The 72,089-nt window shown below is 37.4% G+C and overlaps 1 long non-coding RNA gene across 1 annotated transcript; it reads left to right on the forward strand.

The window, feature by feature from the left end:
- Positions 1 to 11,036: 11,036 nt before the first annotated feature.
- Positions 11,037 to 38,910, forward strand: LOC117286149. The gene is made up of 3 exons (XR_004517286.1): positions 11,037 to 11,227; positions 38,349 to 38,414; positions 38,850 to 38,910. It is a non-coding gene; the product is annotated as an uncharacterized LOC117286149 (long non-coding RNA).
- Positions 38,911 to 72,089: the final 33,179 nt, after the last annotated feature.

Here is a 72,089-nt window from a genome sequence, read left to right on the forward strand (position 1 = left end):
CCAACAACTTACTTCACAGACCATGAGACAACAATCCAAAAATTCATTTGGAACCAGAAGAGACCCAGAATAGGAAAAGCAATTCTAGGCATCAAAGACAAGTCAGAGGGTATCACAATCCCCAATGTGAAACTATATTACAAAGCCACTATGATAAAACAGCATGGTACTGGCAAAGAAAAAGACCCGAAGATCAATGGAAGAGACTAGATAGAAGACACAGAAACAACTCCAGACAGACATACTAATCCACCTCATCTTTTACAAAGGAGCCAGACACCCCCTCTGGAGAAAAGACAGCCTCTGATATAAATGTTGCTGGAAAAACTGAGTTTTAACTTCCCAAAGAATAAAATTAGACCTATATCTTTCACAGTGCACTAAATTAAAATTGAAATGGATCAAAGATCTAAATATTATACAGAAAAACTAAACTGGCTCTAAGATAGGTTAGGTAGAACTCTTGAAGACACTGGAGCAGGAAAAGACTATGAACAAAACCTCAGTCAAATGGAAACTAGTACAAAGAATCAACAAGTGGGATCTCATTTTATTAAAAAAAAACACTATATATAAAGAACTTCAAAAAAAATCACACACCCCCAATTTAAAGACCCACTCCAAAAATGGACATCTGAAATGAATAGATATTTCTCAGATGAAGAAGTAGAAGCAACAAATAAACATATGAAAAAGCATTCAACATTACTGGTCATTGGAGAGATGTAGATGACAGCAACACTGAGATTCCATCTCACTCCAGAAAGAATGGCTGCTATCAAGAAATCAACCACTAACAAATGCTGGCAGGGCTGTGGGGAGAAAGGAACCCTTCTCCACTGTTGGTGGCAATGTAGACTGGTGTAACCTCTGTGGAGATCAGTGTGGAGCTTCCTCAAAAAACTAGGATTAGAGGCCCCATTTGAGCCATCTATTCTTCTACTGGATATCTTCCCAAAAGAATTAAAAGCATCATGCCACAGTGATATATGTGCACCTATGTTTATACCTAACAGTTTGTGATAGCTAAATCTTGGAAACAGCCCAATTGCCCATCAACTAACTGGTGACTGGATAAAGAAGATGTGGGTATATATAGAGACACATATAGTTAAATGCATGAACACTGAGGCTGTACTCTTAAGTGAAATAAATAAGGCATACAGGTTTAAATACTGAATAGTTTCTCTTGTGTAAGAAACTGAAACTGTAAATGAGGACCAAAATGGAGAGTAGATAATGTAAAACAGGAAGAAAAGGTCCAAAAGGGAAGGGGAAGTAGAGAGGGGTGATAGGGGAATAAGAAAGAAGGGAAGAAAAAATATGAGAAAAAAAGGAAAAAATGGAAACAAATGTTTTCATAATTAGGGAGAGGTGGAAGGGTGGAGGGATGGAGGGGAAGGAAGGGAAATAGGCAAAAAGAAGAACTAAGATATCATGTACAGGTACAAATTCCCAATGATGAATGTGTTCATAATGTATACCAAAAATGTACCAATAAAATTAATGGAAAAAAAACCCAAAAGCAAGAGCCAGCTAAAAATACCAGACAACAAAATCATCAGGGACCTCGATATTAGAATTATCAGACAAGGACAATAAAACAGTGTTTGGTATATTCAAGGAGATAAAAGATCAGCATAAAATTTGAAGGAACAGAAAACATAGCCTTCAATAAAACAAAAATAGAATCCTAGAACTAGAAAAGACAGTAATAAAATTTAAAACTTAGTGGACAGTTTTAGAAGCAAATTAAACAGTGAAAGAGAGGAAGATGAGTTAGAAGAATGTAGTCAGAAAGAAGCATAAAGCCACAAAAAGAAAATGTGGATGAGAGAGTAAAAGGCCTATGATATGAGGGATGATTTAGCATATTTTTACATTGAAGAGAGAAGTTGTAAATGTGACAGTGGTAATTTAGGGGTAATTAATTAGAATTTCCCAGAACTGATGTAAGGCATCAGTTCACAATGAGAATCTTAACAAATCTCAAGTAGGATTTTAAAAAGAGAGAGACAAGCAAAAATCCTCACCGTGGACTGTAGGAAAGAAAACCTGAAAAGCAGAGATTTTTTTTCTGACTTCTCTCAAGAGCATAGAAGGCAGAAGAACGTACAGTTCCTTCAGTGTGCTAAAAACAAAGAATGGTCATGCACCTCATAACATTCCAGTCAACAGTGAACCACATAGTTGGTCTCATGAGGGTGTATCAGCTAGAAAAGTCATCATCATAGTTTGTGTAAGTATACTCTCTGATGCATGCATAATGACAAAATCACTTTACAAGGCATTTCTCAAAATGTATCTTGGCTACTGATTGACATAAGACTGTAACTGCCAATTTAGAATATTGGTTCCCTGAAAATATTCTACAATAAAGAAGGTGAAATGAAATAAAGATATTTTTAAACACTCAGAAACTGAGAGATATTACCAAAAAGTCAATTTACACTAAAAGACATTTTTAAGATAAATTTTGGGAAATTATGCCAGATGAATAGAGATGCAGAAAGGAACAAGGAGCAAGGAAAATGGTAAAAATGTGGATAAATCTGAATGCAACTTGATCATTTAAAACAAAAATAATTTGAAAATTGTGAAATATATATAAATACATATATATTTATATATATTTAGCATATTTATATATATAAAGAAAATACTATATACCACTTATAAGTAGGAAGGAGTGAATTAAATTCAAAACAGAGTTCTAATATCTTGGTACGAAGAGGAAAGTAAATAAACATGAAATTTGACATTAGGCTTTGACAGTTTACAGAAATTTGTTATCATTTCTATAAAAATTATTAAAAGACAAAAAACATGTAACTGTCAAACTCCTAGTTGGAACAAATAGAATCATAAGACGTAATCGTGGTGGTTAGGATGAAGTTTCAAGTTGATTAGCTCAAGGACCTGCCCCCGTGACTGATGGAGCACACTTCTAGGTGGGCCTGAGTGGGTCATGGCACTGTGTCCTGGGAGTCTGTGTCTGGTTCCTTACTTCTCCATTCAGGTACTTTTTCCCTGCTCTGTTTCCTGGCCGCCATGAACTGAGCTGCTTTGCTCTGCTGTGCCCTTCCACCTTGATGCCTCTGCATTGGAACCAGCTGATCACAGACCGAAACCATGAGCAAATTAAATCTTTCCTTCTTGAAGGTTTTTGTTTGTTTGTTTGTTTGTTTGTTTGTTTTTTGAGATAGGGTCTCACTATGTAGTTGAGACTGACCTGGAACTCACTATGTAGCCCACGTTGGTCTCGAACTCACAGCGATCCTCCTACCTCAGCCTCCCGAGTGCTGGGATTACAGGCATGCACCACCACACCTGTCTCCTTCTTGAAGTTATAAGTGTTGGGTATTGTGAGCAGCAAGGGGAAACCTGATTATACCATAATCAATCTATAGAGAGTGATAAAAAGGGAAGAAAAGAACATTGCATAACTTAAAAACAAATTATTAGTAATTACACAAATATAAACAGAAGTATTGTTCTAGTCAAAAGGAAAAGATTATCCAAATGGATTTAAAACAACATAATGTTTAAATAGAGGTAACTTGTAAGAGACATATCTAAAACATAAAAATATTGAAAGGCTGAAAGTAACAGAAGGAAAAGATCTACCAGGAAAGCATTTAGTTAAAGCTGTTGTAGCCATATTATATAAGACAGATTGCTAGAGAAAATAAGATTACTTTAGAAAAATCAAAAGTCCAATTCACAAGAAAGATAGAATTTCTATTTGTATATACTTGATAATATTTGTAAAAGGAACATGTGTCTACAAAAAGACAAAATCCCAATCATAATGAGAGATTTTTAATAGAACTTTCCTGTAATATATGTAACAAGCAGATAACAACTTGTGACTTATTTTTTTGCCTGTCTTGGAGCCTTTGTTCTGATGGGAAGCTACCCATCATGCTGTGACTACTCATAGGGAAGGTCATAAGTCAGGAAACTGAGAGACTAAAGCCAATGAATAACTGAGACCCTCAGACCAATAAGTCACAATGACATGAAAGACTGGAAGTAGATCTTCCTCCAGCCAAGGCTTTGGATGAGAAAACAATCCTGGACACTAACCTGATTGTGCCTCTGGAAAGACCTTGATCCAGAGACACAGTACTAGGTCACACACGAATTCTTGACTTACAGAAATTCTTATATAATATACATTTGTTGTTTAAACCACTAAGTTTTGGGATAATTGTGTTATGCAGCAATATAACTAATACAGAGACTCAAAGTCTAGGCAAAATTTTCCCAAGTTCATACATCCATTAAGAGACTGGTGAACTCTATACAGAACTCATATCACTTATTTTTAGGGTTCCCCATCACACACACCCCACACACTACACACACCATGCTGTAAAGGAAGTGTAAGAAGTAAAGCAACAGACTCTTAAGGATGGAAGATTCCTACCATTTCCTCTTCTTAAAAGCACATCGAAAAAAGTGTCACACTAAACATAGATGCTATCTTGCTAGGACTGCAAGAGAGAAAAACTGTGGTATCTAGAGATGTTCAGTGCTGATTAGAGAAGAAAGCAGCAAATGTCTTTCCCACTGCCACCTCCTCACCTTTCCTCATTGCGCACCTCTGGCATTTTCCTTCAGGTTATCGTCCTCTGAGAAACAGCTGTAAAACAGAACCCAGAATTGGAGGGCACAAAAGGCATCATGAACAATAAAACGGCAACATATGGATGAGGGGTGTGGATGCTATCTTATTTCATTTCTTTTTCAAACTTTAGTTCCCAGCACATCACCAGCTAACATGGTGGCTTATAAATGACTGCAGGCTAATTATTTGGGCTCGTGGAAGCTTAAAGAAAAACTTCCTGTGAATCTACTTTTAGAATGGACAGTGAAACACAATCCAAAGAGCATTTCTATACATTTTGGCCCTCAGTTTTGGAGAAACACGTGCTATTTGACTGGGTCCAATGGATGACACAACATAAAGCCTGGAAGCACTAAGATTATTTCAGTAGGACCAGGTGAGAGGGTGACTCAGGTATCTCTGGGTATAATTATATTAGGGCTTTTTAGAAGAATGGATTCAATAAAGATATATGTATGGTTATACAAGGCGTTTATTTAGTAGGCTTCCAGGATCAGAAGCAGAAGAGTCCCAGGGGACACCTGCTGTATCAGAGACAGAGAATCCAAAATGGCCGACTGTGTGCTGGGAAGCCAGTGATCCAACAGTAGGAGAAGGTTGAAGACCTGGAAGCTCACTGTACATTCATCATTATGAGCCTATGTCTGGAAGGGTGAACAAACTGAAGACCAATATCCAAAGACTATGGCAAAGACTGGAGCTCTTTGAAAAAAAAAAAGGAAACACTTCCTTTTTCTTTTCCTTTTTATTTTGTCCGGACTACAAGCCAATTATCGGTTTGTGCTGCCCTTGTCCAGGGTAGGTCTTCCTCCCTTAGATTGCTGACCTACATGTCAGTCATCCACACACACCCAGAATTTACTATTCTACTAGGCTGTTATTACTCTAATCAAGTTGACATTTCATGATTAACAATCACAGTAATAAGCACTGAAGATTATAGTGGCTATTCAAGAAAGGTCTGAACAACTGCTATCTCCCATCAGACTAGAATGGCTCTATTTGTCACATACGGATATTATTTGTAGGTAGAAATGTCACAGTTTTTAAAATATTGAGTGTTTTCTTACTTTATAGATAATAGAAGTAAGAAAGTGCTACCCAATGTTATAAAAGGTAAAATCTATGATAGAGTTTTTAAGAAAAATACTAGTTTCCTGATTTTAAAAATGGGAATGAGCTTAAATGGCATGTAACATTGCTCTTTTTTTAATAGTTTTTTTTTTGTACCTGGGATTGAGCACTGGTCCTTCAATTTATGAGGCAGGCAGAGGCACCACTGAGCTAAATCTCTGGGCCCATTACTCTTTACCCTTTTTTCTTTCGCCATTTACTTACCTGGAATACAGTTACAATGTCTGCAGATGTAGCTGGCATCTTGTGACCAAAGGAAACATCTACTTGCCAAAAGTAATGGTTGTGAGATTTTATGATAAAAAAAGAGCAGATTCCCTGGTGGAATCCTTAATCTACAATACTGGCACTGGGTTACTACCTTAAGACTGTGTTGTGTGAGCAAAAATAATTATTTTACTTGACTAATCCATAATTATAAAAGGCTTTTGGTATTATTGAATGCAATCATGGCTGATTTAGCTATTTCTATAAAATACACAGTAAACTAAATGTAAAATTAATAACAATATAGGGTCTTGCTGAGTTGCAGGTGCCAAGTGATTAACTAGGTTAACCTTCTAGTTAAGCAATCTATTCACGCCCTCAGCCTCATGGCCCGTGAGATTCAAATTTGTAAGACATCTAGATGTTAGGTTTCTGCATGCAAGTCTTTATAGTTACTCTTGAGTGTCAAGTCTATTTTTGCTAAGAGTCAAGTAGTTCTGGATTTTATTTAAGCACAGGAAATATGTGTTACAATTCAGAAAACACAAGAAAAAATTTAATTCCATGGCCAGAGCTCCTTTAAATGGTTTACAAATAACTCTCTGCTTACTACAACCCTAAGCTCTAGAACACACATGTTTTGCCAAATAACTTTCACTTAATTCAGGGTACTTTGTGGCCCTTAGTGGACAATTATATTTATTATACCCATAAGGGGAAAATGGGCAAAATATAACTTGTAAGAGATGGAGATGTGGATCAATGGCCCCTCAAGCATTCTTTATGGAGCCTCTGGGCCTGGAAGTCTCTCACATAGCTCTTGTCTCCTCCATTTCTGGTTGAGAAACTTCTAAAAACTAAAATGTTGATACATGATGGCCTTGGGAGGAGGTTGTGTTCTTCAGAGCAATATCTGTGATACGTCAGTGTTAGGAGCCATTCTACATAAATTTTGAGGAAAAATCATCTCATAGTTAAAGTATGACTATACCTGTCTAAGGACCATGAGCTGGCGATGGCATGTGGAAACAACTCCGTCTTGTCTCCAGTCACAGCTGAGGCCTCCATGGCCCTGTGATGCTGTGGCACTTAGTGGCAAAATAATATCAGCTGAAGACATCCTGGTTCCTTGAGAGCCCAGTAGTAATACAAAAGAGAAAGTTTCACCTGGGGAAGGACAAGTTCCTTATTAATTTAATTCATCCCACCTTCTGTGGTGGGACTGGTTTCCTTTCCCCACTGCATCAGCATGAAATTTGCATCAACATAGCATCACCGCTGACCCCTAAATCACCCAATACCCCTTCCAATTATTGTGTGTATCCAGCAAATGCTGGTTAGCTCTGAAAATCTTTGTCCCTGACACTCTGAAGCAGTGACCTCATGGCCCCCTTACACTTTGAAATTATGCAAGTCTCTATTGTCGTTTTTTTTTTTTCTTTAGCCCTTGCCAGCCCCCTTTCTAGGCAGTCAGAGGAAATCAGCCTCCTATATATCAGACCTCAGAAACGCTTTTGAACAGAAGGGTGTGTAGAGCCCATTTTCAATGATGTAACAAAATCTCTGAGGTTAGATAATGTGTAAATGAAAGAAACTTATTAAGCTTGGTGTTCTGGAGGTCCAAGAGCATGGTGGTGGCTCTTCTCAGCTCTGGTGAGAGCCCTTGACTACATTACAGTGGAAGCATAAAATAGAGGGTGAGATGGGAAGTCAGAGAGCTGTTCAGAGGCCAAGCTTGTTCTAACAACCCATTCTTGCAGACTCACTGGGGTTCCACAAGAACTACATTAATTCTTTTGGAAGCCAATGCCTCCAAAGTTCCACCGCCTCTTACCTTTGCCACACTAAGAACTAAGTTTCCAACACTTGAGTAAAACTCACACCTAACCCGTAATATTTTCCCCATCCAAGGTCCATGTCCTCTCACACTCCAAAATACAATCAATCATTTTATCCCCACTAGTTCCAAAGTCTTAACTCATTGTAGCATCATTCAAAAGTAAAAGTCCAAAGTCTTTCCTATTGTGAGCCTATTAAAAAAAAATACTAAGTTATCTACTTCCAAGATACATTGGCAGCACAGGGATAGGATAAATGTTCCCATTTTTGTTTTTTGTTTTTTGAGACAGGGTCTCCCTGCTCTGGAACTCACTATGTAGGCCAGGGTGGTCTCAAACTCACAGCGATCCTCCTGCCTCAGCCTCCCAAGTGCTGGGATTACAGGTGTGCACCACCACGCCGGGCTAAATGCTCCCATTTCTAAAGAAAGAAATAGGGAAGTAGAAAGGAGTAAGCAGCTGGAAGCAACAATAATACCTAGCAGGGCTGACACTACATGTTCAAGTTCCAAATCCACCATCCTAACACACTGAGGTTGGCTTGGCTCCCACCGTCTGGGGTAGCCCTGACTCACGGCTTTGTCGCCCACATGAGTGCTGTCTCGGCCAGCATGGCCATGTCCTTAGCTTGCTAAGACTGGTGTTGCATGCTGCTGTTTTCTCCACCTCTCTGGCATCTCAGTTATGAACCCAACCATACAGTCCCACCCTGCGTCACCCCACTGGGGGCGCTCTGTGGCATTCCAACTCTATACCAAAGTTCTGCCTGGCTTTCCTGCTTTCTTTTGAAATTCTGATGGGTGACACCATGCACCCACAGAACCAGCACCACATGAATGCCACCAGTGTCTGTTGTTGGCATGAGGTGGGCCTGCTTCACTTACAATTATAGAAGCCAAGGAGCTTTTTGCCAGAAAGCAGGGAGCTGTATTCTGAGGAAGCCCTGGGCAGCAAGATGAGGAAGATTGCCTGGGCATTGTTCCCTGAAATGATACTGTACTGGGCTTCTTGTCCAGTGATAGGAGCTCAAATATTTTTGAGATGCGTTTGATGAATTCATCATCCATGCTAATATTTTTACAAAATGCTTTTTTGCTCACACCCGTGCATTTCCTCTTCTCCTCCCCCAATAAGACTGTAGAAATATTTCTGCTGTGTCCTTTGCTTCCAGGCCTCACTGTAATTCTCGCTAAAAGCGGGCAATAATAGCCCACTTTGCCCTTCAGAAATTTTTTGCTAAATAGCTTAAGCCATAGCTTGGAAATTTGGCCTCCCATGAAACTCTAGGGCATCAATCAACACGATGCAATCAAGTTCTTTACTACTTCTAACAAGGATGGCCTTTTCTGCACTTTCCAGTAGGGCTGACACCCTTTTCCATCTGAGACTTGCCCCCAGTCTCTTCATCTTCTGAACTCTCACCAGAATCACCCATAACACGCTTACAACACTCTAGCCTTCTCTTAGTCTTCTCCTCCAAGTTCTCCGAACCTCTGCCCATTACCCAGTTCCACGCTTTGGCATCGATTTCCTGTATGAGTCCATTTTGCATGGTTGAATCACAATACTCAAGGAATGGTACCTTAGAAGAGGTTTATTCAGCTCTTTGGAAGCTGAAAGTCCAAGATGGAGTCACTTCACGTATGTGGCCTCTGAGGAAGGCCTCATGGCAGCTGGTGATTTGATGAGAGGCCTGCATGTAAGAGGCAGAGATCACACAGTCAGACAGGAAACCCAAGAGCAGTTTATAAAATGCCCCCTTGCAAGAACTAAGTTGGGTCCTAACAGAGCTACATTAATCTCTTCCAGGATAGTATCCTCATGATCTGATCACCTTTCAAAAGTCTGGCCTCTAAACATATAAGAACTTTTGGGGGACATTTAAAATCTAAATCATAACAGCAATCCTTCTTTAAATAGTCACAGTAAATGTTAGCTTATTAAAGATATTGAAGAGTCTCATGGGAGAAACACCTGTTAATTTTTATTTTTAGCTCAGCGGAGTTCACAGAGCTCACTTCTTACTTAATGCTTATTTCCATAGAGAAGTTTTGAAATGCTGCTTTAGAATATCATTGGGATCTGTTTGGGGAAAAAAATCTAGTTGAAAAAAATTGACAAAGTTTTCATAATTCCAATTTTATTTCTTTATATTTTGTTTTTCAACCTTAAATTGTTTTTGCTCATTATTAATCTCACAGACATTAGATAGAACAACACTAACTGGCAGTGTAAATTCAGTCACATCAACTTCATTTTCTCTCCTTGAACTGAGATTATTTGCTGAGAGTTTCCAGGTTTCTTCTGCATTTAGAAAAAAAAAATCTGTATTTTACTCTGTGTTCAACAGAGGGCTTTCATTTATTTAAAGAGATCTCTTTGAGTGCTTTCTTCCAATTAGTTGTACAAACAGCACTGCTGTCTACCTCTACCTCAGTGTGGAAATGCACTGGGATAATAAATCACTTCTTCTTTGCAGAAGTGTTTGTCCTTATTTTCGACGCTGAGGAAAGCTACAATTAACACATGTGAGCTATCTATTAACACGGTCTGCAGGGCGTTGGAAATGATGAGGATTATGGGTCCGGATAATAGAGATCAGTTTATTCTCAACACCTACTGCAAACAGGTCAAGTAAAAAAGGAAACAGACTTCTCCACCAATAATGAAAACAACACTACCTAGAGCCAGCCGGCCCACAGAGATCATTGTTAATAGAGCAGGTCAGAATTACTGAAATCTTTCTCTCTACATTTTTTGGAATTGCATGTATCTATTCTATAAAGTAGGCAGGGTATCTAACAGGAGATGGACTACAGGCTTTCACAAAGTTTTTAACTACTACTCTCACTACATTTTAAATTTCTTGGGTTGGTCTTTCATTTAGACATTTTTTAAGCAGATTGCTTTTATTTTGTTCATTTGACAAACATTTACTGCATGGGATTTGTTTTTGCTTTAGTTTGTTTGTTTGTTTGTTTGTTTTTTGCAAAGCCTCATTTCAGAAATTCTGATAGTATGGCAGATTGTGTTTTCCAAATCAACCATAAAATTAACTCCCATCCCACATAGCCTTAAAGTCCAACTTTAATACTGCTGTGTATTCCCTTTTCCTTGAAAGTGGATGTGCTCTTGTGACTAACAGAGTATGGTGGAAGAATCTTTCCAGGATGATATAGTTTCCACCTTGTTTATAGCAGTTCTTTCTTGAAACTTTCAGGACTATGTAAGCAGTTTTCCTGCCCTGAGGCTGTCATGCTGAGATGAATCCTATAGTAGCCACTGTGCAGACCAGCCTGAGGCTCCATGAAGACTGACAGAGACAGAGTGGCCACAGCTGATGCAGTCCCCACTGCCACTGCCCCTGGTCTAACCCTAAGCCAGCGCTGCCCCCCAAGCTCTTCCCACCACACCTGTAAGTTGAAATAAGCTAAGTCTCCCATTCTGTGGGCCCTTGTTCCAGGGACCATCTTGAAATGGAAGCATTTCCTGGATCACATACTTTGCCTAGGTGTTTGGACCTCCAGAGTAGCGGTTCTAAAAATATATCTTAGAGTATACTGTTTCCAGGAGATATCTTGAGAAAAGAAAAGTAAAACAAAAAAGAAATTTAGAATGAAATAAAATTTATTTACTGTTTTTATGCAATGCACATTAATATATTAAAAGCTTTGATAAATCTAGTAATTATGAAATACACATAATTTTGGTTACTTGAGTGTTTCATAAAACTTTTGAACATAGAGACTCCCTTATCTCAACTTCTTCTATTTTGCGGGTTGTTGTTCTTATTTCATAAAATTCTTATTAGAATATTTTGTTCCTTTAGGAACAAAGAGTGCTAAAATAAAGGAAGTTTCATCTCCTGTTTCAAGCACTCTTAATTTGGTTTACTCTTTGGAGTTATCTGAAAAAAATAATATCTATAGTAAATTCTAAAGCATAGGCATGTTGTGAGATAATCAGTGAATGACAGTGTTTCTTTCTGTTTCCTCGGAGAAATAACTTTAGCCCTTCAAAGGTAGTACCAAAACACACCTCTCAGTCTTGCCACATGTGGTGGGCCTGCCCCAAACCATGTTCCTACATAAGGAGCCCCAATAGAAACTAAACTTGGCCAAAATCTCCTTTTTGCTGGAGTCTGCTGGCTTAGACACTGACAACCATTGGATAAACTGAAAAGGTAGAAACATGCAGGGTATAAACCCTTAACATCTAGATATGAACTTCCTGAGCTCAAATCCCATTGTAGTACTTATTAATTGCTTCTTCTAGATACACCACTTGATTTCTTGTGTTTCAGTTTTCTACTTTAGAATGGGTACATAGAAGTAGCTGCAGACTAAGATTATAATGAATATTAAATAACTAATATGTGGAATAGTGTTTACAATTGCCTTGGTAAGGGTTAGACGCTCTTACATATTTATAAATATAGAAGTAGATGTAAAATTGAAGTGATAGCTGGACTCAGTTTGTACCCAAAATATCCAAATATATTTGAGGAAAAATTATTACAGTGCTGTCTTATGTTTTCTTTATGGAATGATGTCAATTTTTCATTGGTCGCTAGCCCTAGCCTCAGAAGTGATACCGCCACCACAATCTTCTTGAGTCTATTGACTTCCCGATTCTGACCTTTCAGAATCTCCAAGCCTTGGGAGGCCTAAAGAATCAGATACACTTCTCAGTCTTCCGCTGATGGATTTTTTAAACCCTAACAGAGCAAGGTGATGTCTTTCTAATGCATAATGATTTGGCTTAATAAGGGGATAGTTGGCTGAGACTGGTTATCACCATAGATAAGCCCTTATGTAAAGTTGGTAGGGTGCAAACTGGGCACCATGGAATTTCACAAAGTTGAAACTAGGGCAAAGCTCAACATGCAGGATGAGCCCGAAGAATTTACTCCGCACAGTGGTTATTAATATCTGCTAAGAAATCTGACCTTTGTTGCTGTAAACAAGAACAGATAATTATATGGTCTTTCAAAGAGAGCAACTCTGAGATCAAAACTGAGGCATTTTTCAAAAGAGATTGGAAAGTTATTTGTATTAAAATGAGACATAGAGAATTTATTTTAGTATTTGACAACTTTGGCTCTTGTCGCGAAGGATTTGATAGTTTAGGTAATGATGATAATTAGCATTCTTGTCCATAAGGGCTCTTACTCTTTTGTTTTCTAGAGGAGAAGGCTTAAAGAAATGTACATATAGCTTTTGGGAAGGACATATTTTTCCCACATTTTTGGATAGTTTTGTTCTTTCCCTAACCTCAATTGTTTACCCAAGGTGAGGGAAACTTTTGTGTCTTACAATCACCATTAAAGGCAGCCATGGACAAATAAGGTAAGGCCCCTGTAGCACTGGAAACTTTTTTTTTCCACCAGGGATTCACAAGCAGGTGAAAAAACAAACCCTCAAGGGAGGTGTCAATCCCAGTTTGTTTATAGTTACAGACTTACAAGACAGTCCAGTTGTCCCTTTCTGCTCTGGAAGATAAGAATTTTTTCAGGGAGGCAGTTCATCAGAATGACCATTTAAACAAATTCTTCTACATCTTGTTTTCCCCCATTTTAGTTGTATACATAAGGACACACGGATTGACATGTAAATAGTGCAATGTACATAAATGAAATGAGCAAAAAGGATCACTCATTTCCAAGCCAACATTCATTTTTTTCTTCAAGGTTACATCATGTCTCTTCAACTTTTTTTCCATTCTTGTCCTTTCCAGTGAAGATCAAAGTTAGTATCAAATCATTAAATAGCTATTTTCATCCATATTAAATACTCAGCAGGGTACCAGTTCTATGTTACCGTATAAATGGACCCTTAAGTTATGGCCAGCCATACATACAAATAAATTGGGAATTTTAATTTTAACTTATGAACAAAGTCTTGAGTTATAACCAGAATACTAGCCATTTGTGCTTCCAGAGGGTCTCAGATACAGATTTAACCCTTAAAGAGTTCTGGAAGGAACATTACAATATCTTTCCTGTGTGGGGTTAATTGAGAAATCCTGGGCCAATGTCTCTCTATGGACACTGAGATCTGCCAGTATACAGCCAAGAGACTTTGAAGGCTGTGTAGAGGAGCCTGAGCCTTCAATTGACCGACCTGAGTTACAACCAGCCCTCAAGAATAAACTGAGTTCATAATTCAAGGGTCCACTGTATTATTACAGAACTGGACCTTAGAAGCTTGAACCATGATATGGTGTTTGTAAGGAAATGAGGGCAAAGATCTTCAGTGGCTACAAAAGGCCAGGCAACCTATTTTGTGTTGCATGTGTGACATGAAGGGTTATAGGAGGAGAATCCCTCTAATTGGGATCAAATACAAAATTAAGTAGCACTATATTATTTAAAAAGCACAGCAAGGCTCTGAGGAAAAGCCTGTAAGTTATACACATTAATTGACAAATGAACTAATTACTATTCAAGTAGAGTGTGAAACTACTTCAAGGTGAATTTTCCAGATGATTTAGGAAGTGAAATCTGAGCAAGATTCAATAAGGTTCAATAAGAAGGTCAGTAGCAGATTTTAAGGCAGGTGGAATGAACTAGGCACCAACTGGGCCGTTGTTGAATACCTGGTATGTTTCATAAAGTGAACCTTTCCATTCCAGCTGAGATTTAGTATGAATGTGGTCAGGGATGAGGCTGGAAAGCTGACTGAGGTCAGATTGTCAATAGACTTTAAATTTCAAACCAAAGCCTTTGGGCATCTATTTTTCTGGATAATGGAAAACCAACAAAAGTTATTAAACAAATAGTTCAAAATAGTTTGCAATCAAATCTAGTGTGAGAATGAAACAGAAGACTTGCAGCTCTTCAATTTAATCATGGGTAGTAGCTTGATTGCTCGCAGCCATGGGCATTCAAAGCAAATTTCCCAGGCTTCCTTCCAGCCTGGCAGGCAATGGGGAGGAGCAGCTGGGACTGAATGGAGACTGTGTGATTTGCGTGCGCACAGACCTGGCTTCCAGTGACGTCTCAGCTGCTTTTTCTTGTTGTTAAACTCTGAGCATTTACTTAACTCTTCTGATACTCATTTTCCCCGGAGTAAAGTGAAGATCCAATATTGACCTATTAGGGGTAACTAGAAGTGATATTTGAGTTCCTGGATCATAGTGTGTACTCAGTGAAATGACAGCTGTTTCTAGTTTCATTGTAAATATCACCATTATCAGTTATCTTGCTTACAAGCTTAAAAACTGTGGCTGAATCAGTTCTGATTTATTAACCAAGCTTTTACGCCCCTCTTCCAAATGCTTATGGAACAAGATTGGATTGCAGAAGAACAAAGCCATTGTTACAGATGAATGTCAGCCCCTTCTAGGTGGGGGAATAATGGCTTGTCTCAAAGTAGGAGTGGTTTGCTATCCACAGGAAAGAGCATCTGGAAGCCGATATTTTCACTGATCCTCATATCCTGGTTTGATCTTTTCATCCCCAGGGATACAGCAAGTGGCTGACTAAACCTCAAGAAGTGAGAGTTCTCCATGGGTAAATCAGCCGGGGGGGGGTAAGAGCCCCCAGGGGCTACGTCTGCTCTGCTCTCACCTCCAGGGAGCTCTGGAGAAAGCAGCTCAAGTGCTGGCTTCAACTTCTGGACCTACAAAGCAAGTGGGCATCTGAGTATAAGCTGCATAGACTGTGAGCTGTGCAGGGTTTCTTTGGGGACTGAATGAGCCATTGTGTTGGGAAATTCTAATTTCACAAAAGCCCTTACTACACGGTGGTGGCAGCAATTATTCCCTGCTCTCCCTTCTTTTTTTCATCCTTCCGTCCCCTCCTTGATTTCTCCTTCAAGAGCCATGCTGTAGTGCAACCCACAGAAGCTGGATAGGAATGAGAAATTCTTGCTCCTTCTCACCTCCAGTAACATCAGCTATACAACTACATGGCTCCCCTCCCCTCCCCTCCCCTCCCTTCCCCTTCTCTCCTCTCCTCTCCTTTCCCAGAGGTCACAGTCAAATCAGGAAGTGTGTTAGTCACCTATAATACAGATATACCCTTACACAGTGACGCGAAGATACTCTTGACAAGGACAAAGCAGAATGAAATAGTTGAGAATGAATTAAGTCTTCTTTGGAACCTAAAGAAATGTGAAACTGAAATGGGCATTAGGGAAAAGATAAGATAGGAAAAAATCTCAAAGAAGGAAAAATAGAGAATAAAAAAGAATAAATTGTAGGAAAATATTTTAAATAAGTACTTAATTTATTAACCTGAGAATGGTACTTTTAAGTCAGCAGCTCTTATAAATTCACAATATTCTGAGAAATAGATTAGCTATATTCCTTATTCAGATATTACTACTTAAAAAGAAATTTTAAAGCTATGTATTCTGGTGTCTTGTGGGAAATTTTTACTTTGTTATTTAAAATCAGTTGCTGAAAAGAAACGAAATAGAAAAGCAACAACACCCTTTCTTTTCATTGTTGTCAAATACCACTCAGTTCTCAAGCCTGACTGAGAAAGAAGTTATAAGTGGACAGTGAGCAGAAATTAATGCCTTAATTGGCTATTAATATGTGGTCACTGCTATTTTTAGAAATTACCTGTGTTTGCATAACTGCCTCAGCAAAAGTAGAATCTATGCTGCCTGCCTCGCAAGCACAAGGTCCCAAGTTCGATCCCCAGTACCCAAAAAGTTGAATCTAGATTTCATAGCTGTGTTCTATGGGTGATAAGCTAGACTACAATGACATTTCTGGAAAGGCGCACTTACATTTGTTCTTGCTTTAAAACTCATGCTCATAAATTTGTCTGATAACCCAGTTTATCTTGGATATTTATAATTCATCCATCAGGAAACTGCTTTGACTGTAACTGTATCAAATTTGAAAATTTCTTTGATTGTGTGGTCTGCAAAATACTGGTGGTGAGGCTGCAAGTAAATTGGTTGAATTTGTCTAAAGAATGAATTTGAAAATGCATTTATCTACTCTGGGAGAAAATTAGGTATGAAAGGTACAAAAGTATATAGTTTTAAACTAAAACTGATTTCTTTAAAAATTCTATATATTTCTTCATTGATAAACTCTGATGGAGTCTCAAACTAAAAGTTCACAAGCCACATAATTGAAAAGGGTATATATTACTAATACACTCAAACTACTTGATGACTTCCCAGTTCTATTTCAAGAAGGATAAAATAACCATCAGGCATAAAATCAATAAATGATCAGCTCTGAGTGCTGTATTTATAACCCAAGAACAAAATCATTCTCCAGTCTGTCTCCCACCCTGAACTGTGAGCAACCTGTAGTCTGCTGAGTGCCCATGTGGAAAAATTTTAAGCTATGGACACAACATGTCCCTGTGGAATTTCTCTAAGAGTATAAGATGGAGTCTCCTCACCAGTGTGGATGACATCCCTTTGGGATATCACAGGGGAACCAGTCCCAAAGACCACATGAAAGACTTGATAATTGAAAACAAACACCTTGGTTCACATCCAGCCACCATCTTCCATATTTGGCTGAGTCTGAAATAGCAGCTGAGCTTCCTGTTCAATTTGGCCCCAACTCTGCCCAGATGGAGGACTCCTCTGTTTCTACTAGGACAAGCCAGGAACAAAAATTTGATCCATATAAATGTTCTTGAGATAATTTTAACAGTGGGAAAGACAGAAAGAAAGGAACTCTGTGGTCTCACAAATAAGGATTTAAGTGTAAGGATGAAGATTAACAGGGGCCACCACTGTCCTGTGTCATGGGGAGGGGAGGCAAGCCCTTGTTTACGAACAACTCACACCTTACAAATAAATGTCAGATATGGCTAAAAATATTCACCAGAAAGGAAAATTTCTTCATTAACTAAAGAAATACCACCAAGCTCCAATTCTCAGAGGATGAAAATAGAGCTTTAAAATGACAGGATATATCACATTTGCTTCTTTTTAAAAGATGAAGAGTTATTTATTTCTTTAGCACTATAGCATACCTTTTAGCAATGTGATTGAGTACAGGGTCTTAGAGCATCCTTCAGTACCTATTTCTTTTACTTAACACCCAACTGTAATAGTATTCTGGAAATAGTTACTTGCAAAGCAAAAAGAAAAAAAAAAAGGATGTGGTCCAAGTCAGGCAAATGAAAGCGGCAAGAAGTAACAGAGAACCAAATATAAAAGAAATGGATAAATCAAAATGGCATGAGAAAAAAAATTCATCCACATGTTATCAGTGTAGAGTTGCTCTATGTAGAGTAAAATAAAAAATAGTCAAGCAAAACATAAGATTTAGTGTTTATACAACCATCTGAAACCAGGAAATATGAGGCCATCATAAAAAGACAAGTAATGCATTTTAGAAATTGTTCCAACACAAAAGGTTAAATAATTTTACATTGAGTCATCTCGAAATATTAACAGTGCTAAATTCTCAGATTTTTCTGAATAAACAACAAAAAAGCAATGACATGTGATAGTTATAAAAGTAGAAACAAATATTAGACGTCCTGGTTTCGAATTCCAGCCATATACTTACTGTCCATATAGCCCTGGACAACTCACTCAACCTCTCTGCTCCTCAGGTCCTCAAAGTGGGATTGGCACATGAATTTTTCTTCTTTTATTTTTTAAAAGGATGAATATGTAATATATGATGTTTACCACAGACGAAAAAATTGACTTAATTATTGATCTTATTAGGGAATTTATATTCTCAACATTTTTTTCTTTAAAAGTAACTGTGCATCTCATGGATTTGACAAATTTCTGTTGTTTGCAAAATATGCTGCACTGATTCCAAGGTGTTTATGGAAACGGGCAAGAAAGAGCTCAGTAAAACTTGGTGGATTTGATATGCTATTTTTGGTTGTCTGATTCTAACTCAGCGCGAGCCAAATTTGAATAGAGGTACAGAACTGCTGAGGAAGTTCTGAGGAAGGCGGTAGAGAGAGGAGGCAGGCAGAGAGTGGGGTTGGAGGTGGGGTTATCCTTCTATTCCCTGGGCTAACAAAGTGGTCAGAGCACAGGATTTTGATCCATACCCTCCAGATGTAAGGTCAAACTCTGACTTTTTAGAGCTGGACCAGGTGCCTTCACCTCTTTGTGTCTTGTCTGAATAATAAGGACATGATCCTATTTGCATTTTAGAAAATCCCTCTGGAAGCAGAACAGAGACTAAATAGAGAAAAATAAGTCCCAAGACAAGAGCAACAGGTGGGGAGCCAATGTCATAGTAAGAGAGAAGGGAATGTGGAGCAAGAGTGGGACTGAGAAATGTGCAGGAGGGAGATGGGGGAAGTGGATATCAGGAGGATGTGGAGAGAAGATGAACTCTTAGGTGTCTAGAGAAGAGGGTTTAGTTCATTATTACCAAGATGGGCAATTATAGATGAGTGGGAAAAGTTATACATGCAGTTTGGGACATTCTACAGTCATACCTTGGTATTATGGCTTATATGTAGCTGTCCCCGAGTACCTAGATATTCCCTATGTAGTCATCGGTAGGGAGTTTTAGAAGTGGCTGGATCTAAGATGTGTGATACTGGTATAAAGGGTACACCACCCTGGGTGTGAGTGCTACCCACCCCAAGGCAGATAGCCTGGATGGAGTATAAGGGACAGAAAGAGAGCCACTGTCATTGCTACTTTGCTGTTTTGCTGCCTTCTGCTTGCCACACTTCACCATGGACTATTTCTCCTCTTCCATGGCCTCTGCCATGCCACCTTGCCCTGCAGCCCACAGACCATGGACTGAAACCTCTACAAACTGTGAGCCAAAATAAATCTTTCCCCTTTAATTTTGGATGTTTGATATTTTTGCCTCAGCAATCAGAAAAAGTAACCTAGACACTTGGTATCTAGGATAGGTTTGTGCTAAACCACTGCTAACATACTGCCTCTGCCCCACAGATTCCAAAATTCAAGAATGGATAAGTCCCTTATATGTAATAATGTAATATTTGTACATAATCTGTGCATGTTCTCCCATATACCTTAAATCGTCTCTAGATTGCATATAATGCCCAGTGCAAATGCTATATAAATACTTCTACTGTGTTACTTAAGCAATATGGACAAGAAAAAAAGTCAGTACATGTTTAGTTACAGCCACAACTTTTCCCCAAATATTTTAAGTCAATGGAATGTGCAGATCCAGAACCTGCACATACAGAGGGCCAACTACATGTTTGTATTTGGGGACATTCATCAGGAAATGTCTCTCTCATACAGAAGCTTGCATCTTATACCATATATAACTCTACACAAACTTTCATTTCAAAAATAATTAAGGACAAGTCAGTGATCAGGAATATCATTTCTATCACTTACTTTCTTGGCAGAGGAGATGTTTATTCAACCTCTTTCCGTTCTTCTTCATTAGCAAAATAGGAAAAACAATAGCACTGATAATATTTCTAAGAATTAAAGGACGTAATGATGCACACAAGGAATTGAAGGAGTTGCACTAGGAATGAAAGCATATAATAGTGCATACAAAGAATTAGGTCCTGCCCACCTCACCATAAATCCTCAATCCGTATCAGCTATTTAGCCGTAATAACATATAGCTCAAGGAATGTAAACTTTACATACTGCAAATATGCATCAAAAAAGAAAAGGATCATGAGATAGACAGGGGAGGAACAAAAAAGGGGTGGAAAAGGAATTAAGATGTATTGTGTACATGTCCCAACTCCCCACAAGGAATGTAAACATGGATTATACACTGTACAAATAAGGAAAATGATCTGAAAAAAATGACACAAAGTTCTAGTCATTTGTAGCTAAAATAATAAATAACTTGTCCAAACACATAGAACTAAAGAAGCCTGGGATAGTATTTGGCTTCACAGCTGCCTCTGCCTTGACAAGTGGACTTGGAGAATGAATTCTGCCACGGTGTCCTGAATGGTCTGAAGTTTCCAAATGTGTTCAAGATAAAGAAAATGACGGCTCCTGCCCCTCAAATCCTTTCCATCTAGATACCACCAGGTCAGTGATCACATTTGCCAGGAGGTCTTTGGAAAGTGGAATCCATAGTGTCAAGGGTGAGTGGACACTGGAGAGGCAAACAGCAAATGTGAGCTTTCTTTCATTGATGAAAGGAAAGAAGTAGACACCGGTGGGTGGTGGGAATTTAAGATGAGCAAAAGCAGAACCGAGAGGATGGAGCTAGCAGAAAGTATAATTAGCTGAAAGACAAAATAAATGAAGACCCAGTCCTAAAGAAGGAAGGGTGGGGATGGGACAGAGCAGAGAGAGAAGAGAAGAAAAAGGTCACCTCTCCCACCGAGGGCAGGGCAACAGGGAGGGATGGGCGCCTAGTCACTTGTACATCAAAGCAGGGTTTTGAAGGAAATAAACGTCTAACCATCCTCGATTTCTCAGCCAAGCTGGACTGTTTGCTACAATGGAGAGGAGTGGGAAGTGTAAAGAAGATATGAGTGCATTACTTCTCTGAGACACTGAGACAACTGTTGGTGGTAAAGGAGAGGATGTTGGGCTAGAATATTTAGAAATCTATAAAAGCTGAGATGGAAAGACTGAGCTCTCTTCTTTCCCGCTTCCTTCCTTCCTTCCTTCCTTCCTTCCTTCCTTCCTTCCTTGGTTCCTTCCCTCCCTCCCTCCCTCCTACCTTCCCATGTGTGCACGCATCCAAGCATGATGCCAGGGCTTTTTCACTGAGCTGCATCCCAACCCTTTTTATTTTTTAGTTTGAGACAGAGTGTCAGTCACTAAGTTGCCCAGGCTGGGCTGGAACTGCTCTTCTCCTTCCTGAGACTCCAGGAATGCTGGAAGTGTGCTGCTGTGCCAGGCTCAAAGATTGAGCTTTTAGGTACCTCTTTCTGCATTGCTGGTGACAATCAAAATTCTGAAAGACAACCCGAACACCACAACACGAATTTTGAAATTCCAGAAAAATCAAAATTTTGAAGTTTCTACAACCCCTACAGATCAAAATCCTTGAGATCACAGTCCCTCAAAATTAAAAACGTGAATGTAAAAATCCTGAAGACTAAGACCTCCCAAAGTGAATTTCCACTGAAACCAAAAAAGGCTCTATGAGAGAAATAGAAGGCCAAATTCAGGGGAAAGAATTTGTGTGATTTCAGTTGTATCTAGGATAATTATCAAATTATTCAACATGTAGTACTTCTGTCCCTTCACATTTTACATTGCCCTTGCCTTCAAAAAAGCTTTCATCAGCAAATCAAAAGAATCCAGTAAACTCAACAACCTTCTGAACATAAGAGAACAAAGGGACACTTGTGATACAGAAGTTACAAAACACAACTATTCATGGTGAGGGACTTGACTGCCTAAGAGAATGGATTCCTTAATTTACCATGAAACCTAACATAGAAAAGCTAGTGCTCACTTTACTTTGGTTAAATGTCAGTGTCAGCTTTCCACTGCTATGACAAAGTATCTGTGATAATAAATTTAAATGGAGGAAAGGCTTATTTAAGCTCACAATTTCATGGGTTTAAGTCCATGGTCACTTGATCCTGTTGCCTTGGGTCTATGGCAGCCCAATCCATCATGGTGGAGGCACGTGCTTACCTTATGTGACCAAGAAGCAAAGAGAGAGACAGGAAGGGGATAGGATCCCAATATCCCTCTCCCCTTCAAGGGCATGCTTCAGTGACCTAACTTCTTCTTCTCGCACTACAGCCTGTGTCCTTATGCTTCTACCTTTTCCCAGTATTGCCACAGGCCGGCAATCAACCATTAATATATTTACCATTGCCCTTTTGGGAAAAGTCAAGATCTAATCAATAGCAATGGTCCTTTCAAAATTGTTCCTTCTGATACATATGTATATATCTTTGGGCTGTAACCACCATCCATCTTCTTCCAAATAAATATTCAGATGAATTTGTAATTTGATTCCTGTTCAAAATTCTTAATCCCTTATTAAGAGAATTGAATTATCTCAGAAGAGAATGTTGACTACACTGAGATTTAAATCACCAGGACTTGTCTAAAGTAAGGCCTGGAACTAGGTCACTGTCAACCCAAGAGGAAGACCTCAGAAAGTAGAGTAAAAAGAAGGAGAGTTCCCCACACAAGTCAACAAGCCAGGGTCAGGGGCATCCTTCAGTGGAAGATAGTAGGATTGACAGCTGCCTCTACAGACAGTGGCAAGTGTGGAGGGCACACATAGAGTGCACACTGGGGAGCATGAGGGAGATTTGTGAAAGCATTATGAAAGGAAATCTGTGCAGCTAATGTAGGTGCTAATCAAATGACCGATTTTTAAAACTGTGGGACTAGGGGGTTGGTCACAGTTTATTCTTGCTGCTTCCATTTCCTCTCTGTACTTTAAAGTGATTCCCTGCATGCACCCAACCACTGCTCACCAGCACACAGAGTCTCTTTCTTTGGTTCTCTGTTACCTTTGATTCTCTGTTATTACCAATTTTTCTCATTTCCACTGCACACAGGCAGAATGCTGGACATCTCTATGCCTACTCGTTAATGTATAGGGCACTAAAAAGGCAGCATCTTTGTGACATTTGCATTTAAATAGGCTGTACAAGGCAGGGATCCCAGGCTTCTGATCCTGGAGGACTGAAGGAAGAGGAGGCTGGATCATATTCCTCTCTTCTTTTGTAATTTAACAAGCCTACTTGGCTACCAGCAAGGAGTTGACAGATTGCATACTGTCATCATTTAATCTTAAGACTAAAATTCAATTTTCCTTTGTCAGGATCAGAATAGAGAGCAGGGGGAATAAAACACCCCAAAGACACAAGGTGACCTGTCTCAGTGGGGTGACCTAATGCACACACCAGCTAATGATGCCCGTCTGTCAGCTGAACCCCGGGAGCCAGAGCCCGAGGGAGAGGAGAGCAAGCCTGACAGATGGCTGTGGCTTTACTGATTATAGAGCTCAGTTGGGCCAAGGCTCTATTTCATTCCCTGTACTGAGGTCTCTTCTGAACATGGGCTGTTTACTTAAAATATACTCATTCCTGTTTCTGTTCATCAGATTCTTAGGACAAAAATGAACATGGCAGCTGTTGTGTATTTTGGATTTTTCTTTTTTTGCTACTAACTATTCAATACACTTCCTGTTAAGGAAATTCATAATTCACTTTATACTATAATTACTCTTTACAAGCAATAAATCAAACAGAAGTGGCAACAGAGAGTGGACTCTAGAAAAAGAAATTCAAATAGGCATTGCCTTCAGTTAGCACTATTTCTCTGCATAAGAAATTCAGACTTTCGTATTATTCCACTAAAAAAGAAACAGCAACCAAAATTTAGCAAGCTGGTGTTTTCTAGCAAAAAAGAATGTCAACCCAGAAGCTGAGTTCTTGATTTTTCCTTCCTTAGCTTTCTCTCTAGGAGTACAGAAAAAGTGGCTGGAGGATATGTTCCCAAAGTGAGTGAACAACACCCAGCCACAGGTGAACATTTAAAACTAGAGGAAGCAAATGCTCAGTAGTGTATGAACAAAAATGTCCTGAGGAAGAAAAACAACACTGGGAAATAATCACAACCTTCTGCCACCCAAAACCTCAGGGAGGAAAAATGTCACTGCAGGCAGCAGCTGTGAATTGCAGCATACCCCAGAACTTACTCAGGCCCCCTCAGGCCAGGTCTCATGCTGTTTGGAAAAGTGACAGGGGTTATATTTTCACACCCAGCTGCTGTTTTATGACTTAGTAGTCAAGAAGTTGTGGAAGCTTCTCTAGACTTATTTAGAACTTCTGCCTGTGGTAGCTGATGGAGGAAGGGTGAGGTAGCAGGTGTTCTCAGCAAATACACGTTCTGGAACAAGTTAAGGGGTGAGGTACAGTGTGAGACATAGCCTCATTATCCACGGTGAGGCTGTATAATCCTGTTAGCCAGCTGTCTCGGTGGCCTGTTATGGCTGCTCCCTTAAGGCACTGCCTAGAAAAACAACTCTTTCATTTTTCAAGGTTGCAGAAGGAAGGGTGTGAATAGAGGAAGGAAGAAGTTTTCCGTAAGTGCCTTCTTCTACCAACTAGCACATCAGGCTTTGGTAATTTACATATAGTCAATAAAGTAGCATGGTTTACAGAGAAGAGCACTGGACAAGGAATCTAGAAATTCATACTTTAGTCTTGACTCTGCCACTGACTAGGTGATATTAGAAGAGTTACTGGTATCTCTTTATACTTCATTTCCAAACATAAAGAATTATAGCACAGAATGTCTACTATGCCCGAGAGGGAACAAATATTTTCTGGTCCTTCAATTTGTCAATTACAGGAACCTTAACTGGCAAATCAGGAGTCAACAATCTCTCTAAGCACTATCAATTCATTTAAGGATTAATGGGTCAGTGAGCTACCCCTCTGCTGGGTATCTTTCCAAAAGAATTAAAAGAATCATACCATAGTGACATACGCACACCCATGTTTATAGCAGCACAGTTTGTAATAGCTAAAACTTGGAAACGACCCAATTGCCCATCTACTGGAGACTGGATAAAGAAGATGTGGTTTTTCTATAAAATGGAATACTACTCAGCCAAAAAGAACGAGACACTAGAGATATTTGTAGCTAAATGTATGCATATTGAGACCATACTCTTAAGTGAAATATCTAGCCAGAAACATCCAACAGAAATTTCTGTGATGATGGCAGGACCTAATATCTGCACTGTTCAATACTGTTGCCATTTTTTTATCACTTAAATTGTGGCTAATATGATTTAAGGAATTAATTTTAAGTCTGTTTAATTTTAATTCATTTTAATAAGTAAACACGGGTCTTCTTTTTTTTAGACAGTATAAATATTACTATATACTAGTGCAGATAGGTAAGTAGTAGTGCTCCATGGTAAAAAGAAAAAGGATCTTTTCTTACACTTATTTCTACACTTCTGGGAAGTTGGGGTCAAAACAGCAATATGACTCAGTTTCCTTTTCTCTCAAATTAAGATGGCAAGATTTTGTTAGAATAAATATCTGAGAAACCTTTGAGAACCATGAAATGCTATGTGATGGCAAGGTATTATAAAGGGTACTTCAGTGTTCAGAGATGATTCTGATTCAGTGCAAAGTATACTGATGAATGAAAATACATAGCTAAATGAGAATATAAATTGATACGGGGAGATTGAAGATAAAGAGGAGAAACTAAAAAGTAATGCCAAAGAAAGCAAAGCGGATGAGAAGGGATGGTTCGAAACTACCGCCAAAGAGGGAGTGGTGCTCAAAGCTTTGGGGACGTGATTTTAGGGTTTAGAGTTACTCATGATGAGAGAAGAATGGGCAGATGTTAATTCTGAGTGGCAGTAAATAAGAAAATCATGTTGCCATGTTGGTGAGCTTCACATCACTATAATAAAGTACCTGAAAAAGACTACTTCCATCATACAGCTAGAGCCCTAAGTGCAAGATTTATTGGTATGGGCATTAGTCTGACCTCTGGTGATGGTAGCTCATCATATATAAGTGTCAGTACCACATTTGAAGCCAGGGGGCAGAGAAAGACTAAGAGTCTGAGGAGTCACAATTCTCTTTGAGAATGCCACCAATGACCGAAAAATCTTCCACTAGGCTCCTCCTCTTAAAGTTCCACAATGCTTCCCAATATCACCTCCTGGGGACCCAGCCTTTACATGTAACTATCATGTATCAAACTACAGAAATTGTATCCAAGCACTCTGACTTATCTGACTGCTTTCTTGAAAGGTATCTGGAGGGATTGAGACAGGAGCCAGATAGGTCAAAAGAATTGATGTCAGTCATAGCGATGTGGATCATCTAGTTTAGAAGTGATGTGAAAACACTAGACTGTTTGGGATGATAGACCACTGAATATTTAAAAACTCTGGAATTAAAATATATATTGTAGTGTAAATGAAAGCTGAATTTATAAAAATATGCTTGGATTTTATCAGAGTAAGTGAAAATAAACATCAATATGAAGACAGTTTAGCCGGGAAAGGGTGATTTTGGCCTGTCTTGGCATAATGTCTCACTCCTTTAGAGGATAAGAATACAAGAGGGAGACAAAGAAAGTTAGAGAACATCCCAAGGTCTTCTAGCACTTGCAAAAAGTAACAGTTTGTTGTCAGCCTCCTTGTCTTTTTTTCCTGTTTTACCGGGGATTAATAGGGTTTACTGCTGGAGTCTGATAAGTTCAAGTCAAAGCACTACTAGCTGTGACTTTGGGTTGGAAACATCCTAAATTTCATTATGCAATTGTAATAGTTCCTCAGAGGAGAGAGTAAAACTATTTATATATAAATTAGCATGGTTGCTAATGAGAGAAAGCACTAAAAATGTAAGCAACAACTTTTATTCAATATAATGTCTCCAACTTGTCAACAAAAAATTGAAATTCACTGGATAGTCATTAGATATTGCAACTAGAAACACTACTTTATATAGGTCAATAGTTTTTAAATTTTATTTGGGGGAGTATAGTAAATTTAAGTATCACTTTGATTCATTCATTCAGTAAATTAATTAATTTTCCCACAATTTTAAAAATTGAGTCTGAGTTATTTTGTAAAGCTTTATTAAAGTATATTTTATATGTTGCAAAGTTATTCATTCTAAGTGTAGAATGTATTTATTTTAACTAATATTGTGCTGCCAAGTGTCAAGACCTGTCCTAGGCACTGGGAATACACTGGTGAATAAGGCAGGTGAGATCTATAGTTTCAGGGTTTCTGGTGAATGAGTAAGAGACATAATAGGCAAAGCATACAATTTAAGGTCTAGAAAGCATTATTAAAGTAGAGTAAGACAATAGTGATAGGCTATTTCATTTTAAGTAGGGTTTCCAGGAACATTCACTGGAAAGAGGGCCTATTTGAATGATTTGAGGAAATTAGCCACACAACTATCTAGAATTCCAGGCATGGCATAGTGAGTACAAGGACACTGGGGCAGTAGCTTTCCTGCTGGAATGAATCCCTCTGCTTGAGGAAAACCTGGACAGGAAGTGTTACTGAAGGAAAGTAAGTCAGGAGAAACTGGGAAGAAGGAATCAAGTTAGAAAGGAGAAAGCAAAGTCTAGTTTTTGAAAATGAAGCTCATGAATTTTTTTCTGTGTGTGATGAAAAGCCTTTGGATGGACTTGAGTAGGGCAATGAAGAAATCTGGTTTACATTTTAAAGCAAACTCACAAGTAATCATTTGGAGAACACAGTCCAAGAGGTAAGGAATAAGAACAGGAGACCAGTAGGAGCAGTCTGATGAAAACAGAGGCTTAGACTAGCAATGGAGTTGGGAAGAAAGGCTAGATCATGGGTGTATATTCATGAAAAGATTCCCAATCACTGGAGATGGCATTTAAAAGAAAGAAAATGTCACATGCATGGAACTCCTCTCCCAGTGTTAAACTAGGAAGAAGGGTGAGGCAAGGGGTAACAGAGGGAGAAATGAGTGGAAGTAGAAATTATCAAAATATGTTATGTGCATGTATGAATCTGCCAAAATGAAACCCAATAATTTGTATAACCAATAAAAAAGAGTGGGGGAAAAAAAGAAAGAGAGGGATCAATAGCCTAGGATATTGGTCTGAATAACCCTAGACTGGCAGAGCCATTTGCTAAAATACTGGAGTAGCAGGCTTGTGCAGTGGGGAGGATGTGAGTCAAGAGTTCTATTTTTGAGCTTTTTATTTCAGATATGTATTGCAAGTTCAAGTGGGAATTACAAGAGTGGTCCCTTATATATACTTTTGGAAAATGCTTTATAGTAAAGGATTTAAAAGAGAGCAATAAAACTTCCGAGAAGCTGAGATTAGCAGAGCTATGAGCTTCACCACAAATGTGTTTCAGAGAATTCTATGTAACAAGAAAGCTGCAAAAACTCAAGCCTGTTTGCTGAAAAACAAGCCAGCCAGTGAGTAAGATACAAAATACACGTGGTAAAAATTTGCTTATTGTAACTAGTATAGAATTGGGGAAGGTAGTGTTAGAATTCTGATGACCTGAATAGTTGCTGGGGAAACAATCTGAGGCATTAGATATCTTGAATATAAGAATGGAACAGAATCTTAAAATAAATACCTCCTCTCTGTATTATTGGTAACAACAAGCTAGAAGATTCACAGTATGTATGCTACTATATAGGACTATTTTCCACTTAACTGAGTAGCACTTTTGACATTTTTAAAGCCATCCTGTTACAAGATCCTAAGACAAATGTTAAAACTGAGTGTCTTTTAAGAAGAAATGAGTATATTCAGTATTTGTTCATTTCTCAGTTTAGAAGTCTTAAAATAGCTGTATTTCAGAATATCTGACAAATGCCTCTGTTAGAATGAATGAGATTATATATGCATTAGGACATCAGACTTTTTTTTACCAATTTTATCACCCTGTGAAGCAAGCAATATTTAGCAATGAAGGGAGCTGGACAGGATACAGGATCCCTTTAATGCATTTCATAGATGGGTAGGGTGGGGTCAATCTCCTCCTTTTTATAATCATACAGTTAGGGAAATAATTCTTGAGTCCTCACTCTGTAAATGAACCAAAAGGCATTATTCTAATCAATCAACAGATACATCCTGACCATATGCATTAGATAAAGCATTAATCGACACTTCTAAGAACCAGAGTATTTATATAACCACTCTGCACACTTTTTTGACCATGAAAGCTTGTGTTCAATCTAAGCACTAGATTACATATACAAATATTATAAGAAAGCACATTGTGAATGATTATTGTCAAATCTATGGCTTTTACAAGAATAATCAGCTTTTCTTCTTTGCTTTGTACCTCTTGTCCAAAATATTTAATTAGCAAGTGATAAAAATGTTGGTGAATTTTAGCCTTCTAAACTCATTTTATTTTATTAGTTAGACCTCCATATCATCATCTTTAATTTCGAGAGGTTCTTTTAAAATAGATAAGATCCATTCTTCTCATTGCTTTGTCTAGAAAAAGTAATATAGAATATTTATGTAATCATTGAAACATAAGGTAATTTTTTGCCATATAGCCTAAAAACCTTGATCAGTCCACTTCCCAGAGGAAAACATAGTTAAATATATGTCAGTATAAATACAGATACACATATAGTCAACCATACACACACACACACACACACACACACACACACACGCACGCACTTATGTTTAGAAAATGTTATCATTATTATTGCTAGTAGATGAAAAAGCTACTGCTGTTTAATATGTTGATTGTAAACTCAGGCTCTGAAAAGTTATGTTGTAATAAAATGTAAGTTGATTGTGTTAGATTTTCAAGGTAGTCAATCATATCATCTTTTCCAATTTTCTCTTTTCATTTTCCATAATTATACTCATTTTGTTTTGCCTTATTTTATTAGGAGGGCCAGAAAATGTCAAATAATCATTTGATACTTGACATTGCTGTTTTAATCAAGATTGGGCATAAGAGTTTTGACATGTAATGTGCACTACAGATGATAGTTAGTAAAGATATTTGTTACAGACAGCTTATAGTAAGTTAAGGAAATTCCCTTCTATTTAAGGTTCCTAAGAGGTCATTTTCTTCCTCTGTGAATGAATTTTATCAAATGTTTTTAGCTTCCCTTGTATAATCACTTGCTTTTCCTCATTTAATTTACTGAATTACCTTGATAGATTTGCTAATGTTGAAGTGTCTTTGCATGAATTGACTTTGATTTTTGTAAATGTCCTGATAGATTTAATTTACGAAGTTTTTTCAAATAGGATTTTTTTCACTTTTTTTTAATGTTTCTGAGAAAAATGAAGTTGTTTTCTGCCTTGGGGTTTGTGGCCTTATTAGTCTCTCAGATTAAATTTTCTACCCCATTCTTTGAGTGTCAGATTTCTTCTACCTATTCAGTCCTCAGGTGAGAGCTCGTGTTGTCTGTCCCCGGTCCCTAATTTTACTGTTTATATTTCCCACCCCATCTTTCTTTTGTAATCCTCTGTTTCATTTTTATCGGGGTACACAGTACTGTTTTATTAATTTATTTGCTTGTTTATTGTATGTTTTATGCAAAAGAGGGAAGTAACATTGAATACTTAAGAACTACAACTCCACAAAGTGACATCACCATACACCATCCTAGATTTGGCACTTTCTTTGACAGCTTTTTCCTAAAATTTTTTAAAGTATGGTTTCAGTTCACCAAAGAGACAACAGAACATTTTTAGGTCTTTTCAGTTCCCAGTGACACAAGTCCCAGCTGTACCTCATCTGACTATAGTAAATATTCGTCATGTATCAACTTTTGCCAAAATGAGAAAAATAATTATATGATCACTGTAGATGCTGTTCAAGTTGAACAATTAGCTTTGTGCTAAGCAACTTTCATAAATCATGTTTCAAAAGTATAAATTGCATATATTTCACTCTAAGTAAGATGAATCTGATATTAAGACCTCAAATAGTCCTGAATTGAGGTTCTTTGAATAGAAAATTCACAGTTAATACACATCAGGAAACCAGTTTGCTCAGGCAAGGGAACATTTATAGCAGATCTCTTCTCTGAATTCATGTGTGTTGAAAAAGGCAATGATTATGGCTGAAGGCTTTCCCACATTCATTACTTTTACAAGTTTCTGTCCAGTATGAATCTAAATTACATCATGGGAAAGCTAGTTTCATGACTCCTTTGGAATCACTGTGGTCCTGAATATGGAAAGTTAATTAATCTACAGTTTAAAGCACAATGGTCAAGAACTGTATGTGAAAGTTCTTTGTGAACTTTAAAATCTTATATAAATGCAAAACTTTATTACACATAGTATTAGCTTACACCATGAACTTATTATGGGAAAGAATTATGTCTTCTTTCTCTTTTTACCAGTTTCAATTCCTGGCACGACATAAAGATTATAAGTGTTTTTGAATGAATAAATATTGGAAGGAGTAAAGTGGTACCTAAAACAAAAAGAATGTTTAGGAAGAATCACTAAGACAAAGGAAGCATTTGTGTCCTAAATTCTTGGCCACTCAACTGAATCTTGGCAGTAGCAAAGTGAGCCAGATAGAGACAATCTGACTGAGAGACTGGGAGGCCCTATATGGTTTAAAGAGAGTCAAAGGACAGTCAGAGGAGACCAAAGTATTCAGCTATGAAGGGAAGTTCCTAAGTTGTTTGGGATTCATGAGGTCCAACAGCAGGTTGTGGGTTAAGGACCTGTCTCTAAAAATTAATAGGAGAGAAAAACTGAATCTAGTACCAAAGAACTCACTAGTGGCCAGCAAACTGACACAGCTATACAAGTTACGAAGCTGGTTGTCAAAATTACAATATCACAGGGCAGATGTATTATAAACCTGTTGCATGAGTTAGAAGGTGACAGACGTATTGTGAATGTGTCCATGCCCTAGAAAGGCTGGAAATAGTGGCAACCAAGAAGCACCTTCACAGAGAAGTGGAATGAGAATACTGGATGGAACCCAGGGCCTCCTGTTAAGGACTATGTAAGAAGGGCAAGGGCAGTTTTGGGGATCCTCACTGGATTCACAGTCTATGGATCCTGTTTGAATTATCAGAGTCATCCAAAAAATGGGAACTAGAGAATGAGAATCTCCTGTTTTGTTGTATTATCAATGACCATCAAGTAAAGAACTGGTATATCCTGTCCCTCTGACTCAAGTATAACTCAGAAGTTCCTGAATCGTCTGGAATTCCAAATCTCTCAGTAATTACTCAAATGCCATACTTCTGAAGAAACACATACAAAGCAGTGATTTTAAAAAAAAAATTCAAACCAACCCTGAGCCTAGTAAGACAACTGAACTTATTTATAACAGTTACAGGGACTCATTTTTTGAATGACTTTCCTGTGTCGCTTGATTTATGACACATAAAAAGGAAAGAATTCTCAATGCCAATTGCGACGGGAACTCCATATGACATGGTAGCAACTGCTCCTTTCTTCTTGGCCTGTGCATGTGCACATAGAGAAAAAGCAGCTGCATTATTTGTCATCCAGTATTAGACAGTAAGGGCTTCTTCTGGGGAGGATGGCAGAGCAAACATTTCCCACTTTGGAGATGAATGTCTCGCATTAGTTTTGATGTGTACGTGGATAAATGATTTTGGATTGCCTAAGGATTTCTGGATTGCCTAAGGATTTCCCTACTGATGGGAAGCCATTATGTTTTGAGAACACTCAATATCACAGATATCTTCCCTCAATACCAATGCATTTGTGCTCTGTTGCAGTGATGACAAAAGATAATGCTTACCAAATAAATGTGTGAAAGGTCACTTATAATACCAATGCACAGTTGATCTGTACCAAGACCTGCTCTCCTGGAATCCTTTGTCCCTAGTTATTCATCAGAATTGAATTACCAGCAGGCACTTCTTGCTGAAAGGTGCCATCACTGGCTAATTTTAAGAGTACAAGGACTCCCAGGTTCATCTAAGAAAGCCATCCTACACAAAATACCTAGAGTAGCTCCAAGGTTCTTACATACAAATTGGGGAAAAGAGTGTGCGGTGGTCACGAGAGATCTAGGACCCTAGAGCTACTCTTTCCTTCCATTCTTGGCAAACAAAGCAAATGCAGCAAGTGTCTGTGATAAAATCACAGCAGCGAGAACAGTTCCTTCTCACCCTTTTTAGGAAACCTTAGGATCGTGACTAGAGAACTCTTTTGAGGCTTCTGGTGGGAGAAATGAAAGGATCTGTTACTTTGTAATAGTAGGAAGTGCCTGAGGTGCACAGATAGGATGGGCCTGTGTTAGTCTTATGTCTTACCTCCAGCCATCCAAAGAATTACCTCCCAAACATACGTGTGCTCTCTCATTTCCTAATGTTTGCTTCCAAACTAAATGCTGTGCTGTCATCATCCTGAAGTTCCACCTGTCTAAACCTTACCAATTCTTCAGTACAGCTTTCTGTAACATCTTGCTCTTTCTCTCTCTGAACACCACAACCTAATGTGCTCTCTTCCTTTTTGTGAATAACTCAAAGTCTTATCATCTAGTACTTCCATGTAATGACTTAGGGGATCATGTGTCCACATATTCATCTAGTCGTTGAGAGACTGGCGTGGGGGTGGGGAAGAGTGCATTGGGCTAAGAATTATTGGGCTAAGCTCTTATTTCTGTTTGGCCACTAAGATCTTCGTAAATTTATTTAATGTCACCAGTTAACGCCTCTTGAAAATGAGATAATTGTGCTACATAGTATTTTTTCCTTCTGTGAACTTTAGAATACCATGAATTATGTTTATTGCCAGCAAGGAATGCATTTATTCATTTAGCATTGTTGCTGTAACCTCTACTGTTTAATATTAATCACTTATAAAACAAATGCTTAAAAATAGCACCCACTTTGTACCTGACACTATTTCCATTCAAGCATAGGTTTCAATATTCCCTCTTTGCCCAGTATTATGTGTTCATGTGGTAAAGAAATAAAATATGGTTGTGATAATATACAAAAAGACTCTAAAGAATATAAGTTCTTAAACTGGAAATTTTGTATTTTTCATTAGTACATGTTTGGAGTACATAATGATTACATTTATTTTGGGAGTCAATGTACATAACACATCTTAATTCTTTTCACCCGCCCTTTTTTTTTTTTTTTTACTTTTTTCTCATTAAGTTTATTGGTACATTTAAAGCAAACAATGCAGTTACACTATCATTGGGACCTTGTACCTTTACATGATAGGTCTTGGTTCTTATTTTTTCTCCATACCCCTGCCCTCCCTTCACCCCCTCTACCCTTCCCTATTTTGCAAAGACTTTGGTTCCATTTTTTCCTTTTTTTCACATTTTTTCTTTTCCCTTATTTCCTTTCCCTCTCCTTCCCACTTCCCCTTTAGCTATTTTCTTCCTATTTCACACTTACCTCTCTTCTCACTGTCCCCATGGTTTTGAATGTTAAGGGAGGTAAGACATGAATTGTCAGGGAAGAGCGAGACACATTATTTCAAAGGAAGAAATGAGCCAGTTATGTGTTGCGAACAGACAGACAGGATAAAAAAAAGTGAAGGCAGGCGACTTTGACAAACATCTTGGAATGTCAGATGGTGGTCAGATTTAATGAGACAGGCAACAGAGAGTACCTTGAATAAGGAAAGTGAACTCTATCTTAGGGATTACAGAGCCCTGTAACAACACAGAGTAACTCTAGCAGTGACAGAAACTCAGGAGGGAAGATGAGATTGCAAGTACCAAGCTGGCAAAATCGACCAAGAGAAGACCATGAGAGAGAAGCAAATGCCAGGAGAGTAACTCCCAACAGGCTGTGAGGGTCTAGGGGTGTGAACAGGTGACTTGCAAAATGAACCACAGAGCAACCAGTCACTGGACAAGTCCTGGACTAAAATATGTTTCAGAAACAGTAATACAAACAGTTAAAATGCATTTTTTTTTCCTACGAGATTGAAACTCCAAGAAGTAGACATTTTTCCCATAGCATTTTTCAGAACTAGTGTTTCATGGCATATGTATTTTAAAAAGTTCTCAGATAAGGAGAAAAGTTTAACATATTGCAAAAATGAAAGAGATGAACTTTTAAGTCCAGCATGATGGAAAATGTGCACATTCTACCTAAGATAGGTAAGTAGATACATCGATTGAAAGCTGTGTGGGTAGTGTGTCTCCCCTTTGACCTGGGGTAATGACATTGATACTGATTTATAAGGCTTCAGAGGTAGTAGGAACACAATTGCAAATATCATGTTCCTGATGTGAATATGCTTGGGTGAATTTCCTACTCCACAAGAAGGTCTATCAGGTGCTTTACGGTCTGAGCACACACACACAATCCAGCACCATCCAGTGCTACTTTCCTTGCTTGCTGTCTTTGTTCCAGTCCCTCTTCACTACAGGAAGGCTTCAAGTTACATTAATTTCAGAGCCCTGTGTCACTGTGTCCCTATTTAGAACACAATAACTAGTCACTCCCAACTATCACTCAAGATGAAACTCAGATGCTTCTTTTTCCAAGTAACCTTACTTCCCCCTGCCAGTCCCTTATAGGCAATCACACTGCTCCTGAATTCCCATACTATGTTATTGCAGAGGCTGCTATGGATATCCATACTGGCACATAGGAGGCACCCCAAAACAACTCACCTGATCATTTAATGCAACACCTCAGACAAGTTACCCTAGAAAAGCAGTGAAATGAGGCTCTGCACTTTCCCAACAAGGAGCTTTGCTCTGCCAAGTATATGGTGTTGGCTTCCACCGAAAAAATCTGGGGAGTTTTCTTCTTTATGCTTCTTAAGGATCAAGGTCCTTTGACTAAATATAAAATTTGAAAGATGTACTATAAGGATAAAGGAAAAGTTGTGATACAAACAATACCCCAAAATACTGATAGATTGATTGATTCCTTCATTAATTAGCAGGTATGTTCCATGAAACCAAGAACTTTTGTTCTATTAGTTCACTGTAGCAGCTAAGTCTCCACCCAGGAATGAACCCAGCTGAAGAGACTGAGTGTCTTGAGTTTGCAGCTCTGAGTTTGCAGGGACGGTCTGCATATGATGACTGTAGAAGGTATCATGGACCATCCCACTCCAGAGCTGCCTTGTGACTACATGCAGGTCAAATCCTGCCAGGTCTACATCCACCCCTTACAGAGATGTTGGTCCCAAAGGCCTTTGTTAATGAACTCTCCATCTGATTCATTTCTTAGGGACCCTGAGTGAAGGCATGGATGAATAAGCAAATTAATAGATTAATAAATTTTTGTGCAAATCTTTCATTGTCCTGAGTGCTGACGTCAGATGAGCAATGTCTCCCCTCTTCAGAAGCTTCCATTCTCAAGAGGGGGGACATGAAGAATCATAACTTCACATAGTGACAAAAGCAAGGAACACAACCAGATGATATGACAGGGATTGAAGGTACAGGGTTCTTCAAATAATTGGTCAGAAAAGGCCTCTCTGCCTAAGTGTTATTTGACCTGAGACTTGAATTAAAAACATGGAGCATATAAAGATCCACTTATAGTGTTTAAAGAAAAGGCACACTTAATGCAAAGGCCCTGGGACAGGAATGAGCAGAGGGAGAGATATTCATTTAGGAGGAGAGAATAAGTATTTTACAGAGTATAGAAGCAATGACAAACTATTCATATGGATTTCAGTCATAGAGATTTTGATTAAGCCAATGTGCAATGTCTGTTTCATAAACACATTTCACATGTATTACTTATATCAACTCTTAATTAAAATAATTGAGATCATGGTACATAATTGTGGTTAACTTTGATGAAGTGCTGGATTATATGAACCAAATGTAATTCAGCTATTGACCAGACTATTATCAGATGGATGGTTATAATGCACTTTGGCTGTATACAAGTAATATCATTTATCTTAATTGAGGTTTTGCAGTAGGTTAAGATTGGTGTTTCTGAAAAGTGCCTTAAGTGCAGATGACCCATCTTGTTTGAGAAAAAGATCCCTACAATTCTTAGATACCAAATTGTTAAGTCTCCCTTGAAAATACCACACTCCGCTGCCTTAGCCACAGAATCTGTGTGAGCAGCAATTCTGCCATTCCAGATGCATATGCAGAGGCTCATGACAGTTCATATATTCTGTTTCCTGCTCCCATATATTCATGACCTTCCAAGCACTCTATCTAAATATAATCCTTTCACTTCTAGTCCCTGAGCTTCTAACCCATCCCATACTGTGCAATCTATATGTATAGCACTGCTTTCATCCTGCTGCCTGACCTTATTATCTTTTTCCTGTCAAATAATTATTGCATCATCAGAAGAAAAATGAGAAGCTGCAGTACAGCCTAGAGAAGAAAACAGAGTAAGGATATTTTCAGCACTGCAAAAAAGTTGCATTAAAACTGTTCTTCAACACTCCCCTTAGAAATGTTTATGCTGTAATAGTACTGCCCAATAGAAAAGAATATAGGTCACACGTGCAATTTAACATATTGTAACAGAGTAATTTTAAAAGCAAAAAGAAACTATCAAAATTAATTTTAATAACATATTCTGCTTAACCCAATTTTTCTGAAATGGAATTATTTTAACATTCATTCCAAATCATAAAACATTCCTGAGAAAATTCAAAATGCAGGGACTATTTTATGCTTTTTTATGCTTACAGTACCTCATAACACTGCAAGGTACTACATGCCTCTCAGGACCTGTACTAGATAACCTTCACTCTGTAGTCCTGAAGAGCATTTTGAATGGTAGAGAATTGCTATGGAGTCAATATTTACATTTTAAGAAATATTTAGCGTGAAATTACTTAGAGGATTAATTAATGTATTGATTGACCATATTATTCATTGAGCAAATATTTATAGAGCTCTTAAATATGCTGTGCAAGGTAAGATGTTTTTAGACCTTCTGAAGGTTACCGGGAACAGTTAGTTCATAATATTTTTTGCAAAACAGGTATCAGTTTTGCCTCCTATTAGTATAATAATCTTCCTTAACAATAGAAGATATGTTCTAAGTCCCCCAAAATATGACTGAAACCATGGACAATTTTGAATACTATATATGTTGTGTTTTTTCCTATACATACACATGATAAAATTTAATTTATAAATCATACCTAGCAGGAGACCAATATTAAAATAGAGCAACTATAACATTGTACTATAGTAAAAGTTATGTAAGTATGCTCTTTCTCATTCTCAAGATACCTTACAGTAGTGCATCCTGCCCGTGACGGTGAGATGACACACTGCCTACTGAGATGAATGCGGTGAGTGACACAGGCGTTGCAATGCACATTAGACTACTGCATGAGCCTTACTTGAACCCAGTGCTGGAACCCTGCAACAGTGAGTTGTGCTAACACCGACAGCTGCAAGTGACTAATGGACAGGCGACAGAAAAAGGATGACCCCCGTCCTAAGTGAGACGGGTCAGTCTGCACAAGATTTCAGCATGCTACTTAGAATGGTACACAATTGAAAACTTAAGAATTTCTTTTCACTTCTAGAATTTTCTGTTTAATATTTTCAGACCACTGTGGTCTGTGGATACCTGAGTCATTGGAAAGTGGCATTGCTATTGAAGGGTGAGCTACTGTGCACTGATGTCATACAATTTAGTCTCCATAGTTCTTCTTTTGTGTAGAAAGTAGGCAACAGAGCTCCAAATGAGGTAGACTTATTTGTTTTGTTTCGTTTTACAGGGCATATCTCGAGAGCAGAAAAAGAAAAAATTCTATGTGCTGAAACTCTAGGAGAAACTGTAAGTATGCCTTCATTGAACAATACCTTGAAGGCTGAAAGCAAACACAAAAATGAATTTTATAACATGCTACTTTTTTATACTGTCTATAGGCACATTTTAGATATACATAAGGATAGCATTTGTCATAGGGAATTTGTACCTATACATGATATATCTTATTTCTTTTTTTTCGCATTTCCCTCCCTTCCTTTCAACTCCTCTTCCCCTTCTTATTTACAGAAGCTTTGTTTCCATTTTCCTTGTATTATCTTTATCTTTTCTCCTCTTTCCTTCCTTCTCTCCCCTCCCTTGTTCACCATCTCATTTGTAGATTTTCTTCCCATTTTGAAATATCTGTTACACATTTTGGACCTTATTTCCATTTTTGGTTTCTTCCACCAGAGAAACAATGTGATATTTACACATGTGTATCTGATTTATTTCACTTGAGAGTATGGGCTCAAGTATTTAGCTAAAAATGTCTCAAGATTACCCTTATTTATGGCAGGTAGTACCCCATTTTGTGAAAAATCTACATCTTCTTTATTCATTCATCAGTTGATGGGCATTTGGACTGTTTCCAAGATTTAGCTATTCCAAACTGTGCTGTTAAAAACATGGGTGTGCATATATTCTTGTGGTGTGATGATTTTAATTCTTCCAGGAAGATACCAAGAAGAGGAATACCTGGGTCAAAAGAGACCTCTAGTTTTAGTGGGGTTTTGTTTTTGTTTGTTTGTTGCGGTACTGGGGATCAAACGCACTACCTTGCTCTTGCAAGACAAGCACGGTGCCACCGAGCTAAATCCTCAGCCCTAGTTTAAGTTTGTTTTAAGGAACCTCCACACTGATTTACACAGTGGTTGCCCCAGTCTACACTCCCACCAACGCGGAGAAGGGTTATTTTCCCCCTATATCCCCTCCAGAATTTGTTTTTGGTTGATTTTGTGATAACAGCCCTTCTTTCTATAGTTACATGGAATCTCAGTGTTGTTTTACTATGCATCTCTCAAGTGATTAGTGATAGTGAACCTTTTTCATATATTTATTTGCTGTTTCTACTTCTTCATTTGAGAAGTAACTATGCATTTCAGATTTCCATTTTTGAACTGGGTCTTTAAATTTAGAAGGGGCCTTGTTTTTTCAAGTTCTTTATATATTCTAGATATTAGTCCTTTGAGGAATAGCAGGCAAAAAATTTTTCCCACTCTGTGGGTTGTCCCTCACTGTTGGTGATTTCGTTTGTTATGCAAAAGCTTTTTAATGAGATGAGATCCCGGTTGCTTATTCTTCATAATATTTCCTGTGCACTCTGGATTTTGCTCATAAAGTCTTTGCTTACACCAATGACTTGAGAGTCCTACCTATTTTATCTTCTAGCACATGTAGTATTTCTGTTTTCATATTTAGATCTCTGATCCATTTTAATTTTAGTTTAGTAAATGATGAAAGATACAGGTTGAATCTTAATTTCTGGCATGTGGAAAGGCAGTTTTCCAGAACCATTTATTAAAGATGCTATCTTCCTTCTAGTGAGGATGTTTGGTTCCTTTTTGAAAGATAAGTTGCCCGAGTGTGTTTGAAGTTGTTTCTACATCATTCTGTTCCACTGATCCTTGGGTCTCTTTTTTATTTTTTGCCAGTATCATGCTGTTCTTTTTTTTTGTTTTAATCATAGTAGATTTGTAGTATAACTTCAAATCAGAGACTGTGATACACCCTGCCTTGCCTTTGTTGCCCAGAATTGCTTTTGTTATTCTAGGTCTCTTCTGGCTCCAAATGAATTTTAGGATTGTTTTCTCTAATTCTATGAGGTATGCTATGCTATTGGCACTTTGAACAAAATTGCATTAAATCTGTATAACCGTTTTGGAAATATGGCCACTGTTACTATATTGGTGCTTCCTACCAAAGAACACAGGATATCTTTCCATTTTCTAATAACATCTTTGATCTCCTTTCTCAGAATACTTTAGTGTTCCATGTTAAGGTCTTTTACTTCCTTCATTAGATTGATTCCTAGATGTTTTTTAAGGTGATTGTTTCCCTAATTTCTCTCTCAGTGAGTCTGCTATTTGTGTACAGGAATGCTATTGATTTTTGAGTATTGACTTTGTATCCACCTATACTACTGAAGTTGGTTATTAAATCTAGACATCTTTTGTCAAGTTTTTTGGGTTTTCTATGTAGAGTGCCATGTCATCAGCAAATAATGATAATTTAATTTTTTCCTCTCCTATCCTTATTCCTTTTATTTCTTTCTTTTGTCTAATTGCTGTGACTATTTCCAGAACTATATTGAACAAAACGATGATAGTGTACATTCTTGTCTTGTCTTCTTTTTTGTTTTGGTACTGGAGATTGAACTTGGGTCCTTGTGCTTGCGAAGCAGGCAGCAGAACCACTGGGCTAAATCCCCAGCCCCATCCTTGTCTTTTTACAATTTTAGAATTAAAGCTTTCAGTTTTTGTTCATTTAGTATGATGTTGGCAGTTGGCTTATAATAGATGCCTTTTATCTTATTGAGATAAAGACCATCTCTTCCAATTTTCTGTAGTTTTTTTTTTCTTTAATCATGAATGGGTGTTGAACTGTGTCAAATGCTTTTTCTGCATATATTGAGATAATCATATGGGTTTTGTCCTTGGCTCCATTAATATGGTGTATTACATTTATAGATTTGCATATGTTAAACCATTGCTGCATCCCTGGGATGGATCCTACTTGATCATGGTAACCTCCTTGATGTTTTGCTGCACTCTGTTGTCAGTATCTTATTGAGGAGTTTTTGCACCTATGTTCATTAGGAAGATTGGCCTATTGCTTCCCTTTCAATTTCATTAAAGAGTTCGAGAAGTAGCAACATTAGGACTTCTCTGAATTTTTTGTGGAATTCAGCAGTGAATCCATTATGGCCTAGGATTTTCTTTTTTGTTTTTTTAATTCATTAAGTTTATTGGTACATTTTACATATACAAGATGATGACATGCATCATTGAGAATTTCTACCTTTACTTGATGTATCTTGGTTCTTACTTTTTTCCTCATTCCCCTGCCCTCCCTCCACCCAGCCCTATTTACAAAGACTTGTTTATGTTTTTTTTCTTTTTCTCATATTTTTTCCTTTCCTTTCTTTCCTTTCCCTTATCTCTCTCACTTCCCTTTCCTCTTCCCCTTTGGAACTTTTCTTCCTATTTCACATTATCTATTATACATTTTAATCTTCATTTATACTTTTTGTTTTTCACACCAGAGAAACTATTCAGTATTTACACATGTGTGCCCTGTTTATTTCACTTAAGATCATGGCCTCGATGTGTATCCATTTAGCTATAACTCTCTGTCGTTACTCATTCTTTATGGCTGTTTTTTATATATTAAAATCTTTATCCAGTCTCCAGTTGATGGGCAATTGAGCTGTTTCCAAGTTTTAGCTATCACAAACTGTGCTGCTATAAATATAGGTATGCATATATTGCTGTGGAATGATTCTTTTAATTATTTTGGGAAGATACCCAGCAGGTGAATAGCAGCTTTAAATTGGACCTCTAATCCTAGTTTTTTGAGATATCTCCATTCTGATTTCCACAGAGGTTGCACTAGTTTACATTCCCACCAGCAGTGGAGTAGGGTTCCTTTTTCAAACCCAGCCAGCATTTGCTATTGGTTGATTTCTTGATAGTAGCCATTCTATCTGGAGTGAGATGGGATCCCAGTGTTGTTTTCATTTGCTTTTTTTTAAGTTTATTGGTACATTATAGGTATACTGTACAGTTACATTCATCATCAGGTTCTTGTAACTTTACATGATGTATCTTGGATCACAGGATCACATTTTTCCCATGCCCCTGCCCTCCCTTCACCCCCTTCACCCTTCCCTATTCACAAAGACTTTGTTTCCATTTATTTTTCTTTTCTCATATTTTTTCTTTTCCCTTCTTATCATTCCCCTACCCCTCCCACTTCCACTACTCCTTAAGACCTTTCTTCCTATTAAACAATAACAACTATACATGTTGATCCTTATTTAACTTTAGTTTTTCATACCAGAGAAATTATTTGGTATTTACACATGAGTCCCATTAATTTCACTTGAGTGTGTCCTCAATGCTGTGTATCCACTTAACTATAAATGTCTGTAGTTTCTCATTCTTTATGGCTGAGTAGTACTCCATTTTATTAAAAGCCACATCTTCTTCACCAAGTCTCCAGTTGATGAGCAATTGGTCTGTTTCCATGTTTTAGCTATTATAAACTACATCACTATAAACATGGGTGAATATATATCACTGTGGTATGATTCTTTTAATTCTTTGGGAAGATACCCAACAGAGGAATAGCTGGGCCAAATAAGACTTCTAATCCTAGTTGTTTGAGTTATCTCCATATTGATTTCCACAGTGGTTGCACCAGTCTGCAATACCTCAAACAATGAGGAAGTGTTCCTTTCTCTCCACAACACTGCCAGCATTTGCTATTGGTTGATTTCTTGACAGATGCCTTTCTTTCTGGGGTGAGATGGAATCTCAGTGTTGTTTTCATCTGCATCTCTCAAATGACCAGTGTTGTGGGACACTTTTTCAAATGTTTATTAGGTGCTTTTACTTCTATGTCTAAAAAATGTCTGTTCATTCCAGATGCCCATTTTTGAACTGGGTCTTTATATTTGGTGGTCTGAGTTTTTTGAGTTCTTTATATGTTTTACATAGTACACCTTTGTCTGAGGAACAGCTGGTAAATTTTTCCCACATTGTAGGTTGTCTCTTAGCTCTGTTGATTGTTTCTCTTGCACTGTAGAAGCTTTTTTAAAAGATGAGATCTCAGTTGTTGATTATTTGTGCTAGTTTCCATGCTACTGAGGATTTATTAATAAAGTCTTTTCCTACACCAATGCAGGAGTTCTACCTAACTTATCTTCCAGAAAGTTTAGTATTTCTGTTTTAACATTTATATCTTTAATCCACTTGGATTTTAGTTTAGAGCATGGTGAATGATAGGGATCTAGTTTTAGTCTCTGGCAAATTGAAATCCAGTTTTCCAACAGCATTTATTAAAGAGGATATCTTTTCTCCACTGAGAGTGGTTAGCTTCTTTGTCAAACATGAGGTAGCTGAGTATGTCTGGAGCTGTTTCTGCATTCTAATCAATCTACTGATCTTTAGGTCTGTTTCTTTGCCAGTACCATGCTGTTTTTATCTCAGTGGCTTTGTAGTATAGTTTCAAATTGGGGATTGTGATACCCCCTTCCATGTCTCTGTTGCCTAGAATGGCTTTTGCTATTCTAGGTCTCTTCTGGTTCCAAATGAATTTTTGAATTGTTTTCTCTAGTTCTGTGAAATATACTGTTGGGATTTCAATTGGAATTGCATTGAATCTATTTAGCTGTTTTTGAAAGAATGGACATTTTCACTATATTGATTCTTCCTACCTTGTAACAAGGAATTTCTTTCCATTTTCTAGTATCCTCTTTGATTTCTTTTTTCAGAGTGTTGTAGTTCTTTTTTGTCTCTTTTTTATTAAAGAGGCTATCTTTCTTTCCCCAGTGAGGTTGTTTGGCTCCTTTGTCAGTCAGTGGAACAGATGAGAAGATGCAGAAACAACTCAGACACATGCAGCCACCCCATCCTTGAAAAAGGAGCCAAACACCCTGGACTTGTCTTTAAGGGTAGATTTTTGTTTATATCTTCAAGTTTATTGACTGATATTGGTTTATTAAGATTTTTATATCTTCTTGTTTCAGCTTTGGTAATTCATATATATCTAGGAATCTGTCCAATGAGTATTTTCTTTCCTTTTTTCATAAGGTTGACTAAAGGTTTTTTAATTTTATTTAATTTAAAAAAGCCAACTCTTCACTTTAAAAGATGCCAAAGCCCCTTGACTTCACTTATTTCCAAGCATTTCTCTGTCTCTCTCTGTCTCTCTGCCTGTCTGTCTGTCTCTCTCTCTCTCTAGATATATATATATATCTCATACACACAATTTGTCTAAATAGAATATATTATACTGCACTCTTCTTGCAGTTAACTAAGATCCCTATTCTAAATATATTATCCCTTTTCTACCCATTTAGTTAAACAGAAGGAGATGGAACTGTGTACCTGAATATTGCAACTGTGAACATACACAGAAGATAGGTTTAAAGTATAGGGCATCTCCTTGGACAATCTTAGGGATGCTACAGGGTGGCCATGGCATGGCATGGGGCCAAACGCAGTCTTAGAACACTGGGCAACTTGTGATGGGAGAGAAGCTAGGAAAGAGCACTAAAATTCAAGTATTTAACAACTACCAGCAGGCGGACTAGAAGTTTAAGCAGCATCATTGGGAAGGAAAAATCAGAATGTCAGGGCTCAAAGTAATCTAGATTTTACTCACCTTGCATTTTCTCTATGAAAGAAAACTCTCAACCTTGCATTAAGATTGTAAATAACAATGACTCATTACTTCAGTACCTTTAAAAAGACAGTCAGAGAGAAAAAGGAGAGACATAGAACCTGAACCAAAAATGGTTTAATGTTCTTCCAGGGGATGTGCCCAAAACAGTGGCAAATGGGTAAAAACACCATTCTCCAAGACCATTCATTCAAGTAATAATAGGTAAACTGAGGATCTAGCTCAATGGTTCCACCGCCTGACTTGTAATTGCAAGGACCAGAGTTCAATCTCCAGAAAAAAAAAAAAAAAAAAAAAAAAAAAAAAGCAACAAGTAATAGATAATAAAGACTATCAACTTTTTTTTTTAGTTTATTGGTACATTTTTGGTATACAGTACAGTTACATTCTTTATTGGGATCTTGTACCTTTACATGACAGGTTTCAGTTCTCAATTTTTCCCCTTGTCCCTGTTCTCCGTTCACCCCCTCCTACCCTCCCCATTTACAAACACTTTATTTTTATTTTTTTATTTTCTCATATTTTTTTTTCTTTTCCCTTATTACGTTTCCCCTACCTTTCCCACTTTCCCTACACTTTTAGTCCTTTTCTTCCTATATCACATGGTCACTAATCTCATTAGAATCTTATGCACTATTATAGCTTTTCACACCAGAGAAACTATTTGGTATTTACACATGGGTGACTCATTTATTTCATTTAGGAGTATATCTTTAATATATATCCATTTTCCTATGAATGAGTCTACTTTCTCATTCTTTATGGCTGAATAGTATTCCATTTTATAGAAAAACCACATCTTCTTTATCCAGTTTCTAACTGATGGACAAATGGGCTGTTTCCAAGTTTTAGCTATTACAAACTGTGCTGCTATAAACATAGGTGTGCATATATCACTGTGGTATGATTCTTTTAATTCTTTTGGAAAGATACCCAGCAGAGCTATGGTTGGGTCAAATGGAACCTCCAGTCCCAGCTCTTTCAGGTATCTCCATATTGATTTCCATAGTGGTTGCACCAGTCTACACTCCCACCAACAATGGAGAAGGGTTCCTTTCTCCCCATAACCCCACCAACATTTATTATTGGTCGATTTCTTGATATCAGCCATTCTTTGTGGGGTGAGGTGGAGTCTCAGTGCTGTTTTCATCTGCATCTCTCAAATGACCAGTGATGTGGCACATTTTTCATATATTTACTTGCTGCTTTTACTTCTTTGTCTGAGAAATGTCTGTTCATTTCAGGTGCCCTGTTTGAACTGAGTCTTTATATTTGGGGGGCTGAATGTTTTGAGTACTTTATATATTCTAGATAATAGTCCTTTGTCTGAGGAGCAGCTGGTAAAAAGTTTTTCCCACATTGTAGGTTGTCTCTTAGTTCTCTTGATGGTTTCTTTTGCAGTGCAGAAGCTTTTTAATAAGATGAGACCCCAGTTGTTGATTCTTTCTGCTAGTTCCCGTGCTACTGAGGATTTGTCCATAAAGTCTTTTCCTATGCCAATGTCTTCAAGAGTTCTGCCTAACTTACCTTCCAGCAAGTTTAGTGTTTCTGTTTTAATGTTTAGATCTTTAATCCACTTGGATTTTAATTTAGTGTATGGTGAAAGATAGTTTTAATCTTTGGCAGGTTGAGATCCCAGTGTTTCAAACAGCATTTATTAAAGAGGCTATCTTTCCTCCAGTGGGGATGGTCAGCTCCTTTGTCAAAGATGACTTAGCTGAGTACATCTGGAGTTGTTTTTGTGTCTTCCAATCTGTTCCACTGATCCTCAGGTCTGTTTCTTTGCCAGTACCATGCTGTTTTTATCACAGTGGCTTTGTAGTATAGTTTCAAATTGGGAATTGTTATACCCGCAGCCATGTGTCAGTTACCTAGGATGGCTTTTGCTATTCTAGGTCTCTGCTGGTTCCAAATGAAGTTTTGGATTCTTTTTTCGAGTTCTGTGAAGTACAGTGTTGGAATTTCAATTAGCATTACATTGAATCTGTATAGCAGTTTTGGTAGTATGGCCATTTTCACTATGTTGATTCTTCCTACCGAGGAGCAGGGGATATCTTTCCATTTTCTTATATCCTCTTCAATCTCTTTTTTCAGAATGCTATAGTTTTCAGTGTAGAGATCTTTTGCTTCTTTTGTTAGGTTGATTCCTAGATACTTCATTTTTTTTATGCTATTGTGAAAGGAGTTGTTTCCCTAATTTCTCTCTCAGTAAGTCTTTTATTTGTGAACAAGAAGGCTATTGATTTTTAGGTGTTGACCTTGTAACCAGCTACTCTGATAATAGTGTCAATTAAGTCTAGAAGTCTTTTGGTGGAGTTTTTTGGGTCTTCAATGTAGAGTATCATATCCTCAGCAAATATTGAAAAACAAGAGCAAGAAAAGCCCAAAGCTCGAACAAGAGAGGAAATTATAAAGATTAGAGCAGAAATCAATGCAATGGAAACTAAGAAAATGATACAAAAATAAATGAATCAGATTTGGGTTTTTGAAAGAATAAATCAAATTGATAAACCCTTAGCTAATCTTATCAAAACAAGAAAAGAAAAAGCTCAGATCCATGCAATTAGGAATCAAACAGATCCAACAGAAATCCAGAGATTAATCAATACCTACTTTGAGAACCATACTCTAACAAAATAGGAAACACAGAAGAAGGGAACATTTTTCTAGATACTTATGAATTTCCAAAGTTGAACAAAGAAGATAAAAACATTTTAAACACCCCAATTACAATCAGTGAAATTGAAAATGTAATTAAAAATTTACCAACAAAGAAAAGCCCAGGTCATGATGGATTCACTGCTGAGTTTTACAAGACATTTAGAGAAGAACTGGTGCCATTACTCTTCAAACTTTTCAGTGAAATTGAAAGGGAAGCAGTACTTCCAAATTCATTCCTGGAAGCAAGTATCACTTTGATTCCCAAACCAGGTAAAGTCACAACTAAGAAGGAGAACTACAGGCCAATCTCCTTAATGAATATAGATGCAAAAATCCTTAATAAGATACTAGCAAATAGAATACAGAGAGATCATCAAGAAGATCATACATCCTGACCAAGTCAGATTTATTCCAGGGATGCAAGGGTGGTTCAACATACGTAAGTCAATAAATGTAATACACTATATTAACAGAGTCAAGGAAAAAAAACTATATGATCCTCTCAATAAATGCAGAAAAATCATTTGACAAAATTCAAACCCATTCATGATAAAAACCCTTGAAAAAATTGGAATAGATGGTCTATATCTCAACTTAATAAAGGCTATCTATGAAAAATGAACAGCCAACATCATATTAAATGGCCAAAAAAACTGAAAACCTTCACGTTAAAATCAGGAACAAGACAAGGATGCCCACTATCACCACTCCTCTTTGCTATAGTTCTGGAAACATTAGCCATGGCAGTTAGACAAGGAAAAACTATCAACTGTTAACAAAACATTAAAAAGGAAAGAAAGTCACCAAGTAAATATACAGTCTAGGGATATTGTGGGTGAGAGTTATGCTTCATTCACTTGGCTTCATGATTTTCTGTGGGCTTGTTGTAGCTGTTTACACCTCAGATCTGTTTTTCCATAATTTTTAAAGACAATGCCTCTTCTTTTCCCCATTCATGGCTGTCAAGCTATCATCTAGTATCTTGCTCAGCCATCCCCTGGTCCACATCCAAGAGCTCACACTTGCACACCCACATCCACACACATGTAAATGCATATCTAGGCAGACCACAGCACAGCTCTCAGTGTGCTTGCTTTAGGTTAACTGCTCTTCATAGACAGTTATGTGCTGGGAATCTGGTAGTTCACAGTAGGGAAAACTAAACAGAGCCATTTTGCCTCCCTTGGGGTAAAACCACAGGATTCAAAATCAGGATTGACTTCTGGGACCTATTACACCAAGAGCTATAACTGACCTTGAAACGCATTTCAGTAGAGCTTTCAGAAAACAAGGTACTTGAAAGTCAACTTAATTTTTCAATAACAAAATAAAATGCAGCTAATGAATTTGAAGCCACAGCAAGACAAATCAGATGGAAAAATATCACTCACCTCCTTCCTTCTCCACACACACATTTTGCTTTTAGAGAAAGGGAGTGTTGTCATGAGGACTATGTAAGGATACATGACAGAAAGCAAAAGAGAGCTGCTCCACAGAGGTAAATTATCTGGAAAATCTGCCTGACATGTTGATTATTAAAAAATATTGTTGTACCTAGGCATAAATACACACTGAAAAATTTCGAGGTTTTATCTACTGCCTTTGCACTCAGTTATTCTCAAATATATATTTGGTTCTTGCTGTTTGAAGAAAACACCATGTCATATACCTTTGGGTTATGAATCAGATATATCTTTATTCCCCAGAATTCACATTCCAGAAGGAAGCTGAGCAGGTACACAAATTAATGAGGTAGAAAGTAAAAAGTGCTATGGATGCCAGGGAGGGAGTTCCCTGGGGAGAGGTTTCTGGGAAGAACTTGGTTGAGCTCTGTGGGAGATGAGGCCCTGCTTTCCATGCAAAAGGAAGAGAATAATCAAAATACACACCATGTTACATGTGTCTATGGAAAGGCAGCTCCAACTAGCTAAAATAAATAATGTCATGGAAGAATCTCAAGAAACAACAGGCTGAGGAGAATTGCTTAAGCACATCTTTGAGGAGCTTGAATGACACATGAGGATCTTTGCTCCATCTCTGGGGGGAATGGAGACCCTGGAGGATCCAGAACTCAAGATCAAAGTAGACTTTGAGACTTAAAGGTAACAAAGATGTTGAAGTGGAAGAGAGTGTTTAGAAACAATAGAAGGAGTCAGGTCAGTAGGGAAAGAGGTGAGCAATGAGGCTAGGAAAAAATGCAAGAGATGTAAGAAGCAAATGGCACTTATTGGCCTAAGTCCATAATTCAGAAAAGTTCTCACCCAAAGAAGCTGGGAATAGATGGTTTTCTTTATTCTTTGTGTTCTCCAGCAGTCAAGTTGGTGACTGTGATGGGGGTAACTGGACATAATTGGCAGTGCCTGGGAATTTTACCTTGGTTCCAACTGGGCAATTTATAAATATGCTTAGAAGAGCTGAAGATAAGCAAAGCAAAAGTATGTTTTTCATCCCACAGGAAAGGAGGATTGATAGAAAACATAGTAACGCTGCTTTGAATACAAAAAAAAGAAAAATGACATTGAGTACTGTATCTCACCAATGTGTAGAGCATGTAATGAACATGCTTTGAATATTTGTTGTTCAGAAACATTATCTAAATAGATTTCACCTGAAAGAATAATGTTCCCTTTCAAGCCTCCTTAAACCACATCAGTAACATATCACTAATGCAAGGGCACACAGGCTGAAAAAGTTTAAAAAATATAAACCTAGATCTGGAACAATGTTTTGGTTTAATATCATGAACCACAATGTAAATGTTCATTTCAACCATCATTTGAGCATGCCATGAATATGACAACATATTTCTAAGAGAGTTTATGTGGTGTCTAAACTAGTTCTAATCTATGGTAGCGGAAAAACTAGTCACTATGTTGAATGAAGGACCTCACTACTTCTTGTGTGGTAAGAACAGTAAAAGAAGAAGCAACTTAAATCTTTACTCCAACATCTAAATGCACGGGGAAAAGCAAGCTTTTGTTGCAAACTCTCTAGGCAGATCAGTTACCACATTAAATCCAAGCCAAGCAAGTAGGAGAAAAAGATTCATGAGGTGTCAAATCAGAGTTGAATTTCCAGAAAGCACAAGAGGGAAATGTTTTGAAATCCTACTTCATATCCATAATCCACACTCTTTGTGCTTGTATTTCCGTAGGTTTTTGGTTACATGAAGCAAATATGGAACTTAATAAGACCTGAACATGGTGGGAGGCAAGAGCAGCCTCCCACAGTGTCACTTTTTATGATACTGTATAATTGGGGAGTAAATTGATGCCTGTCTAGAACACCTTTGGCATTAAGCAGCACGTGCATAGGAAAGCTGTCACTATTGTATGACTAAACCTAGTTTCTCATGATAGAATTACTGAGTGCCTACTGTGTGCTAAGAATTCATGTACATAATCATATTTAATCCCCACAGAACCCCTTTAAAAGTATTACTATCACTAGTTTGCAACCAAGGAAACCAAGAAAAGGCAGCAAAAAAAAAGTGCAAGAGGCACAACTGGAGTTTGGTGCCTACATTTACTTGGCTTTAGCAAGCAGCCCAGCCCTTGTCCTGCTCATCTCTAACACTGAATTCTCTTCCTGTTTTTATGTTTGAGCCTTCTTTTGTTCTTTCTCTTTGGCTAGTACTTAAATACACATAGTTATAGGTTGAATTGTGTCCCACCAAAATTTCTCCGTTGAAGTCCTGTCACTACCTCAGAATATGAATGGATAGGACCTTTATCTAGTTCAGAAAGTTAAAATTTGGTCATTAGTGTAGGCCCTGATCCAGTATAACTGGTATCTTTAACAAAAGGGGCATTTGGGACATAGACACTCTCACAAGGAGTGTACAGTATGAACATGAAAGCAGACATCAGAGTAGTGTTTCTACAAGCTAAGACATGCCAGAAATTGCCAGCCAACAACTGGAAGCCAGGGGATAGGAATGGGAGATCATTTTCTCACATGTCTGAGTCAATGCTGTCCACACTTTGACTTCTAGCTTCCAAAACTGAGAGGCAACACAATTCCGCTACTTCAGTCAGCCAGTGTTATGGTTTGGGTCTAGATGTTTCCCCAAAGCCTCATGAGGTCATAGGATTGATCTACAGTGTGTGGAATTGATTCATAATGCAGTGTTACCAAGTGTGCTAGGATTAAGGGTGTGAGTACTGCCTGCCCTAAGTAGTCTGAATAAGATAAAAGGAGCAGAGAAACTCTGTTAACCTCTCCCTTGTTACCTTTGCTGCCTTGTGTGTGCCATGTTGTTTCTGCTCTGCCATGCCTGTTTGTCATCCCTGCCTTGGAATTGGCCAATTATGGACTAAAAATTATATGAACTGTAAGCCAAATAAACCTCTTCCCCTTTAACTTTGGGCATCTGGTGTTTTGTGTCAGCAAGGAGAGAAAAGTAACTAAAATAGGCAACTCACAGTACATTGCTACAACAGCCCTCACAAATGAATCTATAGCTACTCTTCATGGCAAAAGACCTCTATTCATCAGGATTACCTCTATCCTTTCTTAAAAATGATGCCTCCCACTTGCACTCCAGCCCTCTAATTAAGTGGTTACAAATGCACTTCAAGACATTTTAAAAGTTAATTTTATTGGCGCATTTAAAGTATACAATATAATGACATTCATCACTGGAAATCTGCTTCTTTACATAATGCAAGTTGATTCTTGTTTTATCCTCTATTCCCCTGCCCTCCCTTCAACCCCTCCACCCCTATCTGTAAAGACTTTGTTTTCATTTTTTTCCTCACATTAATTCAATTCCCTTACTTTTCCCCTACCCCTCTCATTTTCCCTTCCCTGTTGCACCTTTTCTGCCTGTTTCACATTATCTTTTATGCCTCTTATTCCTTATTTACACTTTCAGTTTCTCATATAGAGAAACTATTCAGTATTTACACATCTGTGTCCTATTTATTCGACTTGAGAGTATCACCTCGATATGCATTGGGAAAACCCCTTTTGGAAACACCTCCATCAGTTCGGCAGATCAGTCAGCTCTGTTCCCTTCATTTCTTCTTATGCCCAACAATCATTCTTCTCTGTGCATGGCTGCTTCTTGTAGTTGCTCCTCCATTCATGCTTACACTGCATTGGACACATGGGTGTGAATGTGTTTGCTTATGTGTGCACCATACAAAGCTGTCAGGCAGTCCCTGCAGGGAAAGTGCCCATCTCATTCCTATCACCCAACAATAAGATGGTATCAGGTTAATATCCCTCCTTAGAAACCTTAAAAATGCTTTTCCAACTGCCCCTTTATAACCACAATGTAGGGTACTAGAGGACTGACACTTATAGGAGGAAAGAGAATGATATCTTGATAATCCAATCACATTTCAAAAGCCCTACCTATGAGCACATGAGGCTCTTGGGGGACATCTAGATATAAACCATAACAGCTCTTAAAGATTTTACCACCTCTCAACACATTTACATTAGAGACAGATTTCCATATGAACTTTGAAGGGGACAACATACTTTCAAACCATAGCACAAGACCTTATCCAAGGATTGTCTGATAAGGAACTTTAGTTATCATACTTTTAGTTTTGTCACGCTTGAGATGTGATCTCAAGAGACAGATGCTTCAAAATCTCTTAGCTATTTGCAGTGAGGCCATGTCTTCAGCCAACTCTCCTGTTCAGGCTTCTCATTCCTATCTGGGTAGGCCCTCTTTAAGAATATGGGGACTGTATGAATTCCACATGTTTCCAGTCCCTGTGCAGTAAGCTCCTGTTACAAATAAGTAGTGGCTTTTAATCCTATTTGTCTCTCAAGAGATAGAGAATGCTTGGATCATATCAGTGTGAAAATTTGCTGGTCTGAATGAGAGATACACTTGTCAAATCAAGTTAATAAGCTATCCTTCTGATAGGTACCCCAATCTCCCACCAGTTCTGATTAGCATAAGCTAGTGAGTCTAATCAATCTTGGTTTGTGTTAATTAGTTAAATAATAGCATGAACTAATGAAATAGAAACCCCCATAAACCCTTGTGGTTCTAAAATGAAGTGGTGGTTTTCACTCCTGTCCTCATATTGTGATATTTACAGGTATGATATGCTGAGGAATCTGCCCACATAGTAATTCAGTCTTAGCTTCTCAATGTCTCCTCTATGAACCTAGAAGCTGTGGGAAGAAATAATTTTGTTTTTATAGAGAAGAAAAAAAAACAGGAACTTAAAGATATAGATGGGTCTATACTGAGAGTGGCCTATATTACAAAGACCCCCACTTCACTGGAGAGAGTATGGACTCATGGCCATTCTAGTGCAAGGAAGACTGAAAATTATGGTCAAACTAAGTACCTAGGTATAGAAGAAGAACTTGGCAACTGGTCAGTCCACACGATCTCTGCTGTAAGAGGCTACCACATAAAGAGATTCTAGACCTTTTGAGGGGAAATACCATAGCCACTTTCAGATTTGCCCTTCTTTGCTCTTAACTCCACATCTGTACCAAAAAGGGATTAAGGGATTGGTGTATTTACAACCAATCCCCCCCGCCTTGGCTTTAGATCTCACTTCTAAGTGGATGAACTCTCCAGTTTCTTCATCTCTCTTCCCTTTCTTATGCTCCATCCTCACATCTCCACCTCTTAGCCAAAGACCTTAGCATGAGGCGCGCAGATAGCCTTCAGTTTAGCACATCACACTTGAGCTCAGCAACCTCTTCCTGTAACAGACTCACATTTTCTTTGCCAAGGCCTAAGTACCACCCTTATATGACTCACTTTTTATTCTTTTAAGCATCTGGGACATTTTGCATGCTGTTGGCAATCAATAATCATCTCTTGAGATAATATTTCTGTGACAGACATGAATTTAAACCACACTGTGCTCAGATGTGTAAAATAAATTTTTAAATTTTCTATGGTTTATCTAATCTTCCTCACAAACATGTATTCCTCTGATAATCTAATCTAGTTATAGACCCAGTTGCACAAAAATATTAAGCCCACTCAGTGTACTATCAGATAACTTAGGCTACTGATTTCTTTTTTTAAATCAATTCTCAGATGCCTCTTTCTCTTCCTCCCTACTAGAGGCATCTGTGACTTGCCAAAACGTAGCTGAGGCAGTCTAACCTGCAGATCTTAGCTACATTACATTACAACAACATTCTACTTAAACCTGCCTTTGGCACTGTCTGCACGTGCCTGCACATAGTCCCAGAATTTTAGAGTGCTCAAGGGGAATAGAGGAAAGACTGTGGGAACCTAATGCCAGCCTCCCTCAGCCAAACCATGCCACCTTACTTTTATGGGGCTGTGTATAGTTTTTGCACAGGGAGGAGAAGCATCTGTGGGGCTAATTATTCTCACAGTACTTACGTGGAAATGAAGAAGAAACTATGCTGCTCTTTGCTCTTCCTGAAAGCTGGCACCCCAACCCCTTCGAGGAATACTCATATATGAGAGAGGAGAAGCCTACAACATGCAAATCCATGCCTGCTTCCTTTTGTTCCTTTTGCAGTCCAGCAAGTGACTGCTTCTTCTCAGCGTGGTCCCCTTTCCCTGTGCCATGTCACTACTTTACCCTGGGAATGCTAGCTTGACAGCTTTCCCTGAGATACACCGTGGAATGATTTCTGCTAATTATGACATGAAAAAGAGAAAATGAAAAATTATTTTCAGATATAATGAACATTTATAACTATCAGGTACTATTCTAAGATGTTTTCAAATATGAACTCATTGAATTATAGAACAACTTGACATGAGTTGGATTTTACCCAGTTACTGGGTAGGAAAGTTGAGATATAGAATAGATAAATGACTTGTCCCAAGGCAGAGCATTTAGGTTCAACTCAGGAAGGATGGTTCTACAGTCTTAATTCTTAATCACTGTACTAAGTTGTCTCTACATATGTTTTATATTTTAAAAATTTTACTCCTAATTCAGTTTATAGGTAAAAGAATATTTCTTCATTATTTTTTCCAGGCACACCACCAAAAATGTCAAATGAAGGCTTCTCTATATTATAGGGAAAAATTTGTACAAAAAAATCATAGTGTCCATGAGCCTTGATTAATTGAAAACCACTAACTGATAAAACACACTGTAGGGAGCTTCAAAGGAATGTCAGTCTCTGAAATTCTCACTAGCTTTGAAAATTTGGCGTGTTTCTTTTACTCTTTCTGAAGTTTTCTCCCAGCTCTCCAATCCAGCACTTGTGCATGTATGTGAGCTTGCACACACAGACATACATGCATGCACACACACACACATTGTCTTTAACGACCCAAGCTCATGGCAATCTTGCAGCCTTATTCCAGAATCTGTGAGATCACCAATTAGCAATGACAAGACCATTTTAGTTAGCCAAGTGAAAGACATGGAAGATGTCAATAATCAAGTTTCAAACCTTTTGAGTCTCTGTTTCATATTCTGGAGATGATTATGAGGTTCTATTTTGTCATGATATCACTATTTCACACTTCAATTCTCTAAAATATGAGGCAGAGGGAGAAATCTGTCTAGTGAGATGAGAAACACACAAGGCTTGCAGCCCATCTCTGTTGAAACTCAAATGACTTTGACCCTATTTTCAGGATAGTGTTTCTTGAAGGTACATGCCCATTAGATATGAAACTGATGGGCTAATTGATTGCTTTATTCTTTTCCAAAATATATGCTTCATGGAATTACATAGGCCCCTAACAGGTTTCTGTGAAGAAAGTTCAGGAAACTGTATTTTCTTTTTCCCATGAAGTTTCATATTATACATCATCTTATGGAAGTTTCCAGAAGAACTACAAGAAGAAACCTGATTAATTATTCATAATTGGTGTTCTCCAGATTTTACAAAGAAACTCTTGAACTTTTCACTGTGTGTATTATGTGCCATTGAGTGTTGGGAAATCTTGCTATTGATATCTGAAATAGACACTTTTATTCTGTTAATTTCTCTATGGCTTTTACAAAAGAGTCACTTTCTCATTGTATAGCCATGGAGACACAATCTGGGCTTGTTTTTTAGATTGTTAGACAGGTAATGACCTGGCCAATCAAAGAAAATGAAAAACTATGCACACAAACTTTGTTGTCTTATGCCACTAATAGGATAGAAGAAACGGAAGCTTTTCTCTGTACCTTTCCATCATTCAAAAATTCTGCTGCTAAATTTGTCTCCAATTTCATGAAATAATGTAGGTGATCCCACATACAGACCTCAGCCCATAATGTTTACCATTTATTTTAACCTTCTTCAAGGTTAATTGATTACTGCCGTTACTAATGAAGAAATTACAGAGAATAAAAGGCTGTGCCTGCCACTTCTTACCACAAAGCTGTGCAACACCAAATAAAATGAAATATTCTAGAAACTGACAGCAGGAGACAACCTTGTCTCTATGATGACAATGTCAAGTGCATTGTGACACTTCTCTGTGTATTTCCTTTGCACCTAAGGACTCTTTTGCCAATACAGACATATATAAAGAAAGAAAAGTGGCTTTGCCAGCACAGAGGATGAACTGTACTATTGAGAAAACTTTAGGAACATTTGGCATGAGATTGCAGTTGTTAATTTTTTCCCCAAGGGTTCAGCATGATGTGTTTCTCTACAAAGCATTCAGATGGAGCTTCTTTTCCTCACTTTGGTTTTGGAGAGTATTGGGGCATTAACTGTTACTCTGATTAATATTGCCATGTCATCCCATAAGTGCAGGACTTGGTTAATAATGGCAAATAACTCCTGAAAAATTAAACATTCTTAAGGCAAAGTCACAGAATTCTGATATTACATATTCTGTTTTGAACTCTTTCATTTTGTCACTTATATTGTCAGGAACTTCCTGGGCAAGGAAACCATCTACCATGCAACTTCATCTCTTGTTATGAGAATTAATATTCATACCACTTTCATTCCTGTATCACTTCCTTTATACAGCTCTTCTCAAGTGGACTCAGGGTAGTAATTTGTATTACTTTCCATTTTTGTCCTATTTATTCACATCTTGAAACAAAAATAGAAAATTGAACTCTGAATCAAAGCAAACTTACACCATGTAGTTTTTGGCATACTGTAACTTCTGGTTCTTATTTGTGAATAAGATGTGTGTGTTTGTTTATGCACTCATGTGTGTGTGTGTGTGTGTGTGTGTGTGTGTGTGTGTGTGAGATATACAGTTTTTCAGTCTTTTTCCCCTTGGTATTCAAGATTGGACCTAGGACCTTTGCACTGAGTTATATCCTCAGCCCTTTTCAACTCTTGTTTTTTAAATTTTGAGATAGCCTTTGTTATAGCTTATATTTGGATATCCACCCAGAGCCTCATGGGCTCCGAGGACAGGCTTGTGGAAGGTGATTGGACAATGGGGGTGGTACAACTGGATTGCTATTAGAAGGGAAAGTCTGGTTGGAATTGTTGAACCAATGGGGTCATCTCCCTCCCTGGCTCCACCCTTATCTCTCTGCTTCCTATTGTCCTGCTGTGAGCACCTGTCTTCTGCCATGTCCTCCTGCCTAGGAGCCAGCAGACTATAGACTGAAATGTGAGCCAAAATAGACTTTTGCTCCTCTGAGTAGTGTAAAATCCCATAAACTTAGTGATTAGGGAATTCTTGCAAAGTTGTCTACGCTGGCCTCAAGCTTTTGATCCTCCTGCTGCAGCCTCCTGAGCTACTGGGATATTCAGCCTTTTATATCTAACAAATGTCTCTCTTTGTGAAATGTCTTAGGTGTTATTTCAAATTAAACATTTTTTAAGAAATGGCTAGATATTTTTAAAGCTAATAAACATTGAAACATATTTCCAAAACTGTCTCCTAGAACATTAGTGGGCATGAATATTAGAAATTTAATGATAAAAGCCACCATTTTCAAAGGAGCATTTTATTTTCAGTCCTCTCTTAAAATCACTTCGTGCTGAAAAACAACTATAATAAAGAATCATTTCTAAATTCAATTTAATGTGTTTCTAATTTATTTGGCTATGGAATTCAAAGTTCTTATAAGAATCTATAAGCCAGATGAGACTTAAAGGTTTTCCAACCTTCAAAATCTTTGAAAAATAGCCACAATTGGGTAGCTAGCTGATCTCCAGGGTGTGGGCAGGTCTTGTGCACTCTTCTACATTTGACTCTGTGGGCAAATATTGTAAGCTACTCTGATAAATTTCTGTGTAATGCATTAAATGTGTTCTCTTGCAAGTACTGACTAATAGATGGTGTCACACACACCGAAGTGGAGCTTCTGTCTTCAGTAAAGCCATTCATCCACAGCCAGAACTATGCTGATTCCAATCAGTGGACTAATTTAGTATCACATATGCTTAATCTCTATATCACACACCTATGATCCAGCAAGTTCCCAAATGCACCACCTATGTGTGCATGAACTTTGGAGGGACAATAGATACAAACCATAACCCAGATGTGTCCATTCTGTAGCCTAACGATCTCATGGGCCCTGGTCAGCTAGTGATGCTGCCCTACAAAATTGCAAACTTTTAACATTATTATGTGATTTTCAGTGATATTTTTCATTTCTCCATTGTGTAGTGCTCAAGCTGGGATTGTTAGCCAACAGTGGGTCACTGAGTAGAGGAGAGAAACAGTGCAGTGCCAACTCTACCTCTTGTGCCCTCCACAGACAGTCAATAGAATGAAACCTTACACATCAGGTGTTGTATGTGTTTGTGTAATTTGGCAAATCCAAGGCAGAAGTTATCAACACTCGTATTTTAACCTACCTGTATGTGTATGTGCTTATGAACATGTGCTTATTGTTATTAAGAAACATGTGAGTTTTTATTTAATTATTAAACTTGAACCTTATTTCATAAATTAATTTAATAAGTTAAAAATAAGGAAGTTTGTTTATTTACACACTTATACTTAACTATATTATGTATTATATTTGTGGCCTAAGATGACATCTCTTCTTATAATGTAGTCAAGGCAAGCCAAAAATATGGACACCCTTGGTCTATGGCAGTGCAAGAATTGAATGGTGGCTCCAAAAAGAAAAAAGGCTTCCAGGCTCTTTTTTATGGTGTGTTTCTCAACCAAATGTGAAATGTCAGTGATGATTAATCAGTATTATCAGTATGATGAGGTTAAGGGAGGCCTAGAAAGGTGATTCAATTGTGAGTGCACTAATCTTATCAATTATCTAATTGATGGGCTCATATTTGAATAGGCTGCTAGGAGGTAGACCCTAGTTGCAGGAAGGAGGTTCCTGGGGCCTGACATTGAAGGACATAACTTCTCTGTTTCTTTCCCTGTTGTTCTGCTTCCTTGCTGCCATTAAAGGAGCAGCCTTCCTCCACCATGCCTTTCTGCAAGGATGCCTCTGCCTTAGAATTAGAGGACTATAGACTGAAATACTAAGCTAAAATATATCTTTTCTCCTTTAAATTATACATATCACCAATTTGGGCAGAGTAATTAGAAGTTGACCAACACAATGTCTGACCACTATGTCTATATTTCAAGCAATGGGGAGGATGAATAAGCATGGAGAAATACGTTTTTCTCTTTTCAAGAGCATCATCTACAAGTTGTCTTTATAACTTTTGTTCATATCCCATCAACCAAATTTTTACTAGGATATCAAACCTAGGTTCAAGGAAGGTTTGGAGATAAGCTTTTTAAAAAATCAATTTGATGGTCTTTGATAAACTAAAAATTTCTGTATTATAAAAGATAATAAGAATAGATGTTAAGGAATAGTGAACAGTCTCTGATACAACTTTGGCATCCAATTTGACTCTCATAATAATCTTGTATGGTGAATATTTATATCCCAACTTTTCAAATGACAAACTTGAGACCCATAAAACTTAAATAATTTCCATATCATCATCAGATCAAGAATTATAAAAGACTGGAATATTAGCAACTTTCAAGAAAATAGGTAATATATCTCAATTGCATGTAGTCCTTCAGAAGACACAAACTTCTGAGGCAGAGTAAAAGAGATTTTTTATTCATGGAACAGCAGGAAGTATGGGCTTCTTATCCATGTTGGATCTTCTTGTCCTCCAAGTCCTTAGCTCAGTATCCAATGTCTGGGGTTACATGGTAGTAAAATGTAAGTTCCAAAAAGATTGGACAGACCAATCTCTATAGCCTTGCTGGTTATAGCTTGCACAGGCTCTCTCTTGGGCTGGCTCTGATCATAGCTTGCAGCTTTCCTTGGCAGACATATGTTCCTGACATTTTTTACTTCCTGGAGCCTCTACTACACCTTTAGTTTCATCACAGCTTCACACACTGCCCATTCAAAGGTTCCTTGTCTAGCATCCTAGGCCTTCTTTTGAAATCTGATTAGAAGTCTCTCTGAATCCACAACTCTTGCATTTTGCATCATGTACATGATCCAAAGGTCTGCTGTTGGTAAAAATAGCCAAGTCTGTGAAACCCTTAAGGCATCTTTCTTCTTGTCCCTATACAAAGTACTTGGTTTCTTTTTAATCACACTAATGTCTTTAGCATCATACCTCTGTTGGCCCCAACTTTACACATGATTTCTCTTGAGCCAAAATTTGTTTTTCAATTTTTTTCTGCTATGCTTCTTGCCCTTGATTCTTTCTATAAAACTTGCTAAAAGCAGCTACCAGTATTCATGCCACAGCCTGAATATGGGGCTGTACTGAAATTTCTTCCACCAGATCAATGAGTGCATTATTCTTAATTTCAACTTCCTGCAAAGTTTCAAGACATGGGCAAAATGTAGACACATTTTTTAAAAACAAGGTGTAACATGCATAGTCTATACTGTTGTTGCCAATGGAGTCCTTGTTCTGAACTGAAAACTCTTGAGTCTGGCCTTTACTGTCCACATTCCTATTGGCACACTAGTCTTTTGAGTTCCAATGAAAATTACACATCAGACTCTTCTTATAACATTCTAAAGCTTCTGCAGCCTGCATCTCCAAGCCTTTGTGAACTCATCCCACAAACTAGTTGCAAAGACTTCTAAGCCATTTGGTCAGGTACAGTCACAGTAATGGCCCCACTTTTCTCTTGTATGCATTTTTTTATATTGGTGATTTTCCTGTTGTTGTGACACAATACTTGACACTCATAATTTAAAGGAAGAGAGATTTAATTTGGTTCACAGTTTCAGGAGATTCAGTCCATTTTCAGCTGGCTTCAAGGCAGATACATCATGGTAGAAGGATATGGTGGGGCAAAGCTACTTACTTCATGGCAGCTAGGAAATAGAATAGGGAAACAGCAACAGAGAGGAAGGGTCCAGGAATCAGACATAGACCTCAAGGCCATGCCTTCATGACCTACCCACATACTTTCAGAAGTGGATTGCATTCTATCAGTCTTCCGGGTGATCCCACACCAATTAATTTTTTACAGTCAAGCTTAATCATCACATTCCCCTTACAGAATATAAACTTTAACTTCAGAGATTCACTTATCCTGTTCATTATCCTAACCCTACAATCTAAAACAATCAGGCTTATAGTAGAAGTTTTTTAAATAATTTTTAAAGAATGAATGAATACTTCGGCAAACATTTACTAAATTCACATTTTCTAGAAACAAAATATTCTACAATGTCTTAGTGCCTCACAAAGAATATTGTGTGGTCACTGAGATAATTCCATATTAAGGTTGGGGTGAGTGAAATGGCAGCAGCACTATTGTTGGGCAATTAGCCGCTAATCCTTATCATGTTTGCTCCACTGCTGACTTGATCTGTGCCCCACACACTGCTTCTCCATGGTCTTGATGGCTAAGGCATCCTGCACCAGTAAATAGTTTCTGTACCTTCCTCTCCCAGAGTTGTCTTCTGACCATAGAACTATCCTTGTTCTTAAACTCTTTCAGGATTAGTTGTGTAGCTTCAGGATGCACTTTTAGTCAAGTCTGTGGGTCCCATATCTCCAGAGGCATCATGCTCATCCCATGGTGTTTAGACTTTTATTTATGGCTCTTTCTCACCTGGGAAGGAGATAAGTAACAGATTCTCTCTCACTTTTCTCTTGTTTTTCTACTACTCCTTGTGATCTCCTGTCATAAATTTGCTCATTGTCTTTCCTCTGAATCCTTTGAGAAACTGTTGAGGGTGCCAACACTGCTCTCTACAACAAATTGATTTCATTCATTTTGCAAAGTGCATCAATAACAATTTTATTCATTATTCACACACTTCCAAAAGTGGAGCAGAAAATGTCAATGTTGAACAATAAAAAAAAAAATAGCAAAATTCTTTTTCGGGAAAGATCATTGTAATTTGTTTAAATACTAACAAATACTGATATCAATAGTAAATATAGAGATGGAGCATGAGAGTAATGACCAGAAGGAAACTATTGGTATATTTTATTTTTCAAAGTACCATTGATTCAGAAATTGATTCAATTTTCAGGTTCCAATTGATTCAGATTCAATAAATATATATCATTGATATATTTAGATGGTAGAGCTTTGTATGGCAAATTAAATTAAAAACCTGATTGCATAAGTATCAAGTATTTCCCTCCTTTATCAATAAAGAAGTTATTTGAAGTTGGGTATAGTGGTGAACACCTATAATACCAGCACTTGGGAGGCTGAGATAGGAGGATTGCCATGAATTTGAGGCCAGGATGTGCTATAGAGTGAATTCAAGACCAGTCTGAATTATATAGCAAGACTTTGTTTAAAAAAAAAAAAAGCTAAGTAAAATAATTTACCCAGAGTAAATACTTATCATTAAAGCAAACAAATAATAGAGCATGGATTCTATCAGGTATTCTGACTTCATTTCTACTACATTGTTACATTTTTCTGTCTGAGACATCATTAGAATATTAAGACAGGAGATTAAGGCATGCAAAAATTGGCTGGGGTAGTAGGTTTGACCCATTAATTATAAGATTCGTACAAGACATATACACAGAACAGTTCCCAAAACCCTGCATATGGAGTTCTTTTTGAGAACTCAAGCAGATTTTTAATAGGATGGGCTGGACCTGACGTCAGCCTGAGACATGGGATCCCACTCCTACATCTCAGGACCCATATGTAGGAGTTCTCATGGGTTTCCTCAAGATTTGAACAGTATAAAAGACACACTGATGCCATGAAGAGCTTGCTATTTTGACTTTCCATAATAGGCCACACTGCATTTCTCACACATAGCATTTTTTTATGGTTTTTGTTTGTTTTTTGGCTTTTACTCTGTTTTCTTTTTACTTAGCCCAAGCTCACTCTGCAGAACCAGTTTCTCCCCGACTCTTTACTGTTACTTATCAAGTAAATTTGGCCACTGCTTTTTGATTTTTTTTTCCAATTCTTTGTTAGTGATGAAAAGAACCCAGAATCTAACTCCAGAGGGATAAGCAAGTGACCTAGACCCAATAATGTTTAGTTGGTGAGTCACTTTTAGAACTAGACTACCCAAAAACAGTATCAGTATATCAGAAACTGGAAGAGTTGAAAACAGAAAATATGAAGCTATGCCCAAACTTCGGAAGCAGACAGACAGATTTTAATAAGAAATACAGAACTGATTCAAGGTTGAACATATCTCCAAATGTTCCAATCACTGATACATATATATGCCAATTAAAATTTTTAAATGGAAAACAACTTATGTCCATTTTATTTTAGTACTGTGCAAATCATAAGAGTCATCAAATATCAATCATGTATAACTTATTTCAAGTAATGAGTGTTCATAAACAACTCCAGCAAAAGATCCTTGTAGCTCAAAAGCACATTTCCCCTTGTATATTTCTATGAACTAGAATTAAAAAGAAAGTATTGTAAAAATTAAACATGATTTAATCATTCTGCATTGTAAACATATACCAAAACATCACATTGTAACACATCCATATATAATATATACTTATCTCCTGATTAAATATTGGTTTAAATGTAAAAACAGAAAAGAAAAAAACTGAGTCAAGCCCTAAATTAAGTGATGTTTCAACAAAATGCAGTGGATTAGTGGATTCATTTATTTTGATCTCATATGTGCCTATGTAAATGAATAGAATGTTATTCATTACATCCAACAGAACAATCCTCAGGGGTTGGCTTTATTACAGTGTGTTAATTAAACTTAATTTGCCACTATTTCCTATAGTTACCCATTAATGTCCCCTTAAGATTTTAAACAACTCTCTCCTTCCAGAAGATATGTAAGAATTTTTTGTTTTTACTTTCATTATGAATTATCACTGAGATGATACCCAATTTCTAGCTTTACATCTAGGAAAGATGTAAAGATGAGAAGAAAAAGCAAGGTTCTCTTGCTGTACAAATAAAATTATGATCACAGCTCATGTAAATGATGAAGCCTGTATTTTATCAGACACCTAATCTCTGTTTGATGTACTTGAAAGGGTTAGGAAGTTGTGACAGGAAAAGGAAAAAAGGTACTAGAGGCCCTGTATTTTCATGTTTTAAACTAAGAAAACATGATTATATATATTTTATATTTGCTTAATATAAAAAAGAGAAACCACCTCAATCTAAAAAGGACCTTCAAAATAGATACCTTTACTTTTTATTTTAAATGGATTATTGAAATTTGCATTCTCTCACTTTAACATTGTTTATGAGTATTTTAAAAATGCATTTTACAAACCATGTGTTATAGAAGGATATTTTGTTTAAATGACAGTCATCTTTCACCCACTATACAAAGACAGTGCTAGATTCTGTCTCAGCCAGCAACAACAAAAAAAGAAGTGTTAGGCTGTGGGTATGTGGTTAGACTCAATCATACCTAATTGCCGCACCAAGAAATTACCCCAAACTACCTGACCGAATGGATAGGATGCACTTAAAACCACTAAGACAAAAATTTACAAACTTATTTTGTAGTTATTAGAAAATATCTGAGGAGAATTCTCTCCAGAGACAGAAGTGGCCTCATAGAATAATTAAAATTATAATTAAGCAAAATTAAGTAATCATGGGCCTATTTAGCTCCACAATTCCCTCCTCGTTATCATGCAATTGGGGGAGAGAGGAAAAAGAAATTGTTTTTCAGAGCTTGCTAGTGTAAAGGAATTCTCTAGGGTATCAGAGCCTGAGAAGGGGCCAAGAAAAAATACAGCCATATTTCACATAAATGATGTTTCAGACAACAGTAGATGGCATTGTGGTGGTGGTGGTCCCATACATTTAAAATGGAGCTGAAAACTTCCTATTGCCTGGTGACCTCTTAGCCATCACAATGTCCTGTGATAATATATTACTGATATGTTTGTGGAAATGCTGATGTAAACAAATATACTATGCTGCCAGTTTTATAAAAATATAGCACAGTTATGTACAGTATATAGTACATTATGACAATTAATGACCACATTACTGGTTTATGTATTTATTTTCTTTTAATCATTATATATATACACTTATATATGAAAATATTTATTGTATAACACTGGGCTGCATTAAACCTTGCAGCATCATTTATCTTTTGGAATCAAGAGGGTATGCTGAGGGCTTGGCATATACAATTCCATCTAGGTTTGCTCAAGCCCACTCTTTAGTGGCCACACAATGATAAGATTGCCTAACAACACATTTCTTAGCACTTGCCCCCACTGTTAAAGAACATGTCTGTAAATACCAGACCAGACGAGGCTGAAATCATACCATCCCCAGTCAGTGTTACCATTTTTGGTTGTGTAGTCAAGGAAACTGAGCTTATACCTATTATCTTTAATTTCCTCCATCACCACAGTTTCTGGATCAAAACAATATGCATTATAGAGTTGTTTTAAGGATACTATGTATAATAATAAGCATAGTTGACACAATCACCATTAATATGATACATCAAATAAGTAAATGAAGAGTATTTTAGAAAAGCCAAAGAAAATGGTGTTAGTTAATGCTCTGACCTAGGGCTTCATGGTAGAAAAACATCTATGTAAAGTTGTAAATTAAATTGGAAATGCCTCTTTATGCAGAGAGGTGCCTGGGTATGCAGAGAGGAGGTGAGGTTGTGAATAGCTTTCTTTCTACACTACAAGTTATAGGCATCAGAAAGCCCGTCACAAATAAAGAATAAGAAAATGAACATAGTGGGTTCCCTTTCCATGATCCAAGTAATATACTCTCTCAGGTTAGAAAGTGCCCCAAAGTCTCTAGCTTCATATCTTTATAAAGTTATTACTATTGTTTAAAAATCAGTAGCCATCACATTAATGAAGGTGGTTAATGTCACATTCTAGACAACAACAAGAGTTAACAAGTGTATAGAGAAACAGAACCCTTAAAGTCTACTGGGAATGTAAAATGGTACAGCCTCTTGATAAAACAACTCGGTGATTCCTCAAAAAGTTAAACACAGAATTATCATATAATTCAGTAATTCCACTCCTAGGTATATGCCCAGGAAAACTAAAAACATATATCTACACAAAAACTTGAAAATGAGTATTTACTGAAGTATGATTTATTTATTTTAAATCATATTTATTGAAGTAAAATATCCCAACAAGATTCTTCCATTTTAAGTGTATAGTCTAATGCACTTTTACAAATGCCCATACTTTAGTAGCAACAATAAAGATATAGAGAATTTCTATAGCTACAAGAGATGTACAAAAATTTTATAAGAGCTTTTCCACAGTACACTCAAGCTGAACCTGAAATGTCAGTAAGTAAACAGATTAAAGAGTTCCCTGTGCCACTCCCAATTCTCTCCCCTTACCCGGACTCCAAACCTTAAGCAATCACTGTCTACTTTTTGTCAAAATAAATTAGATTTTTAAAAAGAACTTTATGTAGTATATACATTTTTGTAGCTGGCTTACTTTTTAGCATAACGTTTTAGGGATTTATCTGTGCTGTTGCAAAGACATTATTTATGTAGGCTAAAAATAGAAATAACCCAAAAGTCCATCAACTAATAAATAGGTAAACAAAATCTGGCATAGAAATATAGTAGATGATTATTCAGTCATAAAAGCAATAAAATATCTACTTTGAAAACATTATGCTAAGTGAAATAATCCAGGCACAAAAGATTATATGTTGCATGCTTCATTTACGTCAAAATCACCAAACAGGCAAAATTATACATATAGAAGATAGATTAGTGCCTACCAGAGGCTAGGAAAGGAAGGGGATGAAGCATGGTATATGGGACTATTTTTTGAGATGACAGAAATATTCTAGAACTAGATAGTGATTTGGGTTCACAACTTCAACTTTATGTCTGTAATAAAAACAACAGATTTGGAGCCTGCCCCTTTGGGACAGAGCAGCAGAGGAGCCCAGCAGCAGCGTGTGACCCTCTATGAGCCCGCCCCTTCAGCAAAGAGCAGCAGAGGAGCCCAGCTGGCACAGCCATATTTGTGTGTCCTCCCTTCCCCATCCCCTGTGAACAAGAGAAAGAAGGCCTGTCTGAGGCTCCTAGATGAAAATTGAAGCCCTCTGGAAAAGTGAAGAAAATCTCTGCAGTAAAGGCAGAGCAGGCCACCATAGTTGGTAAGTTGGAGGGACCAGCACATCAAATCAGAACCTGGTCTGTTTTCAGGGGAAGAACAACTGGAAGGTGCAGTAGAACCCTGCAGAGTTCAACCCAGCAGAAGGTCAGAGATCTCAACTTGGGCCTTGCAGCGGAAATCAGACTGAACCTCAGGGGACTGCTGCTGGTTTGCTGAGACTAATTAACTTAGATCTGCACACTCCTGTCCAAGCAGTCAATTGTATCAACAAAGGCATACCCAGTAGGAAGCCCTCTATTTGTATTTTTTATTTTCAGAGTAATGTTTTTTACTTCTCTTTAATAATTTATAAAATTTATTTTTTTCTCTTTTCACATTTTTGCTTGTTTTGTCTTCTTTTTCTTTTCTTCTTCTTTCTCTCCCCCCTCTCTCTCCCACCTTGTTCTTCATTTCTCTCCCTTTTTATTCCTTTTCCTGTCCTAATTCAAATTTCTCATTTTCTTTCTTTCTTTCTTTCTTTCTTTCTTTCTTTCTTTCTTTCTTTCTTCCTTCCTTGCTTTCTTTCTTTTCTTCTTTTTCCTTCTCTCCATTGTCATTAGTTTTATAAGAAAGTGATTAGAGTCTGTCGCCTCCCTAGTGCTGTTAGTTTGTTCTGTTCCTATGTATATTTTGTTCTATCTTCTCCTCTTCTCTTCAACAGTTTCCTAGAGTTTGTGTGATCTTCCTGTATCCTCTGGCCTTACTTCTACCTTTTCCCTATCCTATTTATCCTTCCCTTCCAAACTACTTCCAAGTCCCCATCCTGAAGGGTAAAGTTGCTGTATTGAAGAATTTATTCACTATAAACATATTTTGGCTTGGTTTTCGATTTTTATTTAATTCACAACGGTTAAAAGTGATAGATTAATTACTATGACAAATTGTCATTTTCTTTTTTTTCTTTTTATTGAGTTTATTGGTACAATCTAGGTATACAATACAGTTACATTCATCATTGGGATCTTGTACCTTTACATAATAAGTCTTAATTTTCATTTTTTCCCCTTGTCCCTGCCCTCCCTTCACCCCCCTCCTCCCCTCCCCATTTGCACAATTAATAATGTGAAATAGGAAGTAAAGGGTAAAGGTGTAGGGAAAGTGGGAAGGGTGGGGGAAAGGTAATAAAGGAGAGGAAAAAAATAAGAGAAACTGAAAAAATGGAAATAAAGTGTTTGTAAATTGTCATTTTTCTAAGCTGTACTTGATGTTTTTGTGTTACTGATTGTATCACTTGGGCTAAGGTGTTATGATTGGACTAATCAGTTGTCCTTCCTGATATTATGAAGATGAGAATGCCTTAGAGTAATTAGAAAACCAAAACCTAAAGACTAGCTATATCTGGAAGATCGAAGTGTTAACCCAAGAATTAAACCAAGGACAGTACCAACAACAAATTACAAATGAGAAGACATTTAAACAAGGCACAAACAAAGACTTCCAGCTGACCAAAGGTAAACTCTGGTGGAAAAGTGACGGTCAACCATCTGGACACCCTGAACTGATAGTATAGGAAGTACAATAACGGATAAATGAGGCTCTAGAAAAATTCAAAACAGAAATAATTTCCCAGATAACCACAGAGATGATGAAAAGAATGAAAGACATGATTAGCCACTCTAGAACAGAAACAGATTTTAAAAAATAGATGAGCTCAGGACCATGATGGAAACCATGAATGCCCAGCATAGGAAAGAAAGAAATGGAAACCTTGAATGCCCAACATAGGAAAGAAATGAAATCCATGAAACAGATTCAAACAGATATCCAGGAGATTGAAAACTCTATTGAAAGCATCTGCAGCAGAATGAGTAAATGTGAAGATAGAATATCAAATATAGAAGATAGGATTGTGGTCAGTGGCCATGAAAAGAGAGATCTCATAAAAACAGTAACAGATCATGAGAAATTGACTCAAACACTCCTAGATCATGTAAAGAAGAATAATATATGACTTATACAAATTCATGAAATAGCAGGAGAAAGTAAAAATGACATAAAAAAAACTGTTTACAGAATTAATGACAGAAAACTTCCCAAAGAGAAAGAATTTGACATACAGATAAGTGAGGCATATAGGACTCCAAATAGCCATGATCAAAAAAATCTACACATAGACATATAATAATCAAGATATCAGAAACCCAAGAGAAGAATAAAATACTACAAGCAGTTAGTGAAAAGGAACAAATCACATGCAAATGGAAGCCCATCAGAATCACAGCAGACTTTTCAATACAAACCCTCAAGTCAAGGAGAGCCTGGACTATTACAAGACTATTTCAAGTCCTAAAAGAAAACATGCTCCAACCTAGATAGATGTATCCTGCAAAACTATCTTTCAAAATTGATGGGGAAATAAGATACTGCCACAATAAGGAATGCCTAAGAAATTTCATGAACACCAAGCCATCATTCCAAATAATTCTAAACAATATCATGGTAAAAGACATTGAAGATCACAACTCCATCAGGGCCAAAAAAGAAAATATATCAGGCAAGGCAAGAAATTAAAGGGAGAGGGGAAAAATAAACAATAAAACAACCAAAAACAGGAAAATAACATGACAATAAAAAGTCAATACATATCAGTTATGACCATCAGTGTTAATGGCCTCAATTCACCAATCAGAAGAAATAGACTGGCAGAATGGATTCAGAAGCAAAATCCAACAATATGCTGTATACAAGAAACCCTCTTAATTCAAAAAGAAATTCATAGACTGAGAGTAAAAGAATGGAAAACACTTCTCCTTGCAACAGGAGCCCAGAAAAAAAGCAGGGTAACTATCTTATTTTCAGACAAGGTAGATTTCAAGCCAAAACTAATTAAAAAAGAAAAAGAAGGCCACCACATCCTTGTAAAGGGCACAAGAGGAAGAAATGACAATCATAAATATATATCACCAAATACTAATGCCTCCAACTATACAAAACAAATATTAATGGATATGAAAAATTACATAAGCACTAATACAATTGTAGTGGGGACCTCAATATTCCACTGTCACAAAAAGACAGATCATCCAGACAAAAAACAACAATGAAATGAAAAACTAAACAAATCTTTGAATAAATGGACCTAGTAGATGTCTACAGAGTGTTCCACCCCACAAAATCAAAATATGCATTATTTTAGGCTGCACACAGGTCATTCTCAAAAATAGACCACAAGCTAGCTCATAACAAATGTATAAGAAAATGCAAAGGAATTAAAGTTATCCCCTGTAAATTATCAGGCCATAGTGATATTAAACTGAAGATCAATAGCATATGATACTGCAAGAACTTCACAAATACATGGAAATTGAATAATACCCAGATGAATAAGCAATGGGTCACAGAGGAAATTAAAGAAAAAATTAGACAGCTTCTACAATTAAATAATAATGTCAATACAACATATAGGAATCTATGAGACACAATGAAAGCAGTTCTATGAGGGAAATTCATAGCAGTAAATGCATGCACTAGGAAAACAGAGTGAATAAACAACCTAATGCTGAACCTTAAGCTCCTCGAAAAAGAAGAGAAAGACAAACCCAAAGCTCATCGAAGGGAGAAAATTATAAAGATCAGAGCAGAAATCAGTGCAATGGAGACTAAGAGAATGATACAAAAAAATCAAAGAATGGAAGAGTTAGTTTTTCAAAAGAATAAATAAAAATGAAAATCCCTTAGCCAACCTTATCAAAAAAAGAAAAGGCTCAGATTCATGCAATTA

The sequence above is a fragment of the Fukomys damarensis genome, unplaced genomic scaffold, assembly GCF_012274545.1.
Source record: "Fukomys damarensis isolate Sample0158 unplaced genomic scaffold, DMR_v1.0_HiC HiC_scaffold_15, whole genome shotgun sequence".
Lineage (NCBI taxonomy): Eukaryota > Metazoa > Chordata > Mammalia > Rodentia > Bathyergidae > Fukomys > Fukomys damarensis.